Below are 60947 nucleotides of genomic sequence, written 5' to 3'. Positions count from 1 at the left end.
TACTAAAATAAATATAAAAAAATAAGTTATACATCTAATTGTTTATTTAAAATTTTATCAAATATATTAATTTACTTATTTAAAAAAATATAGTTTCCGATTTGGGATGATTTAAAAATCATCTAAACTATAACTCAAATAGAATCAAATCAAACCAAATCGGAAACTATATTTTTTTAAATAAATATAGATGTTTTTTAAAAATTTATCAGCTTAAACCAAATCATTTTATAAATCAAACTATAATTTTTAAATAATTTGATTCAATTTTATAGTTTAGACTAAATTATGCAACTTTTAATATTGAAACTATCTAAAGTAAACAACATGCCCTCGGCTTGTTTTGAATCGCTTTTGATTGATGTTTTATTGTTCTCTGGCTCGGTTTCATTGAGCTCTCTCAGTTGAGCATACATATCATCTATGAAGGATACTGCCTCCTTTTGTGTTTCCTCCATTAATGCTTCTTTGAGCTGGCTTAGTGTAATTAAGTAAGCATTATGCTTCCTGTCAATCCATTAAAAAAATTTAAAAAAAAAAAAAAACCTTTAACTGCAATTGCCTGTTGTATTAGATTCATATATTTGAGTAATACTCAGGAGAAATTGTCTGCTGTAATTAAGTAGCATTATGCTGCAACTGTCTGTCTACAAATGAATCCATATTGAAGGCTGACAGCTCCGAGACTTATAATCAGATAAAAGTTATTATGTAAAGGCCAAACGATTATTTCTCACTTAAGTTTTCGTGTAATCTCAAAAATATATTTATAATAATTTAAAAATTTAAATATCTATTTATGAATTAAGTTTTGTTAAAAATTTTAGTTATACATAAAGATAAAATTGTTATTTTACTAATAATATTAAAAAATATATAATTTTGTCTCATTCTCCCTTTGGGTTTTGAAAACTTGTGTTTCAACTTTAGCCTCAAGTTTGAAAAGTAACTTTCCCTCTCCCCCAAAATCTTTAGGGTTTTCTTCCCTCTCCAGCGACAATGGCCACCACCATCTCCACCTAAAAAGCTCTGGTGTCAATGAAGGACGACACTTCTTAATCCAAAAGCGTTGTCCTTCCTTGTCATCCTTCCTCGATGTCAAAGCTTTAAAGGTGTAGACAGTGACAACAGTGAGGAAGAAAACCCCAAGGATTGGGGGCAAAAAATTGTTTTTCAAGGTTGAGGCTAAGGCGAAATGTGAGTTTTCAAAACCCAAGGGAAAAATAAGATAAAATTATATATATATTTTAATGTTATTGATAAAATTATGATTTTATCTTTACTTATAATAGAAAAATTTTAATAAAAATTAGCTCATGAGTATTTAGATTTTTGAACTATTATGGGTGTGCTTTTGATATTAAACTAAAACTTGGGTGGAAATAGTCCTTAGAAGTAACTTGAATGACAAAAATGAGGCTCCATATATAAGATAATATAAGTTCAAATCTTCTTTGACGACGTATTAAGATCAAACAAGAGGGTTTGATCAAATCTCCTCTAGCATCATGTATGTACATCGTTCGACTAATGCACAGATCTGTGTGACATCACTGACCATTTTGGTCGGCTCTTCAATGGTTTTTACATCGAGAAACCACTAGAGAAAAAGATGGTGGTAAGACTAGCTAACAACCTTCTTAGAATAGTTGCTAAAACGAAGAAAAATCAACCCTAAGAGGAAAATGCAACTTTTAAACTTTTGAATAAGGGGAAATTGTTAGTTTTTTAATCTAAGGGGGTAAATTAGATATAATTTTATTTATTTTAATACTAATTATAAAATGAAAGTTTTACCTTTATAATTAATTAAAAATTTTAACAGAAATTGGATGATGGATGAGTATTTGAGTTTTTAAAATATCACAAGTGAGTGTTTGGAAATGTACTAAAATTTGGGTGGGAATATGATCTATATCTATATATATAGAGAGAGCTAATATAAGATAATGATAAATATAAAGTCTCAGCTAAAAATATCGAATACAAACTAAGAGAAATAACCATGATTTTAAAAATGGACAAGTTGGTCCGACTAGTTGAATCCAGAGTTGTCGACCAAAACAGTTTGCTTTGTTTGAAAATTAGTTTTGAAATGGGAAGAGGATAATTTCCCACCCAAGTTTTGATGAAATGACAAATATATACTTACGACAAACGAAAACTTAAATACTCACCCAAGTTTTAATCTGTTAGGATGCACTCACAAATTTTCTATTAGGATTAAAGGTAAAATGGTTATTTTATTAATAATATTAAAATAATTAAAATTATATCTCATTTCCCTCTTTAAGTTTGGAAAACTAACATTTCCTCCTTTGATTAAGTTTTAAAAAATTCACTTTTCTTTTTTAGGATACTAAACCTGAAATCCAGCCATTTTTTTCGACAAACGGTGGACTAACACAGAGGTATAGGACAGAGTCATCCAAGGATGACGGTAATCGACTAGATCTAGACAATGTTTTGTCGTCCAGATTTATGAACGATGCTTTATTATCCAGATTAGACAACACTCATCATCTAACAATGCTCCCATCAATGGTCGGTGGTCAAAGAGACAGGTGAAGAAAAAACTTAAGGATTTGGGGGGAAAAGTCACTTTTTAAAATTCACTTTTCCCCCCTAGGATATCAAACTTGAAATTCGACCATTTTCTCTAACAAACGGTGGACCAACAATGGAGGTACAGGATGGAGTCGTCCAAATTTGGACAATGCTTCATTGTCCATTATGGATCATGCTTCATTGGCCAGATTGGATCATGCTTCGTTGGCCAAATTGGATGACACTTCATCCAATCATCTAGACTGGATGACAAGTGTCGTCTTCATTAGGTGACAAGCATCGTCTAAATCTAGGTGGCGTTCATCGTCCTTCACTGGACGATAAAGTGTTGTTCATTCTCTAGATGACACTTGTCGTCTAGTAATACTCTTGTCAGTCACTAGTTGTTGAAGGGGGGCGTGAAGAAAAAACTTAGGGATATGGGGGGGGAAGTCACTTTTCAAAGTTCGGATTTGTGGTTAAATGTTAATTTTTAAAACTCGAGGGAACAAACAAAATAAAATTATATATTTTTTAATATTTTTATTAAATAATAGTAACCCTTATATTTAACAAAAAATTTAACGATAATTTAGGGATGAATCTGTGTTTAGATTTTTTATTTGCCGCAGGTGTAGTGTTGAAATTAAAATAAAACTTCGGTAGAAAATAGTCCTTTGCCTTTTTGGAATTAGCCCTTGGACTAGGTAAAAATTGGGATTGACCCGCACAATAAGAAAAAATCACGTTTTGAATTTATTATTAGAATTTGAACCCCAAATGCCATCTATCATTTTTTAATATTTATATCATCTCAGTAAATTTATTTTGATTTTAAATAATTCAGATTAGATATTTAATAATAAATTATATATAATTATCTTAAATATTATATTTAAATAATTAATTAGTCTGATCATATGTTAACTAGCTCAACTATTGATTGGACCATATTACCCCGTCTACTGAGTTGATATTCAATCCAATTCCAAAGCATCGTAAATAACTTAAAAAGAACGAATAAAGCATGATGTAAGATGTAACCATTAACTTAAAATGCCCAAGAATGGCTTAAAAATGTTGGGACGCAAAGGCCCAACAAAAAATAGGTCAACCTCACACTAAATGGCCTCGTGGAGAGTTGGCTTCATCGAGCTTGATGTACATTGTATTCCTCTGTAGCTTCTTTCAGGCAGGGCTGGATTCGAGCTGAACCGAGCTCGGCTCGCAGCCAACTCAGGCTCGGCTCGGTTTATTTATGACCGGCTCGAGTCGAACTCGGCTCGACTCGAGTTCAGCTCGTTTACGGCTCAACTCGACTCATTTTTCATATACAAAACGACATCGTTTTGTATATATATGTGGATCAAAACGACGTCATTTTGTATAAAAAATTTTTAAAAAAATCTATCGAGCCAGCTCGAGCTCGATCGAGCTAAGTAGAGACTGACTCGTTTTGGGCTCGAACTGAGCTGAACCGAGCTCGAGCTCGAGCTGGCTCGGCTCAAGTCCAGCCCTACTTTCAGGTCCATACTTCCTCATCAATTAGGAAATTCAAACAAAAAAGAATTATAAATTCTCCTTATGCATTTCACCTTTTATGTGTCTATATATTGATATATAATAATATCACATCACACACACACACACACACACACACATATATATATATATATATATATATATATATATGATCATTTGATTGAATATTATTTTATTTTTAATTAAAATTATTTAATTTTATAAAGGATATATTATCTATATAATTATTTTAAAATTTGTGTATTGTCTTAGAGCCAAATGTCCACGGACGAAATCTATATTTCCATAAAATTTATGCCCATTGTGTGTGTGTGTACACACATGATGTATACTTGATTAATTAATATTTTATAAAGCTAATAATATAAACATAAAATTTAGAATAAAATAAGATTGAACGTGAGTGGGTTTGTATCAAGAGGCCGAACAAAGGGGGAGTCGAACTTTAGAATAATTTCTTCTTCATCTTCTTCTATTATTATGCAACAAAGTTCATGTCATGAAAATTTTTCTCAAGCTTAAGATTTTTTCTGAAATGAGCTTACATTAATCATAATTTAGTTTAATAAAATTAAATAATTAAATAGTTCAATAATAATTTATATATAGACTTAAGTTACCAGTATCTAATACATTTTACATATTTAAATAGACAGTTTAGTATAAAATTTTGAATTATGAGACTTTTGACGAGAGAGTCCAATAATCAGTTTGCCCGAAAACAAGCATCATATATTTGCAGTTGAAACTTGAAATCAGTTTTACCTTATGATAAATTTTTTTAACTAAAAAATGAAAGTTTAGTAACTTGGATTCAGTGTTCATGAATGGACCTTTCTATCTTGTTTTCATCATTATTACTGAGACCTTCCTATAGCCTTGTTCTGAGGTCACACTGAACCCTTTGAATAAATGTCGAGTTTCAAAGCTTGAGCCACAGTCTAGGTGGGCGTAAAGTTTAAAATTTTGAGTTCTCATTCTAATTTTAGGGCAAAAGACAATGTTGGAATATATTAGTATATAAGTATAAAGATTAAAATCTATATTACATAAAATTATTTGATAAAGTTCAATCTACCACACTTATATTAATTTTATTAAATGTGAGACTTTAATCTTCAATACATTTTCTAAAGTGCAACCATTATAAGTTATTATACTTATCATTTGAACAAGTGCGTTATCACTTGTATCCAAATATAAGTTAGGCTATTAGGTCTACCGTCTATTTTGTGTTATGATACTATATCGAGATATATTAGGTCTATAAGTGTTGAGATTGAAACTCATATTATATAAAACTAATAGACTTATACTAAAGTTCAATCTACCACATTTATATTGATTTTATTATATACGAAACTTTAGTCTCCAATAAACAATAATTAATTAAGTGCAATGATAGACTTATATAGCGATAGACTTAAAGATACAATATAGATGAGTCAAATTATATAAAAATAAAAATATATATGATAAATTAAGAAATAATGAAATTTAAGAAGGGCAAATATGAGATTTTAATAATTATTTTAGCATTTTTAATATATTAATCGAATCATTTTTTAACTCTAAAATGATATTAAAATACATTTTTTACACCTAAAGAGCTAATTACAAATGTGTAAAACCCAATGAGATCAGACAACCCTCCTTGCATCCCTTTGGGTTTGCCACTGGACCCATATAGAGAGATTTATGGTTTGAATAAATTTGTCTGCTTCACAGGGAGCTTGAAAAGTGCTCTAAATTATTTTTTTTTCCTGTGGAATAACTATTTCCTACTCAAGGCTTCTCATAATAACACTTTTTCAACCTGTAAATATACAAATTACATATCCATTATCCAATTCTATTAGTAAAATCTGTTGGAATTTATGTAGGTTCAATAAAAAATGATAATACCCTTTAAGAGGCGTTTAGTTAGAGGTTTATAAAGATTACTCTGATAATTTATCTTTTATTACTTTTATAATTTTATTTGTTTTATAAATAATTAAAGATTTTAAAATAATCACATTTTTAGTTAATATAAAAATATTTTAAAATTATTATATCCAAGATTATTTAAGTAAAATAATATACTAGTATTTTATTGTTACCTCTAAACAAACCTTATAATTATTTATATATATCAATTTTTATTAAATTTTATTAAATATAGTAATAATTTATACCTAGTAATCCTTAAAGTAATTCATCTTCAAAGTAATTTTTTAATTTTGATAATAAAATATTATCCAAATCAAACACCCATTTAACGACTGTTTTGAAAGTTTTAATTTTTATAATCACTTACCTTTTGATTGAAAAAATAATGAAAAAAACTCCTTCAAAAGAAAACCCTAACCACTTCATTCCTTTCCTCCTGCGTCCTCACCTCCTCAACATTCTTAAAACCTACATAAACATGGAGTATGTTGGACAATACCAGAGAAGAGATTGTTACTATACTACTGCACCTTTCTAAAAGGTGCAGTAACAAGTCAGAGCCCAGCCCAGACTTGGCTCGGCTCAAACTGAATACACCCTTAAATAAATGCAACCCGTCCACTTATGTCTCCGCCACTTAACAAGAGTACTAAAAACAATCCTAATTTTTGTAGCTTTAACACATTTGTTGGGAACCGCTAAGTGCTGCATGGGTCGATGACAGATTGTTCAGCCTATGACACTATGCATCCACCAGAAACACCTAGATCAAAGCCTCTTATTCCAAAAACCAATGCCATTATATTGTAAGAAGCTTACGTTTTGTATTTTTTTTTTAACTGCCCACTATCAGTTTTACTAAGGGTTTCAAGGACGAAATTTGGATTGAACTACAGAAATAGAAAATATAATTAATGGTGCTTCTATGATGAACAAACCTTCCTAGATCATATGTTGTTAGGAATTCTAATTATTTTCGTAAAAACAATCTCTTGAACTCTATGTTTATAGAAATTTAGATAAATTTCCAAGACATCTTTCCAGGGGTTTGGTTATTTTATTTGCTGGTTTTCTGACTTGTTTTCTTGTGTTGTGTCTTTCGACTTGTTTTAACTTAGTTTAACTAATCCCCTTTCTAAGGGTGTGATTGAACTTAAGTTATTTCTTAAATCTTTTTTAGTTTGATTGTTTTTATTAAAATATTTAAATTTATCAAAAAAAAATAACACTTAATTATATAATAATATATTATTTAATTATTTAAATAAATACTTAAAATTAGTTTCTCCTAACATTTCCCATAAAATAAAATAAAATGTACAAAAATATACAACAAAATAACATTTATTAGCACTGTTACATGAATTTTCAAGAATATATAACATTTATTATAATCTGAAATGTGGACTTTATATATTTAATATGTTTTAGATTTTTCTGTGGATTCAACCGATTAGTAAGGCCCAGTAGTGTCAACTACTAATGAACCCACCGCACCCTATTGGTTGGGTCACTAGAAGGCCGTCTCAACTCAAATTTATTTACTAGTAATATTATATATATTTGTTTTAAATATATAAATAAATAAATATTATTTTATTTTTAATTTAAAATTATTTAATTATATAATAAGACATATTAAATATATACTTATTTATGTACTTCAAATAGATATACATATTTTTATTGTTTACTTATATCAAATTAAAATTGAGTTTAAGTTAAGAAGATTGACTTATATTCAAAATTGAGTTAATTTTAAGTTTAAAAAAATTCAACTTTGTTCGGTTTGTAAATTAAACAAATGATTTGATTCAGTTTAAACTTAACTCATAATTCGATTTAAATCATATTAGATAATTATAAAAAAAATATCATTTTACTCATGACGTTATTTTAATTATTATTAAATAAAATTATATCATTTTTTTAATAAATCATAAACTTAAATTCTAAATCTGAATCATAGACGTGAGTTATGTATTTAAATCATAATTTTGAATCAAATTCCAAAGTATAAACTTACAAACTAAGTTAAATTTAAGGCACCTCCTATTTTGATCCGATAAAGTAAACTTAAATTAGCTTTGTTGGAATTAAATCTGAGTGCTGGAAAATATAGCTCGATTTGACTGGCGTCCACCCAAATTTATTGTCAATCGAATAAACCAATGAATGTGAAGGTCAAATAAATAGGCTTTGACTAGGAGCGAGCGCCGTGAATGTTTCCAATTCTGCATTAACAACAGCCTAGAATATGCATTAACAACAGCAATGCAAGGAATTAAATGAAAAAATTTAGACAAATATTCCAAATTTTATTTATTTATTTTGAAATAGCTAGTGGTCCAGATGGATTGCTTTGCCTGAACTCCTTCAATATATGTCGAGTTTCAAAGCTTGAGCTACAGTCTAGGTGGGTGTAAAGTTTAAAATTTTGAGTTCCCGTATTAATTTTAGGGTAAAAGAAAATATCTCCATAAATAAATAAAGAGATTAAAACACATATTAGATTAAATTAATTAATATATTAAAATATAATTTTATTATTCTTATATATTATTTACTTGTATTAATTTTATTAGATATAAAATTTTAGTTTTTAATATCCTTTCTCAAGTGTAACCATCATTAGTTGTTAAACGTATTGTTTAGACATATGTATTATCACTTGTATCCAGAAACAAATTAAGTTGTTAGACCTATCATTTAGTTTATATTCTGATATCATATTAAAATATATTAGATATATAAATATAACGATTAAAACTTATATTATATAAAACTAATTCATTTATATTACACTTGTATGTCATTCACTTATATTGATTTTATTATATATAAGACTTTAGTCTTCAATAAATAACAATTAATTAGTACAATAATAGACTCATAATGTGGTAGACTCAGAGATTCAAAATAGATGGGTCAAATTACACAAAAATATAAATATAAATAAATAATTAAAAAATAATAAAATCTAGAAAAATAAATATAAGATTTTAAAGATTATTTTAATATTTTTAATATATTAAACTAATAATTTTTTAAGTCCGAACGCTATAGTAAAATACATTTTTTATTCCTAAAGCACTAATTACAAAAGTGTAAAACCCAATAGGCATAGATGACCCTCCTTGACATCCTTTGGGTTTGCCGCTAGACACATGTAGACAGGTTTTTAGTTTGTATGAATTCGTTAGCTTAGGAGCGTGAAAAGTTCCCTAAATTATTTATAGTGGAATGATTATTTCCTACTCAAGGCTTTTCGTAATAACAATTTTTCATTTTTTAATATAAAAATTACATATCCATTATTGAATTATATTAGTAAAATCAGTTAGATTTAATGTAGGTTCAATCAAAAAATGAAAATACATTTTATGGGGTGTTTGGTTAGAGATTTATAACGATTACTCTAATAATTTATCTTTTATTATTTATATTTTTTAATAAATAATAACAAATTTCAAAATAATCTCATTTTTAATTAATATAACAAATAATATAAAAATATTTTAAAATAATTATATCCAAGGTTATTTAAGTAAAATAATATATTATTATTCTTTTATTATCTTTAAATAAACACAATAATTATTTATATTTATCAATTTTTATCAAATATAGAAATAATTTATACTAGTAATATTTAAAATAATTTATCTTCAATATAATATTCTAATTTTGGTAATAAAATATTACCCAAATCAAATACTTTCTTAATGATTGATATGAAAGTTTTAATTTTTATAATTACTTTTTGATTGAAAAATTACAAAAAAAAAAAAAAATCTACTTCAAAAGAAAACCCTAATTGCTTCACTCCTCTCCTCCCACACCCTCACCTCCTCAACATCCTTAAAACCTACATAAACGTGAATTATGTTGCATCAATACTAGAGAAGAGATTGATATCATGTTACTGCACATTTCCAAAAAATGCAATAATAAGTTTGAGCTCAGCCTAGACTTGGTTCAGTTCAAATTGAATACACCCTTAAATAAATACAACTTGTGTCTCTGCCATTATAATTTCTAGAAAGTATCGTACCGAGCTAAGTTCTTTACATGCAAACTTCTTGTTTAAATCTTAAACTTCAACCACACTTAATAGAGGTATTAAAAAACATTCCTAATATTTGCAGCTTCAACAACTAGACTCTACATCCCCCAAAAACACTTAGATCAAAGTCTCTCATCCCAAAAACTAATGCCATTATATTACAAGAAGCTTACATTTTTTTTTTTTTATAAATGCCCACTATCAGTTTTACTAAGGGTTTCAATGGAGAAATTTGATTTGAACTACAGAAATAGAAAATGCTATTAACAGAACTACAAAAACTTTGTAAATAATTTGTAGAAATATAGTTAATGGTGCTTTTGTAATGAGCAAACCTTTCTAGATTATATATTGTTAGGAATTCTAATTATTTTCATAAAAACAATCTCTTGAACTCTGTATTTATAGAAATTTAGATAAATTTTCAAGACATCTTTCCATGGGTTTGGTCATGTTGTTTGCTAATTTTCTAACTTGTTTTCTGTGTTGTGCCTTTTCTACTTATTTTAACTTAATTCAGTTAATCTCCTTTTTTACGGTGTGATTAAGCGTAAGTTATTTTCAAATTCTTTTTCAGCTTGATTGGTTTTGTTAAAATATTTTAATTTACTAAAAAAAAATAACATTTAATTATATAATAACATATTATTTAAATACTTAAATAAATATTTAAAATTAGGTTCTCCTAACATTGCTTATAAAATAAATATAACAAAATAAGCATTTATTAGCATTGTTACATAAGTTTTCAAGAATTTATAACATTTATTATAATCTGAAAATAGATAGGACGTAGAGGTTCGTTTGTAGATTTTATATATTTATTATATGGGAGATTTTTCCATTAATTCAACCAATTAATAAAGCACATTAATGTCAAATACCAATGAACCCCCCAAACCCTACTAGTTAGGCCTTTAGATAGTTTATCGATTTAATTCAAATCAAATTTATTTATATATAATATTATATATATTTATTTTTAATATATAAATAAATATATATTTAATTATATATTCAATTATATATATAATTTTATTATTATTTATATCGAATTCAAATTAAGAAGATTGACCCATATTTAAAATTGTGTTAATTCTAAATTAAAAGAAATTTAACTTAGTTTGGTTTGTAAATTAGGTAAGTGATTCGATTCAGTTTAAATTTATTTTATAATTCAATTTAAATTATATCAAACAATTATTAAAATAATTTTATTTTATCTATTATTAAGTAAAATGATATTATTTTATTTATTATTAAATAAAATTATATTACTTTATTAATAAATCAAAAATTTTAACTTTCATATGTTGAGTCAAATTTTAAATTATAAACTTACCAATTAAATTAAATTTAAATTTTTTTAATTTTGATTTGATAAATTAAAATTAAATAAAAAATTTATGATTGGATTTTATTTGTATTCCCCTCCTTCACTGTCAACGGAAGAAAAGAATGAAAGTGAAACGTGTGCAATGTCGAATAAGTAGGCTTTGACTAAGAGGGAGCGCCGTGAACGTTTCGAACTCTGCGTTAACAACAGTATAGAATATGGATACATGCAATGCATGTAATTAATATAGACTTTGATATATTTATTGCAGCTCACAAATAATCGGAAAAATTTAGATAAATATTTTAAATTTTATTTATTTATTTATTTATTATTTTGTGATAGATAGTGGTGCAGATGGGTTGCTTTGCCTGTTGTATTTGTTTGGTAATAATCTCTTTTAAGTGCATGGTGACTAATCGCCCTCATGTTGGATTATTTTTTCGGTGGCTCCCTGAAGTCATTGCCCTCACATGCGGGATATTTTTCTTTTTATTTTTTAATCGAAAATAATTAAGATAGTCTATTTTCAGTGCCACCAAATGATTTTAATCATCTTTTTTATAAATTATATAAAGAAAATAAATAAGTATATATATATGCACATAAAAAAGAAAAAAGAAAAATTGAGAGGTTGGTGTGAACTTTGAAGCAAAGTTTGCGGCCTTTACACCAATAGAAGTGCATCAATTGAAAAGAGTTATCTTGTTTATGATATTAAAGTCTAACTTTGAAGCATTGTTATAAAATTCGAACGCAATTGATAGTCCAATCAGTTTAATTGAAACCTAGTGATCAGTCTAGTCCAGATTAAATATAAAACTCGTTTTAATCAATTTAATCAAACTTGATGATTAATCTAATCCGAACTAAGATTAAATTATTTAACTTTTTACTAATTCTAATATGGGTCATATTACATATGAGTGGGTACATATATCACATGACCGAAAATATTTATTTTTAAATATTATCTAATAATAATATTTAATGTATATATATATTTTTTTAATTATATAATTTTGACTGATTAGTCATATGGTCAACTTGTGAACTTACTCTTTGATGATATGTTAAAAAAGATGTATTAGTGAGAATAATTAACTTAACTAATTAATAATATGATATAAATATAATTTTATTCACTTAATCACGCATGCATATTCCTTGCTCTAAGCATAAAGATAGCCTAGTGGTCGAGTGATATTATTATTAAGTGGCCTCTCTTTTTGCATAATCAACTTATTCTTATTCCTTGCAAATTGAATGAAGTAAAATAAAAGTTCATCCATCAATATTCGTTTAATAGGAAGTAATTCTAACTTAGAGATCCTGGTCAGGCCATCCCTTTTGTTGTAAATTTAGATATTCCCTTCTGTTGGAATGCTCATTTCTTGAACCCCATCTTCATAGAAACCTAGACAGCTTTTCAAGAGGAGAGTTTGGTGATTGTTTGGTTTGTGTTGTAGGTCTGGTCGATTTTGTTTGTTTGGTTTGCCCCTTCTGTGCTTAAGGGTGAGCTTCCATTATTTTTCTGATCATTTTTATTGAGTCTGTTGTTTCTTTTGTTTATATATACTTTACTTACCAAAAATAAAATCCAACTATTATTAGAAAAATAATATTCTCCGTACACGTGTAAATTTCATATTTTTTTAATATAAAATTTGACCACTATATAACACAATCTTAACAATCTATTTCAGTATTCAAAATAGGTATGATCATATGATTTAATGTTACTTTATTTATAATTCAAAATTATTAATTGATATGATGACATATCATTTGAATAACTAATTAGATATTTAAAACTTTTTTTAGTATTTTGAACATATAAATAAGTATATACTTAATATTTGTTAATATGTAATTGAATGATTTTGAATTAAAGATAAAGTAATACTCAATCACGTGATGATATATAATATTACTATGGTTTTATTATTTTTTTAAATATAAATATAGGAAAATCAATTGTTACATTTTGATATCTAGCAATATTTTTAGTATGATATCTTTTTTTAAAAAGAAAAATGCCATATATTTGTACTTGAATTTATTTTTTAAGATGTAATAATCTTTTTCAAAAAATAATAAAATCATAATAATATTATGTATACTCACTTTGAATACACATTTAATTCAAACCCTAAACCCTAAATCTAGTAATACTCAACTCCTTAACATCCTTAAAATCTACATAAACGTGGACTATGTTGGATCAATATTAGAGAAGAGATTGATATCGTGCTACTACACTTTTCTAAAAAGTGTAGTAATAAGTCTGAGCCCAACGCAGGCTTGGCTTAGCTCAAATTGAATACACCCTTAAATAAATGCAACCCTCCACTTGGTCTTTGCAATTTTAATTTGGTCAAAGGACTTATTCCCACCCAAAGTACCTTGTTTTTTCAAGTTTTCATCTTTTAACTTTAAAAAGTTCAAACACCCACCCATAAATAGTTAAAGCTAACGGAACCCAAACTCCTTAAAATTTAATCTGCTTTCCTCCCAAACCCTAAAAACTAATAGTTTGCTCCCTAGACCAAGTTTTGTAAAAAATGCATTTCCCCCCATAGGGTTTAGTTTTCAATCTCTAATTTCAAATTTGATGTCATCACCTGCGACAAAACTCCCATATGTATCATCATGCTTCAACAGTCTCTTTTCCCTTGTTTGAAACGTTGACCCATGAAAATCTCATCTAGGAAGATGAAGAGCTTTGTTGGGAAGACTATTGGAGTATGGTGATATGTCGAAGACTCTTCGTCGTTGGCGGTGACGTTAGATTTGACACTGGAGATTGAAAACTAAACCTTATAAGGGAAATATCATTTTTTAAAACTTGACCTAGGAAGAAATTTTTAATTTTTAAGGTTTAAAGGAAAAAAGAGATTAAATTTTAATTTTTTTTTAATATTTCAGATGAAATGATGATTTTGTCTTTAAAACTAACAAGCTTAATCTCTCATGGGTAGGTGTTTGATATTTTCATAGTTAAAGGGAGAATATTTATGAAAACATGATCCTTTGGGTGGAAAAAAGTCCTTTGGCCTTTTAATTTCTAGAAAGTATCATACCATGCCAAGTTCTTTACGTGCAAACTTCTTGTTTAAATCTTGGACTCTAGCCACACTTCACAAGAGTACTAAAAACATTCCTAATATTTGCAACTTTAACTATAGAAATAGAAAATGTAGTTGACTGAACTATAGAAATGTAGTTAATGTTGCTTTTATGATGAGCAAACCTTCCTAGATCATATGTTGTTAGGAATTCTAATTATTTTTGTAAAAACAATATCTTGAGCTCTATGTTTATAGAAATTTAAATAAATTTTCAAGACATCTTTCTGTGGGTTTGGTTATGTTGTTTGCTAGTTTTCTAACTTTCTTTCTTGTGTTGTGCCTTTCTGCCTTATTTTAACTTGGTTCAGCTAATCCCCTTTCTAAGGGTGTGATTGAGCTTAAGTTGTTTTCGAAACCCTTTTTGCCTTGATTTTTTTGTTAAAATATTTTTACTTATAAAAAATAGTATCACTCAATTATATAATAACATATTATTTAAAAATTTAAAGTTAGATTCTCCTAACATAGATCATAAAATAAAATATTCAAAAGATACATAACAAAGTAACATTTATTAGTAACTTTCAATATTGTTACATCGACTTTCAAGAAAATGTAACATTTATTATAATGTGAAAATATATAGGATATATATTTTTTTTATATTGGAGATTTTTCCATTAATTCAACCAATTAATAACACACGTTAATGTCAAATACGAATAAACACAAACCCTATTAATTAGGTTTTTAAAAGATCATAGTTTAATTTGATTCAATTAAAATTTACTTATACAAAATTGAAGAGAAGATAAAGTTAAGACGGTTAACCCATATTTAAAATCGAGCTAATATCAAATTAAAGAAAATTCAATTTTGTTTGGTTTATAAGTGAGATAAATAATTTGATTTAATTCAAATTTAACTCATAATACAGTTTAAATTATATCAAATAATTATTAAAATAATATTATTTTATTTATTATTAGATAAAATTATATTATTTTTTAATAAATCATACGCTGAAATTAAAAATTTAAATTATAAACCTGAATCGTACATTCAAATCATAATTTGGAATCAAATCCTAAATTTTAAATTTACAAATTATTAACTATAATTCAATAAACTAAAACTAATCTGTTTTTGTTAGAACTAAAGATTTTAAAGTCGGATCAAACCGATTGATTTAATCAATCGAAGTGATTTGACTGGTGTCGTTGTCAACCGAAGAAACGAATGAAAGCGAATCATGTCCAAGGGCCAATAAGTAGGCTTTGACAAAGAGCGAGCGCCGTGAACATTTCGAACTCTGCATTAACAACGGTATAGAATATGGATGTATGCAATGCATGTAGTTAATATACGGTTGATATTTTTATTGCAGCACACAATTAAATAAAATAAATTTAGACAAATATTCTAAATTTTATTTATTTATTTTGAGAGAGCTAGTGGTCCAGATAGATTGCTTTGCCTGTTGTGTTTGTTTGGTAAAAATCCCTTTTAAGTGGATGGTGACAAATTGCCCTCATGTTCGATTATTTTTTCGGTGGCTCCCTGAAGTCATTGACCCACATGCAGGATATTTTTCTCTTTTTTTTTCTTAAATAAAAAATAATTTAAATAGTCTATTTTCAATGGCAGGAAATGATTTTAATCATTTTTTTTATAAATTATATAAAGAATATATATATATATATATATATATATATATATATACACACACGCATATGCATACACACTTGAAAATATTTAATTTTAAAATCTTTAAATTATAAAAAAAAATAATTTGATTTGATAAACTGTATTTAAGTATGATTACATTTACTGGGTGTTTCATGTCTAAACTTTATATTAACAAAAAATCTATCATTTTTTGATAAAATAAATAGTTTTTAAATATATACAAATCATATTTTATTATAACTAAAGGTGACAATGGATTAGATCGAATCGGATCTAAAACTTGTATAATAATCGACCTTAAAGATAGGATAGCTATGATAAAAGTATGTGATCTATGACTCGATCTTATATACATAAGGTTGAGCCTGTAGGTTGACTTGTTAATTTTTTTAAATCATCAATAATAACAAGTCGTGTCAAACAAGCTCACGACTTAACTCATTACAATAGCAAGTTAAACCCTTTTACATTAGTTTTTTTTTGGGTTTTGGGCTGCCCGACTTGACCCGATTATTGCCTCTAATTATAACTAATGAGCAATTATATGTATATTTATAATAATTATCATTTTGGGTTGATATAATCGTATAAAATCATATGATTAAATATTATTTTATTATTATAATTATACATAAATTATATTATATTTTCGATATTGATGTAATGCTATATTCATAATAGGTTGGGTAGATATAATGAATATTGCATTTCCAGTATTGAGTTCAATTTGATTGCAATTATATAAAGCTCAAGCTTGGGTTTGAGATATAAACAACCAACTCATGTTTAAATTAAGAAATTATAGTTAAACCATATAATTTATATATATTTATCAATTATTCTATATTAAAAATTACTAACGAAGATTTTGATAGTGTAAGTGTAAGATTATAAATTTTTTAGTGTTATTTAATATTATATTCGAATCAAGTCACAAACTCACCGAATTAAGCAGTAGCAAGCTTGAACTTGGTTTATTTATAACTCTAAAAAGAAAGAACTCAAATGTGTTAGGATTATCACATCCAAACACCAGATTGTTATATTTTTCTAAAATAAGAAATATTGTTTTCCTATTCCACCCTTCTAAAAAATTAAATATATTTTTAAAAATATTGAAAAAGATATAATTAAATAGGATAATTTTTAAAATTCAGTTCAAAATAGATTAATTAAAAATTTAATTTAGTTAATTAATATTTTTAATTTGATTCAAAATTAATTAATATTTAAATCAGTTCAATTTATGATTTTTTATATTATTTTTTAATTATATATAAAAAAAGTTATTTAAAATGGTATTCGATTACAAATTCAAATGACTTTAAATAAAATATTTAAATTGGGATGTATGATTTTGTTTCAAAATATCTCTAAATTACTTTCCTATATTGTTATATGGTAAAATTACTCTTTTGGTCACTCTTGCAAAATAATATTCAAAGATATGACTACTTATAATAATATTCTTATTGTAAATATTTAATTGTTCAACTGATTTAACTTACACTATTATTACCTATCTTACGTAAAGTTTGAAATTTTATATTCTGAGAGTGACAAAAAAGATAATGAGCAAAAATATAAATTAAAATAGTTTTAAAAAAAAAATATTATTTGATAACTTTAATTAAAATAATGAATTTATTTTATTTAAATAAAAATATTTCACATGATTGGTGACACAGACCTTATCGAATATGTTCTGTACATAATAATTTCCGCTCTCCTGTCTTTTCTAAATAAAAATTAAAAAACATATCTACAATCGGCTCCATCTTTTATCTAAATCTATGCAAGCGCTCCGGTGCAACCCCAATCGTTGGATCAGAAAATTCATAAGCCATCATCCACGTGGGATACAGCTATTAATTTTCACAGAGCCTCAGGGGACCCACCAAATAATTAAAAAAGAAATTATAATAAAAAACCTTATCTCTTTTCTCTCAGTGGGAACTGTGCATGCCTTGTGCCCGCTGCCGGCTCAGCTGTTGTCGTTTTCGAGTTTCTTCCGTCGTTTTCTTCACAAATTCAAAAACCAAGTAAAAACAGAAACATGCATGAGACACGTGCTTCTACAAACAGCCTCCACGTGGTGTTCCACTTAATCTGTGCCGTGCTTATCCACTTTAATCATGTAGCTTTGTTTAATTAATTTAAATATCAATCCAATTGGCCAAGTTTGTGGGCCCCAAAAGATGACGTGGACGATAAGTCAATGTGACATCCAGCTGTTGTTGGTGAAGAGGCTCCAACTCCAATAAAAAACCAGTTGTATTGTATCGCCCCGATATTTTTCTCTGTGTTGGCCGATACAGTGACACCCGATTTATCTGAATTTCCAGACCTCCTTGTTATTGTAAAATCTAATAATTTATATTTTAAAAATATATTTGAGCATTTAAAATAACAAAATAACAGAATTAATTCATGATTTGCAGATTTGGGGTAAAATTTAATTTAAATTGAGTATAAATATTAGGAAAAAAAGGGAATAAATTTTTCTTTATCGGGAGCCGATAAATTTCGGATAAACCGGTCAAACTGTGACACGTAACGGGAGCTCTATATCTTCGCTGTCAACGAAGCTAAGGTAAATCGCTAGGTAGCACAAATGTAAACTTCTGAAAAGCGAATAATTGACAGCCACGTGGAATGTCTCATGAGACAGCTAAGTTCCGACAGAGACCTCTTTGTGGGTCCCACCTAAAGCCACATGATTAACTCACCGATATACAACGGATAATAACCAATGACATAACACCGTACACCTCTAGTGTATGTTTCACCTCAAATCACGTCCGTTAGATTTGTCCCGAACCAATTCAACGGTTTAAATAAAAATAAAAAAATTAACAATTATTTATTTAGTTAATATTTATATAAATATAAAATATTATCACATTAATAAATTACAAGGTATGATAATCCTGGGATACGTTCATTTAATGCATTTTATTATATTTCCATAGTAAGGGTGAAAATCAGATCATATTTTTACATTTTCAGAGCTGTTTGTACTGTTGATAAGAGTATTTGAGATCACCGAAAGAGATAGCTTGAGAAAGCTAATTCCTTTTTGTCCTTTTTTTTTAAATAAATCCTGGTAGATACAATCTTTATTTTATGTGGGTCGTTGAGTTTTTGGTGAGATTCAAAAGAGAGAGTGAAAAGCTGGTAACTTGATAAACTGTTTATGATTTTTGTTATAATTTTCCTGTTTGGTGTTGCTAACTGTTTACTTGAATTATCAATTCTGAATAGTTAGTTGCACATTTGACAATGTCTAGTGGAAAATTTTTATTTGGTTGCAGTATATTTCTGAGGTGTTAGTAATATTGAATCTATTCTATTCCAATTCTCTTTTTATCAGGATAGCAAGAAACTTCTACTAAGCTTATCCACCGCTGGTTTGTTTCATTCATTTCATCTTTGCTTATCTTTCAGTTTGTTCTTTGCATCTCTTGCTTTAAATTGTAGTCATAGGACTCTGGACCCCAACACTTGAATTTTCCTCTTTATGTTTTCACTTGTCTTAGTACTGTTCATCTTGTTGTTGAGTTAGCTGGATAGGATAGATTGTTATTCTGAAAGTTTTCTTTTTAATGGGAGTTTAATTTGGTCTATTTTTGCATAGTGAAATTAGTGTTTGATTAGGTTTGTTTTGGAAAACCAAGAAAATGGTGTCAAGATCTTATTCTAATCTGTTGGAGCTTGCCTCTGGCGAGTCTCCATCTTTTGGCAGAATGAGCCGGCGAATTCCGCGAGTTATGACGGTAGCCGGAATCTTGTCCGACATCGATGATGATCTTTCTGAGACTGTATGCTCTGACCCATCATCATCGTCAAATCAACGAGAAAGAATCATAATTGTGGCCAATCAGTTGCCTATTAGGGCACAACGAAAATCGGATAGTGGAAAGGGTTGCAAAGGCTGGATTTTCAGTTTGGATGAGAATTCGCTTCTTCTCCAATTGAAAGATGGATTAGGAGATGATAATATTGAAGTGATATATGTTGGATGTTTGAAGGAAGAGATTCAAATGAATGAACAAGAAGAGGTGTCACAAATACTTTTGGAGACCTTTAAATGCATCCCAGTTTTTCTCCCACAAGATCTTTTTAGCCGGTACTATCATGGGTTTTGTAAGCAACAATTATGGCCTTTGTTTCATTACATGCTACCTTTATCACCAGACCTTGGTGGCAGGTTTAATCGGTCATTATGGCAAGCATATGTTTCATCAAATAAGATTTTTGCTGATAGGATAATGGAGGTGATTAACCCGGAAGATGATTTTGTGTGGATCCATGATTATCATCTAATGGTGTTACCGACTTTCTTGAGGAAGAGATTCAATAGGGTGAAGCTTGGGTTTTTTCTGCATAGCCCATTCCCTTCGTCAGAGATTTACAAGACATTGCCAATCAGGGAAGAACTTTTGCGAGCCCTTTTGAATTCGGATTTAATTGGGTTCCATACTTTTGATTATGCTCGACATTTCTTGTCTTGTTGTAGTCGAATGCTTGGTCTTACCTATGAATCCAAGAGAGGTTATATAGGCCTTGAATATTATGGTAGGACTGTCAGTATCAAGATTCTTCCAGTGGGCATTCACATGGGCCAGCTTCAGTCGGTTTTGAGCCTTCCTGAAACTGAGGCTAAAGTTGCTGAGCTTATCAAGCAGTTTCGTGATCAGGGAAGAATAATGTTGCTTGGAGTGGATGATATGGACATTTTTAAGGGTATAAGTCTGAAGTTATTGGCAATGGAACAGTTGCTTGTGCAACATCCTGAGTGGCAGGGAAAGGTAGTGCTGGTGCAGATAGCAAATCCTGCCAGGGGCAGAGGAAAAGATGTCAAAGAGGTACAGGCAGAGACATACTCAACGGTGGAAAGGATAAATGAAACTTTTGGAAAACCTGGATATGATCCTGTTTTATTGGTAGATCAACCACTTAAGTTTTACGAGAGAATTGCGTATTATGTTGTTGCAGAATGTTGTTTGGTAACTGCAGTTAGGGATGGCATGAATCTGATACCATATGAGTACATAATAAGTCGGCAAGGAAATGAGATATTGGATAAGGTATTGGGTTTGGAACCATCTGCCTCAAAGAAGAGTATGTTGGTTGTATCTGAATTTATTGGCTGCTCTCCATCCTTGAGTGGAGCAATTCGTGTGAATCCATGGAATATTGATGCAGTGGCAGATGCAATGGATTGTGCCTTGGAGATGCAAGACCAAGAAAAACAGCTCAGGCATGAGAAACATTACAGATATGTTAGTACCCATGATGTTGGATATTGGGCACGCAGTTTCCTACAAGATTTGGAGAGGACATGTTGTGAACATGAGCACCGCAGGTGCTGGGGTATTGGGTTTGGGTTAAGCTTTAGAGTTGTGGCTCTTGATCAGAGCTTCAGGAAGCTATCAATGGAGCACATAGTGTCAGCGTACAAGAGAACTACAACCAGGGCTATTCTTCTGGACTATGATGGTACATTGATGCCTCAGGGCACAATTGATAAGAGCCCAAATTCCAAAACTATTGAAATTCTAAATAGTTTGTGTAGAGATAAGAACAACATGGTTTTCCTTGTTAGTGCAAAAAGTCGAAAGACGCTTGCTGAATGGTTTGCTCCTTGTGATAAGTTGGGAATAGCTGCAGAGCATGGTTATTTTCTAAGGTGAATTGGATAAAACTGCTGTCCATTTTCAACTTTTATGTCTACTACCACATGAGATTTGACACCAACAATTATGTGGTTTCAGGTTGAGTCAAGATGAAGAATGGGAGACTTGTATACCAGTAGCAGATTGTAGTTGGAAGCAGATAGCTGAACCTGTGATGAAGCTATACACTGAAACAACTGATGGGTCCACCATTGAAGACAAGGAAACTGCACTTGTCTGGTGTTATGAGGATGCCGATCCAGATTTTGGTTCGTGCCAAGCAAAGGAGCTTCTTGATCATCTTGAAAGCGTGCTTGCCAATGAACCAGTTACAGTGAAGAGTGGGCAGAATCTTGTTGAGGTTAAGCCACAGGTTTGATTCACATACCCCATGATCAAGCTGTACTGTTACTTTCTGTTCCACATTATTTTTGTAACCTATTTTTATTTATCATGTGTAATATTCTATGGAAAATCGGGTAGCTTAATGTTCTTATTTATATATGTACAGGGTGTAAGCAAGGGACTCGTAGCGAAACGTCTACTTTCCACCATGCAAGAAAAGGCAATGTCACCAGATTTTGTTTTGTGCATAGGGGACGACAGATCTGATGAAGATATGTTTGAGGTAATCATCAGTTCCATGGCTGGGCCATCCATTGCCCCTAAGGCAGAAGTTTTTGCATGTACAGTCGGTCGAAAACCCAGCAAGGCCAAGTATTATCTTGATGACACTGTAGAAATCGTTCGGTTGATGCAGGGTTTGGCTTCAGTCACAGAACAAATGCATCCTGCATTGCCTTAACACCGATGAAGATAGGGTAAACCCTCATTATTTCTCTGTTTGTGAGTAGAATGCTCTAGGTGGATCGGTCAGGGTACTTTAATTTTGTCATTTTTAATTTCTTTCCAGATGTAAATTGTCTTAGTTTTACAGAGCAGTATGGAACTGAAACTTTGTTTTCTATGCATGTGTTTGTTCTTCATTGCAGTAAAGCTGTAAATACATGTTTGTCCATGAAATCTGACTCATCTGAGCTTCTATCAGACAGTTTTGACTTGTTTTATATTAAAACAAGCAAATCAACGTAGAACTTTTACCAACTCTATTTGCATTATTTCTTTATATGGGTGGATATTAATCTAAAAGATACGAATTAGTGGATGCACATTTAGATCAATATCAATATTGGTCGTCGTCATGATATTGTATTGAAGTTCAATAATATACGCATGTTTCCATCTCTGGAACCCCATTTTTGTTAGGTAGACAGTTGCATTTAGATTCATGTTGAAAATCGTTCTCATTGCATCTTAAAAATCAGACAGATGGTATGCTTTGGCAGCTTGTTTGTCTTTCTAAACCGGACACACATGTTAGCCTTCAAATGTCGACAATAACAGTTGTGGTTCCCATTAGGGAAGACTTTGCAACGACAACTACTATGGTAGGATGCCAATCCGAAATAACATACAACTCATTCATGTCAGTTATGGAATCTCATATTTTGCTCGTAAAGCAAGTTCACGACTCTTTTTCTTCTTTTATCTACTCACGTCATTCCTCCGATCAGTTCCCTGGTTGTGGATTCTGGGAGTCACAATTGATGGTAAGTCCCATTCTCTGTACAAAACTCGCTGGGGAAGAAGTCAAGTGTTTCAGTAAAATAAATTATTTGGCCCTGTCAAATGAGTGTAAACCCGGTAAGGTGATTGAATCGCTTTCTTTGTTTTTATTTCCCATTTCACACTAGCTTGTAAGTCGATGTGTCAAACAGGATATTTCGGTTCAAATTATAAAATTGACAAAGGTCTTTGGCTTTTGATGATAGTGTATAATTCGATTCAAATTATAAAATTTGATTAAATTATTTAAAAATTATAATTTAGTTTGATTTGGTTTGAAAAATAGTTTGGTTTGAATGAATTAATTTTTGAAAAACAGTTATCAGTTTTTATTGTGATTCGGGTACTTTTTAAATCAAATCAAATCGTAAACTTTTATATATATATATATATATATTTGTCAAAAAGTTTTTAATAAACAGTTAAGTTTGTAATTTTTTAATATTTATTTTGTTATTTTTTGCGTGTATATTATATTTATATTTTATATGTTTGTAAATTTTTGTTTAGTTTGAAAATTTTTTAAAGTTTGTTTTGAAAAATCTTTTGATTCACACTAAACAGATCGAACACATTCTTAGCTTTCATTTGCCTAGTCAATCCTCATTTGTCTACCCCTAGGTAATAATTTAATACGACAGATTTAATTAACTTTTTGGGATTGATTTTGAAAATATAAAATTTAATTATATCGTATTATTGAATACTATCACATATATTAATAAATAATAAAAGTGTTTACTTGTTATTATCGGTGAAATAATTTTATTTTTAATTCAAATTTATTTAATAAATTTATTTTTAATTCATTATTAACACAAAATATTATTCTTTATAAAAATATAAAAATTAATAAAACTAGTAAAACAATAAAATTTTTAAAATAAAATTTGAGTTTTGTTATATTTATAAAATTTTGATTTATGAGATAAATTATTATATTTAGAGTTTATCTGTTTAATAAATATAGATAGGTCTGGTTACCAAAAAATAATATTGTTAATAAATTACTTAATTTTGGTGGCAGATTTGATAGACAGGTGGGGGTTACTTGTTGATTATGGAATAATTTAATTTAATAGTATATTAAATGCAACTTTAATGAGATTGAACACCTCTTTCTCATCCAAAGTTTGTCACTTCTGATTTGATTTGATTTAATTTAATTATTGTAGTATCTATAGATGAAATTCTTAAAATACCAAAAAATCGTTTCTCTAAAAGAAAATCTTTATTTTTGAATTGATCTAATTGAAGGTTCGACGAGTCTTTCAATTTTTATACATAATTAATTTATATATTAATATATAATTAGATAATTTCATTATTTATTTTATCTTTTAACTCAGAATAAATATTATTTAATATCATTAACTTTGATTTTGTTTTGTTCTGTCTTTTTTTTGGTTAAGTTTCATAATTAATTGTGAACTTTTATTCAATATTTAAAATAAAAAGGATGTTGGTATGTATGATTTTTTTTTTTTTTTTAAATTTGGGCAATAGAGTTATCTCTTGAAAATATGTACTTTAAAACAAACACAAGTAAACCCAGGAAAAAATCATTGAAATCTAGTAAATCCAAAAATAATTTCTCTTTATAAAAATGAAGAAAGCAAATATAAATTAATTTATTTATTCTGGTGTTGAAAATAAATGGAAAGTATAAGCAGGTTGGATTGGAGGGAAAATGACAGCAAATATCGTTTCATAGTTAAACAAACTTTTGACTTTGAACTTTACATTAAAGTCAGAAATAATAATTACATTACGTGAAATAAAAATAATATATACTAACTAATATTAATTAATTAATTAATTATATTTTTAATTTAAAATTATTTAATTTAAAATATATAACTCTATTAACGAAGAATTTATGATAGAAAAGAAAAATAGTCTTTCTATTTTCTGAAATATTCAAAAACATAAAAAACCAACCCCACGTTGAATGATGTATAATTTTCAAAAGATACACAACGTATGAAATACTCAATCGGTATTTCGGAACAATAACTTTGACTTTCTTCCATATTTTAGTGTTAATGTAAAATTTGTTCTAAATGAAGTCTACAGTCATTATTATACTGGAAATTGGACATGTTAGAGGTATTTTCCATATAATTTTCCAAACGGATCAAATACAAGACCAAGTCCTCTCTTTTACAAGTCTTCATCAATCACCACATTCCTCACTTTCCTGCTCTGTGCTTGTCGCCAAACTGGAGGATTTGAAGTTCTAGTTGGGAAAATGTAGAAGGCAGGTGCAACTTTAATCCAAGAACTCAAGTATCTGATCTCCTTCCCCATTGCAACGAGTAAAACAAGCCCTCAGGAAAGGAAAGGGAGAGAGGTTTTCTGGGATTTGTTTTCAAGTCTTTGGATAACTTTTCTGATGCAGTGGTTTGAGAATGAAACGAATGTGGTCATCTTTTTATTAAGGATTGAAGATTGACTAATTGAGGAGTGGAGTGAAAAGGCAAAAAAATTTTAAAAACCCAAATACTTATTATTTTATTAAAATTTTTTGTTAAAGTTGAAGAGAAAATTACCATTTAATAAAAAAATAAAATTTTATTTCGTTTTTTTCTTTAGTTTAAAAAATTAATAATTTTTCTCTATCTAAAGTTTGAAAAATTATCTTTTCCCTTTGATTTTTTTTTTCTTCAACAACGATCTCCATTCTAACCATCGACTGACTTTCTCACCGTCTTCTTCTCCTATCAATCTTTGGGATTTGATGGCCATTTTCGTCAAACAAAGTCGTTTTTATCTCTTCTGTTAGACGAAGATGATTCCTCCTTATCCGACCAAAGATCGACATCTCTAGAATTGTCTGATGTCGATCTTTAGCCAGATAAAAATAATTCATTTTCACTTGACGAAAATAGTTGTCGAACTCTGAAGATCAATGAGAGAAGAAAATGGTAGAAACGCCAACTAATGACAGAAATGGAAATGGTTGTAGGAGAAGAATAAAATAAACTAAGAAAAAAAAATAACTTTTCAAACTTTTAGGTAAAAAAAAATTATTATTTTTTAACTAAAGAAAAAAATAAGATAAAATTTTAATTAAAATTTATTTATTAAATAACAATTTTATCTTTAATCTTAATATAAAATTTTAACAAAAGAATAACTATTTAAATTTTTAAAATTTTACAAATAAAAGTTTGAAAATTAACCAAATCTTTAGTGGGAATAGGTCTTTTGACATAAACATTCGTACATGAGATAAACCAGAGAAATCGTTGATTGGATTGGCAGTGGAATGGTCTACACCATTAGTATTGTGGTCAAGGATGATGATTAATGGTACCATGTTATTTGGTCAAAATTCAAATCTTACTGGAATTCCAAGTCTCAATATGGATAATTCCCCAGCCAAGTCCATTAAACTAAAAATTTTAGCCTAGGGTTTTAAAATCAGATCGAAATAAAAATCATTTTAAGTATTAGTTTTAGTTAAACTGGTTAAATCATTTGGATCAGTTGGTTCGATCAAAATTCTAATTTTATGTAATATCTTAAAAAAATTATATCTAATTAAATATGTTTTACATACTAAATTTTATATTATGCATACTTTTAACAATTAACAAAATATATATGCTACTGAACATTAAATTAATAAGTAATAACTATTAACTTTATATCAAAACAAAACATATATATTAAAAAAAATCCAATTCAACAAACATATGTATTATTGACCACCCGAATAAAACACAAATCTAATATATACATTAAATAAAATATAACATCAACCAACCAACATAAAAATTATTGAACAAATAATATTCAATTCAACATTTAACAAAACATATAAAAAAATATAATTCGTCTAACATAAAGTTTAATAAATGAGTAATTAATCATTCATCATCATTACTAATGGTAAAAGATCTTGTCATTGCTCTTGTTGCACCCTTCGTCATTTGTTCGGTTTCTATAGCATCTTCTTCAATAGCATTATCTGCAAAATTTATAGTTGAATATTTTATTTTTTCATCCTAAAAATCAATCATTTATGCAAGTATGTAAATATTTGTATAAGTACCAAAAAAAAGTTTTCCCTAGAAAATTATGTGAAAAATCATAAATTATTGGAGCATTATTAATGGAAATAGATCCCTCTCTATAAAGCATTTGATCCAATTCATCTGCATTAAGTTCACTTGGCTTCTCTTCTTCGTCCACTATCTAGAAGTCAGTTATATCGATACTTTCATAATTAATTGGATCAAAATTTGATTTCTTGTAATAAAACCTAAATAGTTAAAATGAGAAGAAGTAAAGAATTAAAATATTAAACATCAATATACCAATAGCTATTAAGTAGGGTAAAATCATATGTAAAGTTGTAAATAATTAATAAACATGATAAAATACTCGTAATAAAAATATTCAAAAATGCAACAAGGTATAAATAACAATTGTGTTACCTATTTTGCAACTGTAAGTTATAATAAATAAAAATAAGATCATTTACATGTTGATGTTCCAATATATTTCTTTTCTTAGTATGTATGCATTAAAAAACACTCTAATTACACTTACAACCTGAAGATGTTAAAATTTGACTAAAAATTTTAATTACAAGCTTCTGTAAATTGGGAGTATTGTATCCATATGTTTTCCACCATTCATATAATACAAAATAATATATAAACAATTATTTAATAAAATTTCATAAATTAGAAAAAACAATTGAGATATACAAAATATATAAATTAAATTCATACTAGGTCGTGTGATTTTATATATTTCAATAGCTAGCTGACATGAGAAACTCTCTTTACAATCGCAAAACATTTGACTCTCTTTTACTAACTTCGCTTTACTAATAAATAATTTTAATAAATTCAAATTGTAAATCTTATAAGTGAATAATTTTAATAAGTTTAAATTATAAAACAAATTGTATTTTTTTAGTTTGATTTGAAATCTAAAATGATTTGATTTGATTTAAAATTTTTTTAAACTACTTTTTAAAGTTTGGTTTGAAAAATCTTTCGATTCACACTAAGCCAGACCATACACGCTTTTAATTTTAAATTGCCTAGTCAATCCTGATTTGTCCCTCCCTATGTAATAATTTAATATCATGGATTTAATTAATCTTTTGAGGTTGATTTTAAAAATATGAAATTTAATTATTTATTATTTTTTACTGTTGAAGTAATACATAAGTAACAAAAATGTTTACGCGTAGAAAAATTTTATTTCTAATTTAAAATTATTTAATAAAATCATGTTTAACTCATTATTAACACGAAATATTATTCTTATAATTTACCTAATTTTGGTGGCAGATTTGATAAGCAGGTGGGGGTTACTTGTTGATTATGAAATAATTTAATTTAATAGTATATTAAACGCAAATTTTATGAGATTGAACACCTTTTTTTCATCCAAAGTTTGTCACTTTGACATTTTTTCACCTAAGAGTTTTAAAATGACATTTTTCCATACATTAGTGAAAATTGTCAACAAATTTATAGAGAAAGACAAAAATATATTATCAAATGATTAAGTGATTTAGAATTATAAATAAAATAATATATAATTATATATGTATTCATTTATATATTTAAAAAATAATACACATAATATTACTTTTTGGTTTAATTATTGTAGTATTACTATTTACGACAAATTTATTTAAATACTAAAAGGGTCATGTTTCTAAAGGAAAATCTTTATTTTAAGAACTGATCTAATCTAAAGTTCGCCAAATCTTTTAATTCTTATTTATAATTAGATTATTTATTATTATATGATTGAATGTCCATATAATTTATTTTATCTATAATTTAAAATAAATATTATTAACTTTAATTTTGTTTTGTTTTTTTTGGTTAAGTTTGATAATTAATTGTGAATTTTTAATCAATATTTATAATAACAATAAAATTATATGTACTTATTTTAGATATATAAATATGTATACACTTATATATATTATTATGTGATTAAGTAATTTTAAATTAAGGATAAAATAATATCCAATTATATAATATGCGTATGAGTGTATAAATATTTATCTATCTAAAGTGAGTATATATGATATTGCTCTTATAATAAAAAGGATGTTAGAATGTGTGATTTTTTATTTTAATTTGGGCAATAGAGTTATTTCTTGAAAATATGTACTTTAAAACAAGTACAAGTAAACCCAGGAAAAAATCATTGAAATCTAGTAAACCCAAAAATAATTTCTCTTTATAAAAATGAAGAAAGCAAATATAAATTAATTTATTTATTCTGGTGTTGAAAAAAATGAAAGTGTAAGGAGGTTGGAGGGAAAATGACATTAAATGTCATTCATAGTTGAGCAAACTTTTGACTTAGAACTTTATATTAAAGTCAGAATAATTATATTACATATTTAATATTAACTAATATAAATAATATCTTTAGTTTAAAATTATTTAATGACCTAAAAATATATTAATTTATTCGTTTTTATTAACATATATTTGTTGTACTAATCACATTAAAATACATATAAATTTATTTATATTTATTAATATTTATTTGTTGTATATAAAATATTATTAAATTTAATAAAATAAATTACACGTTTCTATATAGAGTTTGGTCTAAAGACATTTTTTCATTCAATTATATTATAATCATATTTTTATATCAAAATTATAACATTGTTAACGAAAGATCTATGAAAAAAAAAATAGTTTTTCTATTTCTTAAAACTTAAAAAAAAACCGGACCCCATGTAAAATGATAAACAATTTTCAAAAGATACATAATGTATGAAATACTTAATAGGTATTCGAAAGCGATAACTTTGACTTTCTTCCATATTTTAGTGTTAATGTAAAATTTGTTCTACATGAAATCTACAAATATTATTAGACTGGAAATTGGAAATGTTAATTTCAAGTTCAAAATTTTGAGGTATTTCATCCGTTTAACTTGGAAGCGTTGAAGCCTCACGCAACAAACGGATCAAATACAAAAGTCCGTCCTCTCCTTTACAAGTCTTCATCAACCATCATATTCCCCACTTTCCTCATCATCTGTAATGGTCTCCAAACTCGAAGAAATTGAAGTTCTAGCCAAAGGAAATGTAGAAGGCAGGTGCAACTTCAATCTAAGAACTCAATTATCTGATCTCCTTTGCCATTGCGACAAGTAAAACAAGCCCGCTTGATATCAAGAAAGGGAGAGAGGTTTCTGGGATTTGTTTTTATGCCTTTGAAAAGTTGCTTGAGTGGTAACATAAGGGTTTCATAGATAACAGAAGGGTTTCATAAGGTCAAATTTGACGTTTTTAATCATCAAAAGAAAAAAAAAAATCATCAAAACAAAAAGAAAAATTGTCAAAGCACCATTTTTTCAGTGCAGCAATAGTGACACGATGAGAGGATTCCAGCTGAACAGAACATAGATTCGGTTTGAATTAAATCCATTTCTAGACTAGAGATTTACTGGTCTTTATATTATACATTAAAAAGGAAAAATATAAAAATAAGAACATTGTTTATGGCAATGGCAGCATAACGGTAGAATTTGAAGGTTTGTGATTGTGACGAGCAGGCTATTATTGAAGCTTAATGGGTCCTGATTGAAAAGTTGATAAGATTGTTATGCTGTTCAAACCTGGACCCATTTACCCGAAATCAAAACTGATTAATATGGTAGTATAATTTTCTTATGAAATATCCAAAGTAAAATCATTTGATTTTGGATTTCAACTTTGAACAAGTCATCAAACATTTAATTGGACTATTGAATATACATAACTTTGAATACGTCTGTTTTAGACATTTAATAATGGGTTGTATCAATAATGGATTTGAAATACACATATACACACCTCTCTCTCTCTCTCTCTCTCTCTCTCTATCTATATATATATATATATATATATATATAAAATTTTTAACTATCTAATCATATGATGACACGTTATTATTAGTAGATAAAGTTATACAAATAATACTATTTCTCTCTCTATGTATAAGTAATATTATGTATACCTACTCGTGATATATAATTCATGTACATAGATGATATCAAATTATGTGATTTGATGTTATTTTATCTCTAATTTAAAGTCACTTAATTACATGATGACATATTATCTCAAAAATAAATACACATATTTTTATTTTTAATATATATATAATTATACGTATCTATTTTGAGTATATAAATAGTACAAACTTAATGTATATCATTAAATGTGATTTAATTATTTTGAATTGAGGATAAAATAATAACTAATCATATGATGATATATTATATGTGTTTCAATTTGTATCCTCAAAAATAAATACATATAATATTATTCTCTTTCTCTCTCCCTATATATAGTGTAATTCAGTTGAAATCACATTGGTATTACACCATTTGAAGTGTGATTTGACGGAAATTATACCTAGGCATCACTATTTTGACCATCTTGAATAATTTGGATTTTGGTTTTGATTTTTTTTAATTGGAGATAAAAGTATAAGTAATTAATTAGGGAAGAAATTTCTTTTGTTTGTAAATGTAATTAATATTAACTCTATAATATATGTTTTATAAATAAATAAAAATATTATTTTATCATTAAAACTAATATTTGAATTTTGTTAGTCAGTCAAAATACATTATCTAAATGGATTGGATCAATGTTTTTATTCTATTAAATTTTTTTGTACAATTATTTATTTTTAATCCGGATGAAAACACAATATTCATCATCAAAATATTAACATGTATGAAACAAAAAGCTAAAAAGGACATTTCAACAAATACAAAAATCTTTATAATAAAAAAATAAATATTTTATATTAATCTTTACACCTATTTTCATAAAAAAAAATTCTTCATAATGAGTGATTGTGATTAGAAATTCTCTGCCTTCCAACAACAAACTCTCAGATTGCTCATACGTCAAATTTGGTCAATTTTTTTTATATGTTAGGACAAATTCGTCCACGGTAATCTGGACTTTTACAAAGTTATTTAGTGTAACTTTCTACTCACCCCTAAAAAAAAATAATTTTTAATTACCCACATGTTTTTCTACCATTAAATTTGCCTACGGTGTTGAAAAATAGCTAGACTACAAATAAAGCGACTGGACATATGAGCAAGGGCGGCCAGTAATTTCACTTTCATTTTTCCTGTTAATGAAGTAAATTCCTCGGTGTGAAAGCTAAAGGAGACTTCAAGGCTACCACAATCTAGATATGTTCATGTGTACAACGATGAATCCAATCCAAATCCAAACGCTGAAAGGGTCAAACGCCTTGGCTGCTCAACACGAGAAACAGTATAAAACCAAACTCCCCTTTTCATACTTTTGATTACCAATCAAGTCTTGCCTTCTTGCCTTTTCTAACCAGATATATATTCTCTCTTTCTCATCTCTCATTTCATCGTAATCACAGACAGAAACAAAAAATGAGCATTGGAATAGTGGAAAGGGCTCTCAACAGCCTGGGAAAAGGCTTTGATTTAACTTCAGATTTCAAGCTCAAATACTGCAAAGGCAAAGAGAGATTAGTTCTTCTCAATGAAACTCATCGAAAAGATATAAATCTTCCTGGTTTTGGCCCCATCAAAGATGTTTCCATCGATGTCAAATGTGATAAAGGTGATCGAACTCGTTACCAGTCAGATATTCTTGAATTCAATCAGGTTTTTTTTTTTTCCTTTTTTTTTGGTTTTATTTCATTGTGTCAACTCTATATATCTCCATCTTCATCATCATCTTCTTCTTCCTTTGTGCAGATGTCAGAGTTTTTCAACCAGAAGAATTCAGTTCCAGGGAAAATTCCATCAGGGTATTTCAACGCCATGTTTAACTTGGAGAGCGACTCATGGGCGACGGATGCAGCCAATACAAAGTATTTGGGACTCGACGGATATTTTATCACTCTCTTTAATCTTCATATTGATCGCTATCCTCTCCTTCTCTCCGATGAAGTTCGTAATGCTGTTCCTTCCTCCTGGGATCCCGGTGCCCTTTCAAGGTAATGTAAGTTGATAATTTTCACATTAATAATATTATAATAAAATTATATTTATCTAATTTGAATATATAATAATTACATATTTAATTTGTATTATTATATAATTAAAAAATTTTTAAATTAAAAATAAAATAATATTTTATTATATAATAATATATATAAATATGTATAAATTTATGTATTTAAAATAAATATAGATGGTATTATTTATAATATATATCAAAAGGGTATTTTTTTTAAATTTTTTTTTAAACATTTATGACACTTTTCCAGAAGAAAAACGCCAAGGAAAGTGACGTTTTGATTGAGTTATTTCCAACTTCTTCATCCTCATTCATTCATAGTAATGGCTTTCACATTTATAGTTGATTCATAAATTAATATGTTCATAATTGATACCTACCTGTATTAGCACCACTAGACCACATAAAGCCTGTGATATCAGAGGTTGGATCAGGATTAAACCAGTTTGATCTGATTCAAGCTGAAACCAAGTTGATATCCCAATAGCTTATCTATTAGTGATATTATTTATCCCATGTGTATGTTATTTATTTTTAAATAATATTATTTATTTTATTAATAAAAATGGGTTAATTTGAACAAAATCAAAGGCCAAAGGATTTATTCTCATCCGAAATATCTTTTTATTTTAAGTTTTCATTTTTTAATTTTAAAAATCTTAAATATTTATTTATGAACGATTAAAATTAACAATTTTAGGGGATAAAATTGTTATTTTATCTATAATATCAACAATAAACTAAAATTTAATTTATTTTTTCTCTCTTAAACTTTAAAAACTAAAAGTTTTCCCTTGACCCAAGTTTTTGAAAATGATAGTTGCCCCCCTAGGGTTTATTTCCATATCTCATATGTCAAATCTGATGCCATCGTCGACGACAAATATCTCCAAATGTCTTCTCTTCCTCTAACAGTCAAATTTCTCTGGTTTGGAAGTTTGAATGGTGTCAATTGACGTCAGAAATAACTTAGCTTTGTCTAAAAGATGAAACTGACTTCGTCTTCCCCGAAAAAGACGAGAGTCTTGTCTTGATCGGGGAGATGATGTTTTGTCTTTTCTGATAAAACATCGTCTCTTACTAGGTTTAAAATCATTAGTAAAAGAGGAAGACGGTGAGGGAGTTAGAGTTTAAAGAAGAAAAAAATAAAATTTTAAAAGATTAGAGTTTTATTAACTTTAATTATTTATAGATAAATAAATAAAATTTTTAAAATTAAGAGATAAAAACTTGAGATAAAATGATACTTTGAGTGAAAAATGGTCCTTTAGCCAAAATCAAACTCAAACTCAAATTAATCCATCTTCGGACACAATAGCCTCTCTTGTAATTAAAATAAATCCCAAAAAGGGTTAAGCTAATTAATTATTCATTTTGATTATAATGCGTACATTTGGCCTAAATCACACGTAGTTAGTTGCTTGCTGGTAAGGCTTCTAGTTTCTTGTTGACTAGTCAATCCTCATCAGAAATATTAGAAATTCATAGTCAATGATGTCACCTCATTGACAACTATACTTTGATCTGAAACGATTTTTTTTTCACACACGCCGTCTGATTACCCTCGTCACATCCTGATTATTAATTATTGGTACGTGAAGGCAGCTTTCTCCCTTTGAAATTTTCCGCGTGGAGTTTGGTGAAAACACAAGACAACACGTTGACATTAAGTTGCTCGAACTCCATTGGATGAGAATTGAGAAAATTTAAAATGTCAAATCCAATTAAATGCAAGATAATTTTCTCTCCTAACATGCATTCGTCCATGGAATTTGGTTTATTGGCTGACAGATTCATCGAGAAATATGGAACCCACGTCGTTGTGGGGCTGAGTGTTGGCGGCCAAGACGTGGTGCTGGTCAAGCAACACAAATCTTCCAATCTGGGGCCGTCTGAACTTAAAAAGCATTTGGATAATCTCGGGGATCAGCTCTTCACTGGAACCTGTAGCTTCATCCCGAACGGCAAAGAACAAAAGCACAAGGTCCGCATTAAAAAGAATCATTAAGCCATATAATTTTAACAAAATTATATTGTCACCATCATATATTTCAAAATGACATGTTATTTTCACATTTTTTTTTTCTATTTTTTCTTATTTCCCTTATTTCTTAGCTTTTCTTTTCTCTTTATATTTTATATGTTCTCTTCTCAAAAGTTTGGAAGCAAATTAGAATTTTTAAATATATTAGAAGTATTAATGAAATTTGAGGGGTTTTCAAATTAAAAAAAAGTTTATGATGTTTTTAAAAATTTTGAAATTTAAATATGCCTTTGCATCCCCAAAAAACTAGCTTCTAAAAGCAATATTTAAAAAGTCGGTTCAAGTTTTGATAGTTTTTAAGAGTTTTAGTAATTAATTTTTAAATTAGTAAAAATATATTAATAATTTAATATTTAATTTTTTAAAATTTAATGGATAAGAAATTTTAATTTCATTGAACCATAGGTGGGAAATAGTCATTTGGCCTAATTTTAATAGCCATTAATCAATCTTTTGCTTGAATTGCAGACTCCAGAAGCTTTCAATGTATTTGATCCTCAACCTGTGGCCTTCAACAGCTTCTCCTCCATAAATTCAAAAGATGTAGGTTTGAAAATAGTAACATTAAGTAGAATTGTGTAATGTTTAACAAAACTACATATACTCAGTTTTGAGTACTTAATTAAGTACCAAGATGATTTATTACCTAATCACATAATGATATATTCTTTTGAATACTTATTTGGGTATTCAAAACTAGGTTTGTTTAATCTTTAACATGTTATAATGTTGGAGGTAGAATGTTTGTAGGGAATAAGTGTAATATGCCACAAGAGAGGAGGGGACCCTTCAGCCAGTAGCCACTGTGAATGGCTTCGAACAGTTGCATCAAATCCTGATGCAATCAATTTCAATTTCATCCCCATCACTTGTCTCCTTAAAGGAGTTCCTGGAAAAGGCTTTTTATCTCATGCCATCAATCTCTACCTCAGATGTGAGTCTTGATTTGCCTTTATGATTAATATTTCATCAACCTTTTGGAATCTTTAGTTGATTTCAGCTTGATCCAATTGCAGACAAGCCTCCTATAGCTGATTTGCAGTACTTTCTTGACTTCCAATCTCACAAATTCTGGGCTCCTGTTCACAATGACCTTCCACTTGGTCCTTCAAATATGAGCACTCGTTCGCCTGCTCTCCATTTCCATATGATGGGTCCAAAGCTATATGTAAACACCATTCAGGTACATCAATTTTCTCGAGAAAATTTCAAAATTTTCTTTCCTTTTTCAGGGATGTGATGAGTGATAAAATTTCTTGTGCCCATCAGGTTACGTCAGAGGCCAGACCTGTAACTGGGGTGCGTTTGTATCTTGAAGGAAAGAAATGCAACAGGTAATTTAATTTGAAAGAAAATTCTCACATGCATATTGATAATCTTAAAAGCTAGTTATGGAGGTTTGAAAACTACTTATCAAGATTAAAAACCTTAAAATCATATAAATTTTATATTAGAAGATGTAACCATTTACACAACACAATTGTAACTAAAAGACGTAATGATAACTTTAATATCAAATGATAAGAAACTATGTCTCCAAATCTATTTATTAAATTGGAGAGCAAACACCATAAGAATTCTAACCATACTTTTCATTATGGGATCAAGTCACATACCTTGGGATCCTAACACATGTTCATAAAAATTTTACCAAATTATTCTTCTGATGTTTCCAGTCTAGCCATTCACCTGCAACATCTGTCAAACACCCCAACAGTGCTTGAAAACAGGATACAAGACATATCATTATGGCGGGGATCAGAAGACATTCCCGATTACCGATTCATTGAACCGATCTGTCGAAAAAATTTCTCTCATATATGCACAGCGCCAGTTAAATACGATCCCGAATGGACAGAAAGAAGAGATGTTTCATTCATCGTCACTGGAGCTCAACTTTATGTACAAAAACATGAATCCAAGAATGTTCTTCATCTCAGACTGTTATTCTCCAAGGTTTCAAATTCTTTTGTAGTGCAATCAAATTGGGCACAAGGGTCTGCCGGATTTTCCCGGAAGTCGGGTCTTTTTTCCACCATAAGTACATCAATTGCAGGGCATCAAGTTAAGGAGAAACCGCCGGTTGCGGTGGTGGATTCTAGTGTTTTTCCTTCAGGGCCGCCGGTGCCGGTTCAAACACTGAAACTTTTGAAATTTGTGGATACTTCACAGTTGTATAGAGGGCCGCAGGACAGTCCCGGCCACTGGCTGGTCACCGGAGCTCGGCTGGATTTGGAGAAGGGGAAGATATGTGTTCATGTAAAGTTCTCGTTATTGAACATTTGTCTATGAGAAATCAAAAATTGGCCGTGTGTAAAAACAGAGTAGTAGTTTTTACTCAATTGTATATCCTTTTTGTAATTATTTCGAATTTAAATATTTATTTCAAAGTTTATAATTTTATAATTTAGCCATGATTAAAATAGGTTTTTATAAACGTTAGCTTTTATTGTTTGAGTACCAAATTTAAATATTAATGATAATATCTTATACACACACCCCATTAGTATTATTTTATTTTTTAATATTTTGAATCGAGGCTAAAAAACTTATTTTCATCTAAAATTTTAAAAAATTATATTTTTCTTTTGACTAAAAAGACTATTTTTTACCAAAGTTTTTAACGTGTTGTCAAAATTATATCCGTAGGATTTGAAAAATCTAAAGTCGGATTAATAGATTAGTTGCTGTTAAAATTTTTTATTAGAGATAGAGATAAAATTGTCTTTTTTTTTTTTTTTCTCATAAGTTTTAAAAACTAATAACTTTACCCTTATCAAAAGTTTTCTAACTTAAAAAAGTTATATTTTCCTTTTCAATTTTTTTCTCCACCCCACCCTTCTCGCCACCATCTTCGACACTATCGATCTCTCTACTTCAACTTAAACTATTGACTGGTGTATGGGAAGTAATCTGTAGTAGATCTTTTCGTCTTCGACAACCAACAACGAACAAGATTTATTTCTCATTATGTATATTATCACAACTTACCCCACCATCAAGTTAATTCATCATTAATTTTAAAAAACATGAATTTCAACAACATCAACAATACCATTATGCATTTTGACTAATTTTTCCCTTTTTTGTCATTAATCAAACAAGGGTGGAGTAAACCTATAAGAAAAATATGATTCAAATATTATCATATCATTTTCAACACAATCAATAACAACAAAATGCCATCATATATTTACTCAATTATTTCAACTCTATAATTCAAAAAAATACAACTCAACAAATATTTTCAACAAAAGACTCTTCAATTGCAATTATCAACTTCATTTTAACACAAATATAATCATTATAATATTCATCATAGTCACATAAATTTCAAATCAATAACAATTCATTAACTCAAGTCATTCCATATACTAAATTAACATTAGTTATAAAGCTAATATTAACTTCAACTCACCAAAGTCAATAAGGCTAATGTCATTATCCTTCAAAAAATGTTCCTCAAACATGATATGATAATGTAAAGAATTTAAATGCATGATATGTGAGAACTATGACTAAAGTGGAGGTTCATCATTTTTTAATATAGATTGTTGAAGACTAAACTCTCGAAAATTGTCATTCAATTGGAAAACCTATTCTTCGAGTGATTTAGCTTGATTATGCAATGAATCAACTCTACCATTGATTGAGTGTATCATTTCATTCATGAACCTCAAGTCTTGCCCATAAGTTTGCATTTGGACTTTCAATCCTCTCAAGGTATTGAATGATTCTTTGTGATTCATTTGGAGATTCTTCCTCAGCATTTTTTTTACTCTTTTTCCTCTTTGGCTACGATGGGCACTCAATTCAAACATTGATTGAACTTGAGATGTAACTAGTCTTTCTCTAAGTACATCTTTAGCTTCTTGTCTTTCCTCTCTTTCTCCTACTAACCGACAACTGTGTTATTTAACCTTTTCAATTAAACTAATTCTAAGGAGAGAGTCCGCTTTAATCTATTGCGATTAAGAGAATTTTTGAATGAACACTGCATTTTCATCTTTTAAAGGTAGACCCAAATTTAAGACAAAGTATATAATTAAATTTCCAAAATCAATAAGAGTTGCAACTTGTATAGCCTTGATTTTTTTGATCAACTATTTTGTCACCTTTCATAACGACCCCTAATAGTATCATACCCTTAACCCTAGTATGCCTACTAATATTAGTTTGGACATTTAAAATAAATAAAATGATCCTATATAATATTATTAATTTAAAATTATTTTATCATATCACCGTCATTTTATTTCTTATTTTACTGAATTGGAGCAAAATTGTGTAAATGCATAAACATAGTCCCTAGCTTTTGACCATTTTCATTTGAGGGTAATATTGTCTTTACACATAAAACAAATTTTTAGCTTAGGTTGTGGTTTGAAAGGTATGACAATGATCCTCGAAAATTATTTTCCCGCGAAAAGGCCATTCCACTTCCACAAACCCCTTCCACGGGAGATTTTGCCGTTCTCCGCCGCAACATAAGTCGAAGGTCGGTTTCTTAAATCATGTCACTGTTTCAGTTTTCATGAAATAAGTAAAAACATTTAAGGATTTTTCATCTGCTCATACTCTGTTGCGCTATAAAAATCATCTTATTTTTGAAGTACGCGAACTGTCTGGTTAAATGCCTGAGAGAAAAAAAATCGAGGCAGCAAATAATTTTGGTTTGTTTTCATAGTCTTTCTGCTTTCAGAATGTTCTTCAATAACAAATGGCAATGAGCTTTTGACCATTTGGAAAATAGACCTATTTTCTCAGATTATTTCAAAATTTCAATTTGTTTATTGGCTTGTGCTTTTAACTTGTATGCTATAATTAATTTTATAGGGGATTTTTGTTACTTGTGTGCTTTTAAAAACTAGATCCCATGTGGGTCGTTTTATTAAGCTTGCCTTTGAAGCTTGAACTTAAAGTTTCCATTTTCTTTGGATGTATTTGTTATTAGAAGGGATTTGAGGACTTAGTTTTTGCCAAACACTTTTCAGTCTTTGAAATGCTAATTTATTTGTTAGATTCTGTGAAGTCTAAATGGTGATTAACATGATAGGATTATGGAACGCTTCCAGAGTATCAGCTGGCATAAGAAGCTTTTAATCATGCTTAGTTGGCTGGAGAACTATTCCTAAAGGTCATGTTTGATGTATCTCGCATGATAATTCTTGTTATTTGCCTCGATCAACTGTCTGGTATTTTTCTTTTCTTGACGAAATTGTTTAACTACTGAAACAAGAATTTTTAGTTAGTTCTTGGTAGTTGGAATAATTCTTTTCAAATGCAGTCATCACTTTAAAAAAAATGAAATTCTATAGATAAATCGATGTAACATTACCATATTATTATTTGATTTTAAGTTGATTAATTTAATTTATCTATTTTTGTTCAGAACCTCTTATTTCATTTGGGTTTGTACAGTAACTATTATAAAAAAGTTATATGTGGAGTTACTATTCACAATGAAGAACCTTGTGATATGTCTTTACTAACATTTTGTACCAATAGTCAGCAACAAGCAACATTTTGAAATTGTATAGCAATGACGAGTTTATCAAAAATAGGGAGGGAAATTGGAAATGCAGTTCAGAAAATAGGTAACAGGGAAGGAGGAGGATGGTATGGCCCTCACATGGCCGCAGCCTCTCGTGCAGTCACTGATCGGGTCCCATTGGTTGATCTTGTCCTTGAAATTAGAGATGCTAGGGTGAGTAAGGGATATCCTATCATTTCCCCCTTTTTTTTTGTTTGATCAAATTTATAACTGAAATATTGTTTTGGTCAGATTCCATTTTCATCAGCATTTGAGCAATTGAGGAACTATCCCTTTTCATCTAGGCGAATCTTAGTCCTCAACAAAATGGACCTTGCCAATCATTCTCAATTAAAGGAGTTGACAAACTATTTCAAAGAGCGGAACTGCATTTCTTTTTGTGTCAATTCCCATAACAGGGATAATGTTAAAGAGGTATATTTCATTCATGCATTTATTTTTAATTAGAATTTGTCAGTTATGGAAAATTTGATGATAGTATACATTATTCAGTTTCTGAACTTTTTACAAGCTCAAGCCAGGAAATTGAAGAAAACTGATCTTTTAAGTCATACCATAACGGTAATGCTAGTTGGGATTCCTAATGTTGGTAAGTCGGCTCTTGTCAAAGCATTGCATCACATTGGAAGGATTAGTGCTGAAGGTATTTCTTATTATTATCTTCTTTTCATTGTTTTAAGAAAACAATGTTTTTGATATAACCTAAGTTGTTCTTTTATAGTGATGTTGGGTTTTTTGCAGAGAAGGGAAAGCTCAAGCATGTAATGGTGACTCCACAGCCAGGAGAGACAAGAGACATTAACAGCTTCAAGGTGACTGGCCTTAAACCTTGTAACAAGCACTTTCCACTCCAGAGAAGATTATCACAGCCCTATGTCTTATGTTGTTTACTGCAATAATTCTTGAGTATGTATAATCTGTGTTTATAATTGAATTTTTGAGTAAAATTTATTTTATTGATACAGCTATCTAGACCTGGTGTTGGTTTTCATATCATTTTGTTCCTGTGGATTTCTTTCTTCTATTTTCTCTGCAACCCGAAGGATATAGGTGGATAAAGTAGCAACATAGACTATACAATGTTTCCCTTTTAACTTCTTTTTTCTGTCCGTTTTCATTTTTTTGCTGATATGTTGTAACTGAAATTTTTTAAAATTCCAGATTGCTAGCCATCCCAATATTTATGTGTTGGACACCCCTGGTATTTTGCCTCCTGCAATCCAGGACATTGAGGTTTGCTCCAAGCTGGCTTTAACAGGTGCGGTTATATTTTTTGTCCTCTTTCTGAGTTTAAATGAATTATAACGATTCATCCATAGGCATTCTAGCTCAGTGGTTCATAATGCACAACTATGATCTATTAACCTTATGCATATAGAATCATATTTCTAACATCTAAGATGATTCAGATTGCTGAAATTCTCAGCAGACACTCAATGCAGGTTTTCTTTGTCTTCTTAATGCAGGAGCTATTAGGGACTCTTTTGTTGGGGAAAAGAAACTTGCTGAATATTTTCTGGCAATTCTTAACTCCAGTGATGAATACAAGAAGTGGGCAAAATTTTCCACCTATGAGAATGACAGATCTGTCTTGCAGCACAGTGTGGGGCATTCAGCTAGCTCTCAGTTGGAGACAAAAAAGAGAAGGCAATACCCCACAGATCACACGCAGGTGTGAAAACTTATTATCCACATACCTCAATAAACTCTGTATAAGCAGTAAATGATTTATGCACTTCTCTGCAAACTGGGCAATAGGCAGTGAAACAAAATATGTGCTACTTATATTAAAATCTTCCTCTAGTCCTTTTCTTTAATGACATTTTTTAAGGTTTTTGTAGTTATCACTTGGATGATGAATAAGCTTGTCTTGTGATAAAGAACTGATATATTCTTCTTTTGGGAATTAATTGAAACAAACTTATTGGCGGCAAAAGTGTTTAATTTTTTTATTCTAAAAAATGAAAAGAAAAAATAAAATTAAAAAACAGAAGTAAACAAAGGACCATTTGTAGGACTGAAAATGCTGTTGACAGATCTTTTCTATTGGCTTTTCATTGACTGAAGGTAAATTGATCAAGTTGTTTAATGATATACATTAATTGGAACTCGCAGGATTTTGTTGTTCAGAAAGTTCGGCAGACTCTCTTTGAGGTAACTTCATGTTTCGATGGAAACGTGGAACAAGGGAAGGATATGTTAAAGCTTATTGATATACAATTCAAAGCTTTGAAGGAAGCTTTCCAGATTCCAGAGGATTTAAGTGAGGTTGCTGACACTAAAGTTGCTTCTAAGTTGCTTAATCTTTATCGTACTGGGAGGCTTGGACATTTTACTTTAGATCCTGTTCCAAGGAGAACCTCAAATGATAGTCAGTAAGGGAGTCTTCATTTTCGGTGCCTTTTTTTTCCTGCTTATTTAGGCTGTTATCCCTCTTCCATCGCTAGAAAAGTTACATGTTTTATAGGAATTTGCCTGTATTTATTTATTTTTACAAATATATATTTGGTGTTCACATTTTTGTATTTGTATTTGATGGGGAGAACTACCATTTTCAATTCGATTTTTGCTCAATGACTTTACACCATTGAACTTTAAAATTGACACTTTCCTATGTTCATTAATAATATTATGTGTATACACATTTGATATATAAATGATATATCATCATATAATTAGATGTTATTTAATCTTTAATTTAAAATCATCTAATAACATGAAGATACATTATCTGTGTATATAAATTGTGTATAAAAAATATATACGAAAAATGTGTATACATAATTTTATTGTTAATTTTTAGGTTAGCTATATTAAAAAGTTAAAATTACCATTTGTTACTTGTAATGTATACTTAACCTAAATAACATTGTCTTCATAACTTTATTAAACATATTTTATCACTTAATGGGTGTAAGCATAAATCAAACTAATTTCAGGATCACAGAAAGCATACCCGGTTTGCCTGTATCTGACAATTGATGATGATTCGGTGATTCGATGCACTCCTGGAAATGTCTACAACACAATTTGCTTATTATCTCTCTACGTTTCTGCAAGAATTCTTCCAGAGAATTGATTTGGAAGAGTACTGTAATGCTATTTCTGTTTTGCTGTAATTATGCTTCTGTTAACTTCCCAATGGAAGTTACATGCTTTTAAATAAGAGAGGGAGTGACAGTTATTAAAAAATAACTGCCAAGGGCAATATTGTAATATCGCCTTTTATGGGTTAACCTTATAACCCTAATGGATCGGGTCAACCTATCATAGGTGGACCGGATCCAATATCTTCCACTCACACATGATGGGTGATCCGAATCACAATACTCTTCTACAGAAATCTTACAGACTAGAGCAATTCATACTAGCAAATGTGTCGTGCGATCTTGCGAGCAACTTACACTTGGGAGCTAATTTACTATGCATCTGTTAGGAATAACATAGTCGCTTCAACCCAAAATAAAATAAAGTGTTAGTCTCGCAGCACCCCAGACTTACTCGATAACACTAGCTCCCTTTAATCCCTCATTTATTATTGTGTTATATTCCTATGTATCCATGATCAAGTCCAATCTCCTGTATGAGTGCAATGACCGGCCGACCAATGGACACACGTAATATATAAGTCTTCCTCATCTACTCGAAATTCTCAATTTAAACTTAGCTGTTTTTCTAGTAATATTCCATAGACCGAATCATTCATAGTTATAGGTTCCAAGCTAAGATAACAACACTAAGAATAAACATCAAATAACAACAAAGAGTCAAAGGGTACCATCATGAGGTAATCCTCATAAAGTCTCACACAGTGAAGGAGCAGAGATTCATCCTTCCACTACTTCAAGCGGTCGTCTTATTCATGCACATATGGTATGAATCATGTGCTACAATGTGTATCTTTTCAAAATGTCATTACCAACATTGTACAGATGTTAGTTCAGTCGCTGCACTCAGCGCCGAACCTGAGTTCTTAATCATCTCTCCAATCTTGCAGGTGTCTTTATCTATTAAGAACTCACATATGACATTCACAAGTTATTTGGACGTGGGGAATCCAAATCGGTCATTTTCAAATCTATCAAGTCATGACCTCATCTTGATTAATCATCAAGGCGACATATCAAATAATTCATTTCTTGAACAATTCTCATTTTCTAAGTGCGTTCTTCAAGCCGTATCAACCTCAAGAAATATGTCTCATCTTTGCACGCTCTCCTCAGCGTTAAAGGCGATTGTTCGTGTGAGAGAGCCAATCAAACTTGTGTGACATTATTATCTTGTTGAGATTTCAAAAATAAACAATGTGTATATCCATAAACACCATGAATTCAAACACATAATATAAATTCAAACTCTTTGATGTTCTAACGTTGTGTTACAAATACAATATATACTCAACAAGTCATCTATCATATTCTACGCAAGCCAAAAGACTTAACATGTGTAAGATATACATCTCTTGAGATCGGTTTAGTTAGAGGATCAGCAATCATGTTATGCGTAGAAATATATTGTATGATCACTTCCTTCTTTGAAATGATGTCTCTGACAAAGTTATATCTGGTGTCGATATGTTTGGTTCTATTGTGGAATTTGGGATCCTTTGTGAAAGCTATCGCAACTTGATTATTACAATGCATAACTATAGGACCAACTGATGCATCCATTACACCCAAATTCTCAAAAAATCTTTTCAACCAAACAGCTTCTTGCACCACAACAGAACATGCTACAAATTCTGCTTCCATTGTGGATAAAGCTATGCACGTTTGTTTCTTACTGCTCCAAGATATAACGCCATTTTGGAGTAAGAAAGCATAACCTGAAGTTGATTTGCGTTGGTCCAAGTCACCACCCCAGTCAACATCCGAATAGCCAACGATACGCAAATCCTTTTCTTGGTAACATAAACAATAATCCACAGTGCCTTTCATATATCTCAATATCCTCTTTACAGCCTTCCAGTGTTCCCTTCCTGGATTCGATTGATATCGACTAACCAATCCGACAGCGAAGCATATATCGGGACGAGTACACATCATCGCGTACATGAGACTTCCAACCGCATTTGAATAAGGTACTAGAGACATTTCATTTATTTCGTTTTGAGTCTTTGGACACAAGTCTTGGCTCAATGAATCGCCTTTTGACACAGGATTATCTACGGGCTTGCAGTTTCCCATATTGAATCGTTCTAGAACCTTTTGGATATAACGCTCTTGTGACAGAGCCAAAAGTCTCTTTGAACGATCCCTTTTGATTTTTATACTTAAAATATAATCTGCTTCATCCATATCCTTCATGTCAAAATTTACAGATAACCAATTTTTAATGATCATCACATATTCCAAATCACTCCCAGCTATCAGCACATTATCCACATAAAGAGATAGAATTACAAATTTGTCATCAGATCTTTTCACATAAACACGATGATCTTGTTCTAACATCATAAAATTATAAGACAATATTGCCTTATGAAATTTTAAGTACCATTGTCTTGATGACTGTTTTAGGCCATATATAGATTTTTGGAGCTTGCACACTTTACGCTCTTGGCCTTTTACCACGAAACCTACAGGCTGATCCATATAGATTTCTTCGTCAAGCTCTCCATTAAGAAAAGCTGTTTTGACATCCATTTGATGCAATTCTAGATCTAAGTGTGCTACTATAGCTAGAATGACACGGATTGAAGTAAATCTCACAACGGGCAAAAAGGTTTCTTCATAATCTATACCTTCTTATTGAGTATAGCCTTTTGCCATTCGGCGAGCTTTGTATCTATCTATTGAGCCATCTGCCTTTCGTTTAATTTTGAGAATCCATTTATTCCCAATGGGTTTTCGACCCAGTGGTATGTCCACTAGACTCCAAACTTGGTTAAGTTCCATGGATTTCATTTCTTCCTCTAATGCTTCTTGCCACTTTTCCTTATTAAGGGATGATAGAGCTTCTTTGATATCTTTAGGCTCATCGTCTTCCGGAGGAGCAGTTATGAAAACTTCATTTTCAATTTCGAAACGTCTCTTAGGGATTCGAGAACGTTCGCTCCTTCGCAATTGAGGATCTTCGCTCCCACTATCCGAAATAGGTTGGAGCATAACCTCATTGCTCCCACTATCTGGTAAAGACATCGTCTCTTGTGACACAACTAATGGTCGTTGAGACGAACCTTCTCCACATTCCTCTTCCGTTTCATACAGATAAAGACTTTTATCAATATCACCATTTTCAGGAAATTCATTTTCTATGAACGTTACATCTCGAGATTCTATTTCAGTCACTCTTGCATCAAAGTCCTTTCCTATGAACACGTACCCTTTGAAGTGCTCAAAGTATCTTATGAAGATACATTTCTTACCTCTTGGACCCAATTTTCCGAATTTATGGAATGTGTCATGGATATATACAGCAGACCCCCAAGGTCGCATCATATTTAATTCAGGTTTCCTACCTGTCCATAACTCATAAGGTGTAGAAATTACTGACTTAGTAGGCACACGGTTAAGTATATAAGTCGCAGTCATTAAAACATCTCCCTAATACGAAATTGGAAGATTTGCTTACGCCATCATAGACCTAACCATTTCCAACAGTGTTCGATTTTGTCTCTCTGCTACACCATTTTGTTGCGGAGTTCTGGGAATCGTCAATTGCCTCATAATTTCTTTTTCACTACATAATTCCTTAAATTTGGTAGATAAATATTCACGACCTCGATCAGTTCTCAAAGCTTTTATTCTTTTGTCCAATTGATTCTCAACCTCATTCATATAATGTCTAAAGCAATCTATTGCTTCTGACTTATGGGAGATCAAATAGACATAACCAAAACGTGAATAATCATCTATGAAAGTGATGAAATAGAATGCTCATTTTCTAGCTCTAACATTCATAGGTCCACAAATATCTGAATGTACAAGTTGCAGAGGAACTTCAGCTCTAATAGCTTTGCCAAAAGGTTTTCTAGTAGTTTTTCCCGCTAGACAATGCTCACAAATAGACAAATCTATTTTCGTGACAGGTCCTAATAAACCTTCACGGGCCAATCTGTTCATTTTCTCTTGGCCAATATGCCCTAATCTAGCATGTCATTTATTTGCATCCACATCTAGACTATTAGGAGTTGCAAATAAAGAAAAACTAACAGTATTATCATTAATACAATTTAAGGTGTCCAGCGCAATAAAACCTTCAGACATAAATCCACATCCATAAAACATATCGTTATAAAAAAGTTTAACCAAGTTCTCAGAGAAAATAAAACAATATCCCAATTTTAACAGAACCATTACAAAGACCAGATTTCATCGAATTTCTGGAGCATATAAAACATCATGTAGGTACAAGGTTTGACCACCGCGCAAAACCAATTTGCATGTGCCCATTCCTTTCACTTCAACTTTGGTATTATTACCTACATATATCCACCGTGTTTCTCTCGGTATTCGACGAAATTCTATGAAAGTGTCTCTATCACGAGCTACATAGTCTGTTGCTCCTAAGTCTACAGTCCACATAGAATGAGATTCAGTTAAGAAAACGGTACTGGAAACATAAATCTCACAATTTGAGACAAGATAAGACAATACCTTTTTCGGCTCCGTGCAATCACGGGCGAAATGACCCTTGTTACCACAGTTATAACAGGTCAGTTTAGATTTATCTCTTTTCCCATAGCACTTGCCTCTTTTGCGCTTGAACCGTTTATTCTTGTTCATAGGTCCTTGGACGATCTCTTTTCCTTTTCCTGATTTTCGCCATTTTCTCTTATAGCCAGAAAATTTCTTCGAACTGGACTCAGCAACATATGCTTGAGCATTTAGTCCAGCAACCTCTAGGCGCTCAGCTTCCAGTTCAAGATGACAAGCAATATAATCAAAAGTCCTGATATTGTCATTATGGGTCATGTTCACTTTCATGTGCTCCCAACTATCAGGAAGAGATCGTATAACAGCTTGCACTTGCTGTTCATCAGTCAGTTCATGCCCAGCTTTCTTTAACTCAATTATCATGTTCGACATTTCCCTCAGATGTTGCTTCATTGGCTTATTGGGAACTTTCTTATATGTGTCGAACTTGATGGTCAACTGTCGCAGTTTAGAGACGGTCGTTCCTCCAAACTTTTCTGTCAATGCTACCCATATAGCATTTGCAGTTTTAAATTGCTCATACTGATAAGCAATATCATCATTCATTGAGTTGATGAGTATTCCTCTGGCAGTCGAATCTTTCTTTTTCCAGGAATTATAAACGTCTATATTACGCCTATGTTGTGCATTATTAGGATTCTGTCCCTCAGCCAGTTGGGGCTCATCCATAACCTAATTAACAGCTTCCAAGGCATCCTGTTCATCTAGGATATAGTGCATTCTCATTCTCCATATTTTATAATTGTCTCCATTCAATCTTTCTCCCTTATTCAAATCGGCAATTATGTTTTTCGAAGTCATTTCAATATATAACTACAGAGATACGCAACACAACACCAACAATAAGATATATATACATTTTATTGTCGCAATTGTGAATTAAAGATTAAAATATGTCACATAAGGCATAGAGTCGAAAGTTCACCATGTTCCCAATCATCGTCTATAACACAAATGTTTCATATTTTAACAATTAATCCAATCGCGTCAATGTATTTTTCAGACGTGAATAAATTAATTCTACTAGTTTCAGAATTCCCACAAATAATCCATAAAACATATATATTATATCAACATTGAGAGTTTAACATAATCATAATTCAAAAATAAACAAATATGCATGAAATAAATATAGACATGAATTTCAACGACTATGACTAACTTCTGAACTATCCTTGGCTTGAAATTTGTACAATTTAAAACATGGCATCTTGTTAATCAAACGCTCTCCATATTTATAGGGATTTGATCTCCACTAATTAGATTGAGAAAAAACATTTTCTCTATCTCTAACAATACTAGGAGTAACTTTATCTAAGATAAAGTTATTATCATGCTTGCGATAGCCTACATGCCTCGCACTACGTTGATTTGGGAAAATAGAGAGTTATGTAGATTTTCTTATATTCATTATAATTCTGCGTTCTTCAGCGAGTTGTAATTCATCCATACATTACCAATAATTCTTGAATTTCTTGCCCCGGACAAGATTAGAAATTATTGAAGTCCAATAATCTGACAATGATCTTAGTAATCCAGATATCCTTTCCTTTTCAGTTAATTTTATGTCCTTTTTCTTTTAAATCGTTATATCTCTCATGCATGACACCAATGTGAGTGTAAAGATTATGCACTGGATTTATCTTATAGTTCAGATAGTAGTCCTTAGTTAACATGTTCACCCTATATATGACCAACAAATGGATAATAATAAATTATACATGTATAACAATATAAACAACACATGTTCACATGTTTAGCAAAGTATAATTCAAAACCATGATTAAAATAACACCAATAAGTGTTTAATTCATGCATAAACAGATCACACAAAACTGAATCTAAGCTAATATAAGCTTCTGAGCATTAATAGAAGCATGCACGCGCTTCCATTCGCCAAAATAATGTCACACGCGCTTCCACGCGCGAACAACTCAATTCACGCGCCGTCACGCGCCACCATGCGCCGGGATCAGGTCTCAAGCGCCCGGTCCAGGTCCTCACGCGACTCCACGCGCGGTCAAAGCGCTGACCGTTGACTGGTCAATCATTTGACCGTTGACCGATCAAAAAGTTGACCCCCCGTTGACCGGGTTGCCATGGGTCAGGATTCAGGTTAGATCGACCCGGTTGACGAAACGGGTTGAACCGTTGACCATTGGGTTTGACCAACCCGTTGACTATTCGGGTCGGGCAATTGGGTTTTCCCAACCCGATTGTGACCCGCGACGCAGTATGAACCCTAATTCTTTGATGGCAAAATTGGCCGTCTTCCGGCCATCCTCCGGTGACAATTTTATAGGGCTTTTGAAGCCCGTGACACGATGATAAAGATGCATCAAATTTCAGGCGACTAAGTCACCGGATTTTGGCGAATTAAAAGCATGAATGTCACGGTTTTTGGGTGATGCATAGTTCTCTAAATTTCGTCCAATTTCATGCGATTTCGTGCAATTTTTTTCTAATTAATCATGAAACTAATATCCGGGATTCATCCTAACATGATTCTAAGCATCAATTTCACAAAATTGCAACAAATCCATCAATAAGCATAATATCCGTACGCATTATTTAATAAATAAATTACTGTTCACGTAATTCAATCTCTAAACATGCTTCCTAATCATGTTTATATCATCAGCATCACAATTGCACAGATATAAGTGGCTCTGATACCAATGTAAGCATAAATCAAACTAATTTCAGGATCATAGAAAACATACCCAGTTTGCCTGTATCTGACAATTGATGATGATTCGGTGATTCGATGCACTCCTGGAAATGTCCACAACACAATTTGCTTATTATCTCTCTACGTTTCTGTAAGAATTCTTCCAGAGAATTGATTTGGAAGAGTACTGTAATGCTATTTCTGTTTTGCTGTAATTATGCTTCTGTTAACTTCCCAATGGAAGTTACATGCTTTTAAATAAGAGAGGGAGTGGCAGTTATTAAAAAATAACTGCCAAGGGCAATATTGTAATATCGCCTTCCATGGGTTAACCTTATAACCCTAATGGATCGGGTCAACCCATTATGGGTGGACCGGATCCAATAATGGCAATTTAAGAAATTTTGTTATTTTTGTGAAAAGTCTAAAATGCACAATTTTTTGTAGATGGCATTTACCTAACAAATCTGCTAAATGTTTAGGGATATATATATATATATATATATATATATATATATATATATATATATATATATATTGTTTATTATCCTCATCTCTCCTTAGTGTTTTAATTTTTCTAGTAACGCCCCCACAAATTCAAAAAGTACCTTAATCTCCCTTTATATTCAAATATTCTCTTAAGCCTCATTTATTGTTTACCAATGCAATTTATTAGGTTTATTTACTTTCTCATCTACAAGAGAACCCTAAGCCTCCTTAAGTATATACATTTTTTGAAACGAAAAAAACCCCAAGTATATATAGTGATAAGCTCAAGGGAGATTAAAGGTAGTTAGCTGACCCTCTTTGTGTTTTAAAAATTAATAGTTTATATAAATAAAAAATATCAATATAATTTTTATGGTCTATTTTTAAATTTTATTATTTGTTTATTAACCCTCTTATATTTTACTTTTAATCACTTTGACCCTCTCTAAATTTTATCTCTGTGTCAGCCACGTATTAAATTTTTTATATATAGAAATTAAAAGTAATTTGTACATCTTTATTTCTTATTATAGTGGAATTGGGGGGTAAATAATGCATTTAATTGCTTTTAGAGTTAAGAGCAACTTGTTTTTTTCCGTAGGCCAGGTGGTTGAGAAAAGCTTTTGATAATTGGGGGCCCTTTTAAATATAGATATTACATAAAGGGTTCAAGAAAATTTTTCATTAAGAATAATACAATAAATCTAATATATAAATTCCATTTGCAAACATTAGAGTTAGATTCAAATCGAACTTATTTAAACTAAGTTTATAAGAGTTTGGAACAAACTCGATTCAAGCAAACTCAAACTTGAGTTCCAATTTATGAGTTAAATATTTTTGAATTTAAACTCAAATTTTAGGGGCGTTTGATTCGCAAAGCTTGTGAAAATAGAAAATTTTGATACGAATATTCTAAAATAACACTCTTTTGACTAATACGTATCAAAATAACATTGTTTTAATTATTTTTTGTTTAGCTACAGTATTGAACCGAACTTGAGCTTAACTCCTTTTAAGTAAATTAAGTTTGAACAACTTTGAGGCAAACTCAACGAGCTCAAGTTTTAGCTCAACTCTACTTAAATTGAGTTCAGCTCAAGCTTAGATGAATTTGAGTTTAGTTTAATTCAAATCCAACTTTAACAAATAGTGGGAAGAGAAGATTTGAGAGAAAAGTTTCAAAATCTGCGGTGATATGAGGATTTCCAGCTTAAACTTGTGGGTTTTGCCAAAAGCCTCAGGGAGTTGAGGGACAATAACCTGAAAACTTCAGGACAGAAGTCTCTATATATTCATGTATACTTGGAATTTGGGATAGCAACTCAAAGCTTAAATGTAGTTCCATGGAGTGGTACTATTGACACCCCCATTTATTATCTCATTATTATTATTATTTTTCTAATTTTAATTTGATCCACAAGATTAAAACCAAATTTCCATTCAATATCATAAAATTTACTTTATTTAAATCATTTTTACCAAATGTCAATATCATTGTTATAATTATTGTTTATCTAATTTTTATTATATTATTTTTATCATCATCATTATTATTGCTTAGGAGAAAAACATATGCTATTATTTTTTAAACTTGAGGCCAAAAATGTAATTTATTCTTTAGCAACAATCTTAATCATATTGATTTGAATTACTTAAAAAAAAAAATTCTTAACCATGGTGGAAAGATGTTCACTTTTTTCAGTATGTTAAATTATTTTCAAAATTGTTTACCCACAAATTTACCAATATTTCATTTGTAATCAAATTGGTTACGAAAATCTTTAGTCATTTGATAATAGCATTTTGTAAAATTTAATATCAAAACAAAATATATTTCACTAAACAAAAAAAATATATGCTCATCGTAAAGATTTATATTGATAAATTGTTAGTATAGGATCAAAAATAACACACATATCAACATTACCGTTTGTTGTAATTATGCCAAATTTTACAAATTTTGCACATCAAACTATAAAATGCTGTAATTAATAAGTGTAAAAGATTAGAAAAACTTGTTTATGCCATCTTGTTGATCTAGTGAAGATTGATTGTCAATCCCAGAGCAAAATCTTCCTTTCCAGGCTTTGTAGAACGTGTTGTAGAATGGGTGTTTATTAAAGTTATGTGTTAATATTATCTTTAGGAGGGGACTATGTCTGTATCCTTTTATTACTAAAATGGTTAAAGGGTTAATTAGGCTCTTCCATTAAAACCCCAATAACTTTATATCAACTCACACTTACAACTTAAAATTAACAATTACAACATGAAGTATATTGACCCAATTTCTGAATAATTACATCAAACATATAAAATAAAATTTTTCTAAATTACACATTCATCCGATTTTATTAAACAATAAATAAATATTTAATCCGTGTATGTTCACCTTATTCTAACATTCTTTTGCTTGGGTAACATTGATTAAATTTTATAAGTGTGTGTGTGTGTGTATATATAAATAGAAAATATTCTTCTAAAAAATTTTTTTTTGGGTAAATGACATTTTGTTATTCTAAAATGGTCACTAATTTACAAGAAAACAATATAATCCAGAAATAACGCTTCAATCTAAAACAATTTTGTCAAACAATTGTCAATAACGAATTAAAACAATCTTTGTGTTTTAATTACAATACAAGATGTCTATAATTATAATTATTTGCAATCATATCATATGGATCTTTAAGTGTGGTATGAATAACATTCAAATGTGATCATAACAAATATATGCTTGATGGGTGTCGAATCCACCAAAAATAAAATTTTCTACTCTTTCAATGAAAACTTGTAGATAGGGCAAATAGAGTCGTATCCATAGAGATTGAACTATTTATCTGAAATCTAACAAAATAAAGTAAGTGGAATTTTGTTGTTTCGAATCCTACCAAATAAAAAAATAAATTAATTCAGAATTAAATAATCAAAGCAATTAGAAAATTAGATTAAAACAATAATAAGACGAGTTCTAGCTAAGTAATTCAAGTATGGTTCAGTTCAATTGATCATCAATAAAAAGATTAATCTTTCCTTTTAAATAAACCGGTTATGAAACATCAAGACGCTTGTTGTTCTGCTTTTCCTTAGGTGTCGGTAATTAAAAAACCTTCTTTAATTACTTCTCTTGTTTTTCAATCAGTTCTAGATACGATCTTAGAATTTAAATTGAAAACAGAATTAAGAATTAGAAAAGCCACTGATTATAATCAACAAAACACAGATGTTGTTTTTGTTTAAATTAGATTAACCTATTCCACTAACATACAATAGCTATTCTACTTCACCGAGCATGCTAGCTAGCCACTTATGGTTAAATCATCAAACAATTACGGATTCAATAATTTAATCTAGTAAATTTTTTTTAATCTAAAGCAAATAAGACGTTTCCTATTTAATTGAACAAGACAACAATAAAATAAAATCAAGAATACATTAAATATTTAAAAGAAAAGAGAGGGTAAAAAAGATCTCACCATCATCGTAGAACCATGATACCGATTACTCGATAAAAGAAAAGAGTTAGCCACTCATCTTCTTGTTCATGACTTCACAAAAATTTAAAATAAAAATCCTATACTAAAATTGAAGAAGAACTAGCCAAGGGTTGCGGCTGTCTTTTTCAAAAAAAGACGTAGAGTAGATCCCTAAAATAGGGAGAAATTTTTCCTTTTATAGTGCTAGGTCTTGCTTCACTTGTTGAGAAATTTTTGTGTGCCAAATATCATCCAAAAGACCTGAACTTCCTCCAATTGTCAATTAAGTCCCCAATTGTGAATTTCTCAACAAATAGCGAGATTCTCTCATTTCCACAATCAGTCATCTCTTATGTATTTCGATGTCTTTCCGTCTTGATACTTGACAACTCTAAATTCCTTATATTCCACATCTTTTCTTAGAATAATGCAATTAATCGAATAATTAATGAATTAAATATCACAAATCAAGGAAATTAGATGCTGAAAAATATGAAATTTCACACACTAACAATTCTATTACATATTGGTCCTCTTTATGATTTCTCTTTAACCTTTAAATTTCAAAAAAAAAAAAAAAACAGAAATCTCACAACTTGAGATACATGTTATATATAATGATATGTACAAATGAGTAATGTTATGTGCATTTACTTTTGAGTATACAAATGAATTCATATATGATATATCATAATGTGATTAAGTGTTATTTTATTTTTAATTCAAAATCCCCTAATTACTTCATGATACATATCATGTATGTACCTATTTGTGTATTCAAAGTGGGTATATATAGTTTTATTGTGTACAAATATTTGAATGTGTGTGTATATATATATATATATATATATATATATATATATATATATATATATGAATGTTTAATCACAATAAACTTTATCAAGGTAATGACATTAACGACTCCTCCCACTAACCTAAGATATCAAAATACTTCAAGACACCCATATTCTCTACATGTTTAAAAAGAATGGATCTCAGTGCATTGGTTAGGGAATTTACCAAAATAGAGTTTATACTAATGTATTCTACAACAATGTTACCTTTCTTGACCAAGACTTTGATTGTCAAATACTTTATTTCTATATATTTTGATTTACTGCTAATTTTGTTATTCTTAGAAAAAAATACTACTGTATTAAGACCTAGAGATGGATTCAACTACTTGAAGCTTAATAATAAAATTCTTCAACCACATTGCCTGTATGATTGCTCCATAATAAGCAACAAATTTTGTGTATATGGTTAAAGATGCTATCAAAGTTTGTTTTACATTTTGCCATGATATAACCCCACCAACGAGCATGAAAAGAATCTTGAAATAGACTTGTAATCATCCACACAACCACCAAAGTCTAAATCAGAATACCCTACTACTTCAAGATTCTCAACCCTGTTGTATATCAACTTGAAATCTTTTATCCTCCATAAATATCTCATGACTTTTTTGACAAGAATCTGATGATCAGTACCTGTATTGAAAAGATAATGACTAAGTACATTCATAATGAATGCAATGTCCTGCCCAATACAAACTTGAGCATGCATCAAACTTTCATTTGCACTGGTATAAAGCATAAAAATAAATCACCTCCCATTGATCTTGATATATACACACAAATCGAACTTGTTTTCAACAAAACCAAATGAAGATATTACCTTATCAAATTTCGGATGTCACTATTGAGAAGCATGCATACTATATGCCCTTTTCCTTCAACTTTAAAGTCTTCTGGTTACTTCATATAGCCTTTTTCATAAAGATTTCCATTTAGAAAGGCTATTTTCACATCATTTGTTGAAGCTCTAAAACAAAATAAGCCACCAAAGCCATATTAATTCTAAATGAGTCCTTAATGGACACTAGGGAAAAAGTTTCATTAAAGTCTATACCTTTTCTTTGAGCAAAGCTCTTAATAACCAATCCTACTTTAAATCTATCAATTCTACCATTAGAGTCTTTCTTAGTCTTGAAAACCTATTTAAACTTTAAATCTATCAATTCTACCATTAGAGTCTTTCTTAGTCTTGAAAACCTATTTACAACCAATAGATCTAACCCTATTAGGTAGCTCTACTAAATCCCATACACCATTGTCACTCATAGACTGTATTTCTTCTTTTATAGCCTTAAACCACTTATTTAACTATGGGTAAGAAATTACTTATTTAAAATTCACAAGATCTACAATTTGACTAATATCACAATTAGACTCACCAAGATCGACATAATAATCATCATAAATGGCTAGACGCCTTTGTCTAGTTGACCAATATCATATGAGCTTATCAAGTATAGTATTAGATACAGACAGTTAGACTAATGCAAGATCTAAAACAATATCATTAGTAATGTTTTCATTCTGAATAGACTCATGCTCTGAAAGATTCTTTAAAGTTTATTGTTTAGGCTCATCAATAGAAGCAAGTAAAATACTATTATATGCATTAGTCAATGACCTTGATGGACCTTCTTCAAATTCCCTCAACAGTTGAGAACTAGAACCCTTTGTTGAATCAAACTCAAGAAATTTAGCAATTATTGACTCAACTACTCTCGTGCTATGCGAACGATAACTATATCCTTTGGAATGTTTAGGATAACCAATGAAATATGCTTGAATAGTCTTATGATCCAATTTCTTCTCATTAGAATTGTAAACCCTTACTTTGACTAGACAATCCCAAACTCAAACATGTCTTAAATTAGGTTTTCTTCATGTCCAAAGCTTAAAAGGAGTCTTAGGTATTGATTTAAAAGGAACCCTATTCAGAATGAATAATATAGTCTTCATAAATAATTTGGTAAATTCAATCTACATATCATACTTCTCACTATATTCTTAAGGGTGTGATTATGTCTCCCAACTACACTATTTTGGTCAGAAGTCCCAAATATAGTGTATTGAGAAACAATTCCACATTTCCACAAATACTTCTAAAAAAGGATCTATTTGTTGCCCTAAATTTGTATATCTGCCATAATATTCTCCATCTCGATTAAACCAACCTTGATGACTTTCCTAGTTTGTTTCTTTGATTCTGTCTTAAAAATCTTGAACTTCTCAAGAACACTAGATTTCTCTTTAATAAAAAAAAAATCTATATCTGGAATAATCATCAATAAAGTTAATAAAATACTTATTACCATATAATGTGGAGAAAAATGTTTATAATGTCTGTATGAATAGGCTCTAAAAGTTCTTAACTCCTGGTTGATCCATATTTCTTAGTCTTTGTCAAATTTTCCATTATATAGTCAACATAGATCCTCAGATCTTGAAAATTTAAAGGCAAAGAATTTCATCTTTAATCAATCTAGCAACCTTTTCTTTAGGGCTATGCCCTATCCTTTTGTGCCATAACAATCTCTCTATTTTAAAGACTTCTAATACCAAAGCTTTCAACATTCGGAAATAACCAACATTGTTAGGAGCCAAACAAAGCCTATATTTAATATCAAACAGAAGACAACTACCAATAGACTATGAATTAAACCATAAATAATTTTTTTTTATTTCTAAACATAAATCTGTAACCAGATTTATCCAATAATGAAACAAAAATTATCATGGCCTAATCAAACATAAGTCTGTCTATATTCATTGGAGCATGAGACATGAACTTCTTATTCTACCATCTCCCCTTAGATTGATTCTTAGTTGTATCAATCTTATTCACTGTTTCTAGCTTCTCTGATTTCAATTTCTCATTTTTAGCCATTCATCTAGAAATCAAGTTATTAACAATTCAATTCTCTCTTATAGTATTATAAACTATTTAAATTTGATTGAACTTTGCAGATAAATAATTAAGGGTATAATAGATAATATAGTTGTTATTGAAGGTTATAACATGATTCTATAGCTTTGATTGTATCCCCATAATCTTCAAAATGAATTCTCTAACCCTTTTAAAGCTGTCATATCTATCACCTAATAGCTCAGTCATCAAATGAGAAGCTTCAGTATGATCCAAAACCTGATATCTCTACCCAAAAAATATTAAGAAAATTTTTAGCATTTGTTGACTTTGATAGGCTACGTAAAAGACACATAGCCATAGTCCTTTTCATGACAATAATACTGAGTATGTTAGATCTTTCCCATTTGTTATAGGGCAGCTTCTCAAGTTGTGTGGTTGAGGATTACACTTTTTATTAGACTACTTGGTGTCAACTTTATATACAATGATAATAGTGTGATTAGGTAAAAGACCACAAATAGTTTGAGACATATATAAATTAAAATATTTTATTATTAGAAACCTCATAAAGAAATGAAACATTAGGGTAAAGTATATAAATACAGATTTGATATAGGTTAAACTCTTAACTAAAGGAATAAGACCTGTAGCCCGTAAAGTCATGTTGAAAACATAAGAGTGTTTAGGGAGTTTTGTATTGTTATTTGTGATTTTTTTTTTTATCATGATCATAGTAATATATTTATTTGTATAAAGATATATGCACATATATATGGTTATAGTATAACATGTGTTTTAAAATAAAGTTTTTCTTGAGTATGACAGTTATATGTGTATGTTTCACAAGTCTTAAGTAAGATTAAAACATACAAGCTTCATTAGAAGCAAAAAAATTTCTCTTGTTTCTTTTGAAATATAACGATTAAAGAGAAATCATAAAGAAGACTAATAAAAACATCACTATTTGTGATCACTTTGTTGGATACTATTTCTACCACACTCCTAGATCACTAATCCGTATTGATTTGATTATTAGTAATTGTGATCATGGATGATCTTATGTTGATTAAAAAACATAAGTAATGTCTTGGTTTATTATTGATGATTATATTAATTGAATTGATTATTATAATATAATTTATCTTTAGACTATTTTATTTCTTAAAATAGTAACCACTTAAAGTTAAAATGTTGATTATTTGGGAGTTGAAATTTTTTTCTTTTCCTTAAAATAAAATAAAATAAAAATAATTAATATTACCAAGTGGGAGAATCTTAGAAATATCTTGATGTAGACTAACATTAATTGTGTTTTTGGTTAAATAAAACCGGATAATTGCATAGTGTAATGATAATTTTAGATGAGCTTAAATGATCAATAAAAATAAGTTCAATATACTTAAAGATTATGATCTTGGTGGGCAATACTAGTGTGAGTCTTAAGGTTTATTAGACCTTTGATGGAAAGGTCAATTAATTTACTATATATTGGCTAGATCCCCACTTTAAAACTTGATGCATAATAACTTGTCTCATTAAAATTTGTCATTTAGGAAGGTTTCCAGAGCGGAAGACCAAGTCACATGGAGAGATAATCTCAACAGGTAATCGTAGTAGTTTTATGGATTCAAATTACATGATATTCCAGGTATTCCTATAATCTTGAAGTATTTAATTTAGTATTTTATACCCTATGTGTAGATCCTATAGATTGAAGATTGATTTATTTATTTAGTTTATATAAAATAAATCTTATATAAAGATTTCTGGAGCAGAAGACCAAGTCAAATGGAGAGGTAATTTCGGCAAGTAATTTTAGCGGCA

At 29.7% G+C, this 60947-nt stretch overlaps 3 protein-coding genes across 9 annotated transcripts; all 3 read left to right on the top strand.

The window, feature by feature from the left end:
* The first annotated feature begins 19189 nt into the window (after positions 1-19189).
* Positions 19190-22965, top strand: LOC123213945 (alpha,alpha-trehalose-phosphate synthase [UDP-forming] 6-like). Of its 2 annotated transcripts, XM_044633588.1 has the most exons (4): positions 19190-19360; positions 19929-21875; positions 21961-22234; positions 22373-22965. In XM_044633588.1, the coding sequence occupies exons 2-4, from the start codon at positions 19930-19932 to the stop codon at positions 22664-22666; spliced, it is 2514 nt and encodes an 837-aa protein (XP_044489523.1). In that variant the 5' UTR covers positions 19190-19360; position 19929; the 3' UTR covers positions 22667-22965. The 2 variants fall into 2 exon arrangements, with proteins under 2 accessions (XP_044489523.1, XP_044489522.1); XM_044633587.1 differs by lacking the exon at positions 19190-19360 and having other exon boundaries at positions 19376-21875.
* Positions 22966-32758: 9793 nt separating this feature from the next.
* On the top strand, positions 32759-37955 carry LOC123213272 (MACPF domain-containing protein At1g14780-like). 2 transcript variants are annotated; one of them, XM_044632671.1, is made up of 8 exons: positions 32759-33147; positions 33241-33482; positions 35297-35489; positions 36018-36092; positions 36300-36483; positions 36566-36732; positions 36819-36883; positions 37226-37955. In XM_044632671.1, exons 1-8 carry the CDS (start codon positions 32911-32913, stop codon positions 37839-37841), a joined length of 1779 nt encoding a protein of 592 aa, XP_044488606.1. In that variant the 5' UTR covers positions 32759-32910; the 3' UTR covers positions 37842-37955. The 2 variants fall into 2 exon arrangements, with proteins under 2 accessions (XP_044488606.1, XP_044488605.1); XM_044632670.1 differs by having other exon boundaries at positions 32963-33103.
* Positions 37956-39940: 1985 nt separating this feature from the next.
* LOC123213334 (DAR GTPase 2, mitochondrial) lies at positions 39941-43677 on the top strand. 5 transcript variants are annotated; one of them, XM_044632747.1, is made up of 9 exons: positions 39941-40047; positions 40606-40744; positions 41114-41256; positions 41335-41517; positions 41596-41746; positions 41845-41915; positions 42265-42361; positions 42570-42775; positions 43219-43677. In XM_044632747.1, the coding sequence occupies exons 2-9, from the start codon at positions 40690-40692 to the stop codon at positions 43480-43482; spliced, it is 1170 nt and encodes a 389-aa protein (XP_044488682.1). In that variant the 5' UTR covers positions 39941-40047; positions 40606-40689; the 3' UTR covers positions 43483-43677. The 5 variants fall into 5 exon arrangements, with proteins under 5 accessions (XP_044488682.1, XP_044488684.1, XP_044488686.1 ...); XM_044632749.1 differs by lacking the exon at positions 40606-40744 and having other exon boundaries at positions 39944-40047; positions 41058-41256; XM_044632751.1 differs by lacking the exon at positions 40606-40744 and having other exon boundaries at positions 39959-40047.
* Positions 43678-60947: the final 17270 nt, after the last annotated feature.

This window comes from Mangifera indica, chromosome 4 (genome assembly GCF_011075055.1).
Source record: "Mangifera indica cultivar Alphonso chromosome 4, CATAS_Mindica_2.1, whole genome shotgun sequence".
Classification (NCBI taxonomy): Eukaryota; Viridiplantae; Streptophyta; class Magnoliopsida; order Sapindales; family Anacardiaceae; genus Mangifera; species Mangifera indica.
This window is presented reverse-complemented; position numbering and strand designations above follow the sequence as displayed.

Bases quoted from the DNA above. Each gene is read 5' to 3' on its own strand.
- LOC123213334 (XM_044632747.1), top strand. From the start codon at position 40,690: ATGTTTGATGTATCTCGCATGATAATTCTTGTTATTTGCCTCGATCAA. The intron at 41,747-41,844 runs GTATTTCTTATT...GGTTTTTTGCAG, and splicing joins TGGAAGGATTAGTGCTGAAG to AGAAGGGAAAGCTCAAGCAT. The intron at 41,916-42,264 runs GTGACTGGCCTT...TTAAAATTCCAG, and splicing joins GAGACATTAACAGCTTCAAG to ATTGCTAGCCATCCCAATAT.
- LOC123213272 (XM_044632671.1), top strand. From the start codon at position 32,911: ATGAGCATTGGAATAGTGGAAAGGGCTCTCAACAGCCTGGGAAAAGGC. The intron at 33,483-35,296 runs GTAATGTAAGTT...ATTGGCTGACAG, and splicing joins GATCCCGGTGCCCTTTCAAG to ATTCATCGAGAAATATGGAA. The intron at 35,490-36,017 runs GTCCGCATTAAA...CTTGAATTGCAG, and splicing joins GCAAAGAACAAAAGCACAAG to ACTCCAGAAGCTTTCAATGT.
- LOC123213945 (XM_044633587.1), top strand. From the start codon at position 19,864: ATGGTGTCAAGATCTTATTCTAATCTGTTGGAGCTTGCCTCTGGCGAG. The intron at 21,876-21,960 runs GTGAATTGGATA...ATGTGGTTTCAG, and splicing joins GAGCATGGTTATTTTCTAAG to GTTGAGTCAAGATGAAGAAT. The intron at 22,235-22,372 runs GTTTGATTCACA...ATATATGTACAG, and splicing joins TTGTTGAGGTTAAGCCACAG to GGTGTAAGCAAGGGACTCGT.